At 38.5% G+C, this 72,089-nt stretch overlaps 2 protein-coding genes and 2 long non-coding RNA genes across 4 annotated transcripts; 1 reads left to right on the top strand and 3 right to left on the bottom strand.

The window, feature by feature from the left end:
- Positions 1-8,647: 8,647 nt before the first annotated feature.
- LOC145164552 (uncharacterized) lies at positions 8,648-9,025 on the bottom strand. The gene has a single exon (XM_079083264.1). The coding sequence runs from the start codon at positions 9,023-9,025 to the stop codon at positions 8,648-8,650; it is 378 nt and encodes a 125-aa protein (XP_078939390.1).
- Positions 9,026-51,486: 42,461 nt separating this feature from the next.
- LOC145167150 (WAT1-related protein At3g28050-like) lies at positions 51,487-54,268 on the top strand. The gene is made up of 7 exons (XM_079086250.1): positions 51,487-51,743; positions 51,836-51,901; positions 51,985-52,098; positions 53,039-53,279; positions 53,423-53,581; positions 53,672-53,823; positions 54,012-54,268. Exons 1-7 carry the CDS (start codon positions 51,544-51,546, stop codon positions 54,169-54,171), a joined length of 1,092 nt encoding a protein of 363 aa, XP_078942376.1. The 5' UTR covers positions 51,487-51,543; the 3' UTR covers positions 54,172-54,268.
- A 1,356-nt stretch (positions 54,269-55,624) lies between these two features.
- On the bottom strand, positions 55,625-56,433 carry LOC145163247 (uncharacterized). The gene is made up of 3 exons (XR_013739674.1): positions 56,344-56,433; positions 56,100-56,249; positions 55,625-55,729 (listed from the first exon to the last, which is right to left on the bottom strand). It is a non-coding gene; the product is annotated as an uncharacterized LOC145163247 (long non-coding RNA).
- A 203-nt stretch (positions 56,434-56,636) lies between these two features.
- LOC145162924 (uncharacterized) lies at positions 56,637-57,631 on the bottom strand. Its single transcript, XR_013739439.1, has 3 exons — positions 57,346-57,631; positions 56,926-57,115; positions 56,637-56,845 (listed from the first exon to the last, which is right to left on the bottom strand). It is a non-coding gene; the product is annotated as an uncharacterized LOC145162924 (long non-coding RNA).
- Positions 57,632-72,089: the final 14,458 nt, after the last annotated feature.

The following is a 72,089-nucleotide window of genomic DNA, read 5'->3' as shown; positions in this document are numbered from 1 at the left end:
TTCAAAAATAAAACCAACAAAGATGGAAATATTGTTCGAAACAAAGCCAGACTTGTTGTTAAAGGATATTCACAACAAGAAGGAATCGACTATGAAGAAACTTTTGCCCCTGTCGCAAGACTCGAGGCGGTTCGTATATTTCTGGCTTATGCAGCTCACAAAGATTTTGATGTTTATCAAATGGACGTGAAATGTGCATTTCTAAATGGAGAGTTTGAAGAAACTGTTTACGTGGAACAATCCCCAGGTTTTGTTAACGAAGAATTTCCAAATCATGTTTACATTTTAGATAAGGCAGTTTATGGTTTGAAACAAGCACCACGAGCATGGTATGCAACTCTTACCTCATTTTTGAAACAATCTAAATTTAAACAAGGATCAGTTGATCCCACATTATTTCGAAAGAAAGTTGGGAATCATCTAATGCTTGTTCAAATTTATGTTAATGATATTATTTTTGGCTCGACTGACCCTGGTTTGTCTAGAGAATTCGAAGATTTGATGAAAAGTAAGTTCGAAATGAGCATGATGGGAAAAATCAATAATTTTCTTGGTTTGAATATTCGTCAAAACAGAAAAGGAATTTTTATTAATCAAGAAAAATATACGAAGAATCTGTTGGAAAAGTTTAGATTGACGAATAGCATGAAGTTACGAGTTCCAATGGCAACGGGCATAAAGCTTACATCTTCGTTAGATAAACCTGTCGTTGACATAACTTTATATAGGAGCATGATTGGTTCATTATTTTATCTTACAGCTAGTAGACCTGATATCATGTTTTCTGTGTGTAATTGTGCTAGGTATCAGTCTAATCCACGAGAACCACATCTCACTGCTGTGAAGAATATCTTTCGTTATCTTAAAGGAACAATTTCGTTAGGATTGTGGTATCCTTCGAACACTGGGTTCTTTGTACAAGCATATTCGGATGCAGACCTGGGTGGTTGTAATCTTGATAGAAAAAGCACAAGTGGTGGATGTCAATTTCTTGATGGAAAATTGGTGAGCTGGCAGTCGAAAAAGCAAACATGCGTATCAATTTCAACAGCTGAAGCAGAATATGTAGCTGCTGCTGCTTGCACTTCACAAATAATATGGATCCAAAGTCAATTGCGTGATTATGCAATTAATATGAAAAAGATTCCATTATATTGTGATTCTCAAAGTGCGATAAGAATTTGTCATAACCCTGTGCAGCATTCGAAGACTAAACATATAGCTCTTCGTTATCATTTCATCAAAGATCACGTGGAAGATGGAAATATTGAAGTACATTTCGTGAAAACAACTAATCAGTTAGCTGACATTTTCACGAAAGCTTTGGATGAAAAATCCCTTGTGAAGATTATAGAAGGACTTGGAATGATCGATGGAAATTCTGTTCCATGCGAAAAAAGAAGAATGATGCATTATAAGGAATGATTCAGAGGCGCTGACTAAAAGATAATGCAAAATCATTCAGCATTCAGAGGTTACTGTTCATAGTCAACGCTTCGACCCCTTCGAATTCGCACATTTGTTACTTATTTTAAGGATTGATTCAGAGGTTACTGTTCATAGTCAACGCTTCGACCCCTTCAAATTCGCACATTTGTTACTTATTTTAAGGGTTGATTCAGCTGTTACTGTTCATAGTCAACGCTTCGGCCTCTTCGAATTCGTACATTTGTTACTTATAAGGGGATGATAAAATTTTGCATATTTGCATCAAGTACTATTTCAATTTTCGAAAATTCAAAAATCCAAAAAGATTTTCGTTTGTTTTGTCATTTAATTTTCAGAAAATTCCAAAATCCAAAAAGATTTTCGTTTGTTTTGTCATTTAATTTTCAGAAAATTCCAAAATCCAAAAAGATTTTCGTTTATTTTGTCATTTAATTTTCGAAAAATTTAAAAATTCAAAAAGATTTTCGTTTGTTCTGTCTTTATTTTCGAAAAATCAAAACATCAAAAATATTTTGATTCCTATTTCTTTTTAGTATTTTGTTGCAGATTCTTATGAAGATACAGCGGAGATTATGCTTGCAGTACTCGGGTACGGTACATTTTTCGTATGAATCGATAAATTTTTCATCATTCGAACTAGTTAGGATGTCCCTAGAAGCATGCTGTTGTATGTTGACCAAAGCCTCCATGACTCAATGTGTGTGTAAGAAAGCCTTAATGAAATTATTCATACGAAGATTTCTTCCCAATCAGGCTTATATTCACATTAGTCTTTGAGCTACCTTACTCTTCTCAAAATGAGTTAAGAGTTTACTGTTTGGTCCAAACACAACATAGGTACTTTTCGTGTCTTACATCAATCTTTTTCATCCATAAAATTCTTTCACGATCACACACGAAGACATATGTCCGAGAGGTCTCTGATCAAACCCATCGAGACTTAGATATATCAAAAGTCTGTGTTTATGATCTGACATCATGAGACCGTGATGAAAGTGAAACCCAATTTTCATTAACTTTTAAGGAATTGACGGGGAACTAAGTTCCAGATTTTCACGAAACTTTTGTTTCTGTACCAAAATTCGAAACTCCAAATCATATTCATTTCGAATGAGTGGTCTTGATCAAACATTCGAAACCCACGATGTTTGTTACCCAACAAGATCCAGAACACAAATTTTTTTCTTGAATATGATTTCCGTGTGAGTTTCATTCGAATGTCCTAGTCATTCCAAAAATTTTCAACGCCAACTTGTCACTGACTACACTAGTCAAACAAGTAATTTCTGTTACAATTTCTCACCTTATGTTTAGGATGACATGTAACGAAATTTTAAACCATCCTCGAAGCATTATAAAAGAAGCCCTTTGATACTTATCAACAAGTATTCGATTGTAATTCACGGGAACCCACACAAGCTATTGATCATTTCTCTTAATGATTAATGAAGTAATCTTTGCCCGGGATTTCATCTGCTTTTGTGTCAATGGTTTGACATCACAATATCCCATATTTTTATTATATTTGTTTCTCGTCTCTATTCTTTGGAACACAGCACTCACGAAATCCTTGAGGTTCTGAGTAATACCAACTCAGGCTGATGATTTCGAACTTCTGGCGTATGACTTCGCTTTTCATCCCAAAAGTGAAAGAGCCTTGCTTCCATTCGAAGGGTTCTGACGGTTACAATTTTCTTGGGGATTACAAGACAGGTTGTTTATAAATGACGTATGGTATTCTGTCCGTTTCTCAAGGCGATGTGACAGCTACTTTTTGACGCATGGCTACTTTTACGCAGTAATGGTCCGGTTTTCAAGGTGCCACGTCGGATATCATTAATTACATATCCCGCTTCAAATTCAAATTTAAGGGTTACATATAAAAGGGAATTCCATGGGTTCATTGTCAGTTTACGCGATCAAAAAGCAAATTTCCCAAAATTCTCTGTTCATCATCATCTTCAAACCCTAACAATGGCGACTTCTGCTCATCTTGATTCTCATACCACTGAAGATGCCTCTTCATTACCAATAATGAAGATTCAAGCAACAAACTACTACTTGGAGGGTGACGTTTCTCAGTTCCCGGAAGAATTAAAGATGCTCATAGTTGCTTTGAAGAACTCGGTTTTGGCCAAAGCGATGTTCAACTCTTTCTCTGTTCCATTGTCCTGGCTTTCTCAAGAAGGATCAACTGCGACATATAACAAAGCAACTGATACGATTACTTTTCATCTGGTGAACAACAAAAAGGTCAGGCTAACCAAGAAACTATTTTGCCAAATTCTTGATATTCCGAATTTGCCTCCATATGTTTCATTTACTTTTCCACAAATCGTTCACATGTTTAATGAGATGGGATATCAGCCACCATTGTCCAAGATTAGTGATTTTAAGAAATCTGGTCTTCCACGAATCTGGAATTTCTTATTTGGTATTTTTTCTACGCTGTTTGACTGGGAGATTAGCTGGCCTTGATAAAGGAAGAATGGAGGTTTATGCCATGGTTGCTAGAATCTACTATGATCTTCAAGTAGATTATTCTACACAGTTGTGGAAGGAATTCCAAAAGGGTGTAGAACACACGAATGCTATTCATGGTATTTCGTGTGCAAGATACTGGAGTTTGATTCTGCAACACTTTTACAATAAGGAAGGGATTTTGGTACCCACTGATGAAGACAAAGCAGTTTTTCAATCTTACCACTATCCGAAGGAGGTTACAGATAATGCTGATGTTTTTCCTACAGTTGCTCATATTCCAGATGCGATGCTTAAAAGAGTTGATTCTTTGAACCCTGTATTGGTAGCCTATTTGACGACAATTGATTCTTCAATTAAAACTGGTGTTTTACTGGGAGGAGATGATAAGAAAACCAAGAAGTCGAGAAAGCATGAAACTCAGTCCAGATCTTCGAAATCTCCAAAGAAGAAGCCTGAAACAGTTGAAGTGATTGTTGCTGAGACTCCAGTAATTGAGCCCATTATTGAAGAAACACGAGAACATGTAGTCCTTCCTTCGAAGACTGACATGTTTTGAAGAATTAAAATGAATTCCACTCATAAAAGAAAGTCTCCAACGCACAAAGTGGTTCGAAAACCTCAAATAACTCATCAAGGGATTCTAATTAGAGAAGTGCCTGCACCTGTTTCACCGGTGTCCAAGAAACGAAGGGCTGAAGACATGGCAAAGCAGTTGTCAAAGAAAAAGAAGAAGAAGACTCGAAAACTTGTAATCTCTACTGAGTCAACAGATGATGATAGTGAAAGAATTCCTGAAACTCCAGAGTTTACTCTTATCACCAAAAGTTTCACTCCTGAGAAGACAGTTGTCATATCACCCGAAGTTTCGATTGCCAAATCAGTTCCTGAGGAGGTTCGAACTTCAGGCATCCATGCACACGTATCTGATACGGATGCAAATGTCCATATGGGTGAAGGAGGTTCGAAGAATGAAGCTACAGGTCCATCTACTTCTGCTCCTTTTGCAAGTACTGTTTCTTTACCGTTATCTTCTACTCCTCTTACTTCAACAATAGATTCCCCAACATTCGAACACATTCTTGATCAACCCTTTACGTCTATTTTTTCTTCTCAATCTACTGAGCCACCCAAAACAACTTCACATATTCAAGATACTGTTTGTATGGAAACAGAGACTGATAATGAGGGGTTTGGCGGTATGTTTGACGACTTGGAGTTTCATGAAGAAGAAGAGCAGTTTCCAGATCACATGCTGATGACCATGAAGCAGTTTAAGATTTTAAATCAAAAGTTGAATTCAGCCATTCAATCTCAAGCAGATCTAGGGGTTGGTTCGTCTGTTTCAAGTGTTGAAGTTGATTCATTGCTGAAGGTGTTTGAATCCAGAATCATAAGTAAAGTATCGGGGATGCTTAAAGATTCTGAATCTCGAGTCTTGGAGAAGATGGATCATAATGATCAAAACAATGAAATTCGGATCAATTCTCAGAGTTCGAAGTTTGCTGGTAACCTGAAAGAATTGAAGAATGTTGCAAAGGAACGACATGTTCTTTTTATTTAAGATGTGAAGAAAGTTCGAGAGGATGTCAACTTGCAAATTCACGAACTTCGTGAAGATATGAAAAGAGAAATAGCAACTGTTCAACATGACTATGCATCATTGCATCAAAAGGTTGATATCATTTGTGACGCAGTCACTCGAATTGTTAAGTTGTATGAAAATTTGAGTCCTCAAATTACTCAACTTTCAACATCCGAAAGTGCAAGCTTTGAAGAAGTGCTTAAGTTGCTTAAGGAGTTAAGAGAGATTTCTGATAGGCCGGTTTCTTCTCCATTGATTACTCCTGAATTTTTATCTCAGAAGTTTATCCAATTCGAAGCCATTCTCAACAAGCAACTTGCTCCTCTCTTTCGCATATCAAGTCTTCTTCCAACCACAAATGCCCCACCTGTTTTCACAGGGGTGCAAGGGGGAGAAAAAAACTAGTGAGTCGAAGACTAGTGGAGAAGATGCGAAAGTTGTGGGAAAAGTCTTTTCTTCGAAAATCCCTACAACAAAACCAATAATTGTTCATGCTAAACAGGTGACTTCAACAGTCGTAACAATAATGCCAATTGCAAGACCAATTTCGAAAGGAATTGTGATTGGTAAATCTTCGGAGACTGGTGGGAGTGGTTCAAAACAAAAAGATACAACTGACAATCAAGCATTGAAAGATAAAGGGAAATCGATTGTTGTGGAAAAATCAAAAGAAGAAAAGAAGGCTGAAGTTGATGCTGAAATCGAAAAGCTTAGAATAGTTCAAAGCATTATGGCTCAGCGAGCAAATGATCCGAAGGGAATGGATAAAGGGGATCCAACTAAACACTATAACTACGAAACAATCGAGGCCAAGGTTGCATTCAATCACATGTATTCATTTGAGAAGAAACCAAAGCAGAGTTATTTGGTCACAAATACTGATGCAGGCCAGCTGGATTTTCCCATAAACGAAATGATGTTTATCGTGCCTCAATTCAAAGCAGAAGGGAATTTTAAAAATAAAGATGAAGGTACACACATGAAAATTCGTTTTCATGCTGTTCTTGGAAAAGCCCCCGAGGAAGTTTGGTCTTCAATAAAAATCAAGAAGGTCATAAGTATGAAAAAGGATGTGGTTTTCGAAAACACAGTCCAAAATGTTAAGTATGAGGTTGCCAGGGCAAATGGAAATATTTACGAATTCACTGTTGCAGATTTTCCATTAATGAACTTGTATGATCTTATACAAGTTGCATTACTTTTGAAAGACAAATCATTCTTATACCTTCAAAACACAGAACCAGATGAATTCAAGCTTGGAGTAGCTCACATCAAGATTTTTATCGAAAACTATTATGAGTGCTTGGCACTAACAGATGTGAATTAGCTACTGCTAAAGGAATGGAAATTAAAGCTCCGATGGCTCCTACGAAGACTTAGGTTGAATTGAAGAAGTATGATGATGGTGAAATTTGCCTGAAGCCTTTTGGAATTGTCTTCGCAGGAAAAGACAAAGCTGGAAAGTCTAAACGGTTCTTATTCCAAGCAAGTGAAGTCGAGAGATATTCAACATCTCAATATACAAACTTGATTGTTCGCATGAATCATTGCAAGAAGAACAATGAAGGCGACAAGAAAGAGCTGAAGAAGATTATCTCCTGGTACACGAAGATTCGAAGAGTATTACTGTATTCCATCACACTTCTTACAAATTGAAGACTTCGACTAGGATTACAAAGGGGGAGATTGTAAGGGTCGAATTATTGTAATTAGTCGAAGTATGTTTTGAACTCTTCAAATATTTTGTAATGTATTTTACTAGGGCTCTTTTATTTGAAGCTTTAGAGTCAATGCCTTAGTATATTTTTTGTATGCTTTCAGTTCCCTATAAATAGGGTTATTTACTAGAGTTAGATAAGAACTTTTACAGACTTGTCTACTATTCTCTGTAAAGAATTCGAAAGCATAATAGAGCATAACAAGATCATATTTACATCGTGTGTTCAAATCTCATATTCTTACTTGAATTCATACTCTGATTAATTCATTACTCGATTCATTGGTTCATCATTCACCACCACGATCTAATCGTATGGTTTTAATCTTTTTACCAAGTTGATTCTGTACTTCATTTTGGAAAACCTTGAAGATATTGAATGCTTCATATTTGTGTTTCATGAGATACACCTATCCAAATCTATTGTAATCATCAGTGAATATAACGAAGTATCTTTCACCGCTTCTGGTCATTGTTCTAAAAGGTCCACATGCATCAGTATGTATGAGTTCTAATAGATCTGAAGTTCTTTCACCAACACCGATAAAAGGAGCTTTGGTCATATTTCCACATAGACATGGTTCACATACATCAAAAGACTCTGAGCCTGTTGACTCTAAGATCGCATCCTTTTGGAGCTTAGCAATGCGAGTTTTACTTATGTGCCCAACTCAACAATGCCATAAATAAGTTTTATTTGAGTATAACTTTGTTTTCTTATTTAAGTTGAACATTGAATTATCCTTTTTGTATGAACCATTTAAATCAATATCATATATTCCATTTTTGCGACTATTCTCAAAATAGAACACATTATCTGTAAACACGGAAATGTTTTCAGAATCAAAGTCAAACTTATAACGAAAACCTTGTTCATACAAGCGAGAATTAGAAATAATATTCCTATTTATACTAGGTACATAACAAAAATTGTTCAAAATAAGATTAAGGCCATTTGGAAGCAAAAGATGATATTGTCATATGGCTTTGACAGCTACTCGATTGCCATTGCCAACATGAAGTTCCAAATCGCCATCTCTTAGTTCTCTAACATTCTTTAGTCCCTGCAAATCATTGCAGATGATAGTAACACTTCCATTATCGAATACCCAAGAATTAGTATGGAATGTAAGCAATTCAATCACATATATACCTGAGGTGCCAACCTGGTTGGCCTTGATCTTCTTAATTTCCTCTAGGTATTTGGGACAGTTCCGCTTCCAGTGTCCCATTTCATTGCAGTGAAAGCAATCAGAGTCAGCAGCAGACTTGGGTTTAGGAGTTGGGTTAGTAGAAGGAGGCTTCCTTTTACCCTTTCCCTTGCCCTTGCCTTTCTTGGCATCTTTTCCTTTCCCCTTACCGGTATTATTATCGGTTTTCTTCTTGGAGATTTGACCCTCACGGATCATCAACACTTAATTGTTCCCAAATTTCTTGATGCTTGCCTCAACATTTATGAGCGTGTTATGAAGCTCATTAATGCTCCTCTCCCAGTCATTCATTGTGAAGATCATCACAAATTGGTTAAATGACTTAGGCAATGAGGCTAGGATCACATCGGTCGCTAGCTCATCCCCAAATGGGTATCCGAGGCGAGCAAGTTGCTCAACATAAGCTTTCATTTTGAGTACATGTACACTCATAGAAGATCCCTCCGCCATCTTGCAATCAGTGAAAGCATTCAAGGTCTCAAACCTCTCTTGCTTAGCCTGAACTTGAAACATGACTCTCAGTTGTTCAATCATTTCAAATGCTTCATGAAACTCAAAAGTTTTCTGAAGTTTAGAAGTCATAGTTGCAAGCATGATGCAAGCCACTTCGGTTGAATCATTAATATATTTTGCCCGAGCATCTTTCGATGCTTTGGCAGCATTTGCTGGGAGCTCTTCTGGGATAGGTTCATCAAGGACATAGTCCTTTTTCTCAAGCTTGAGGACAATTCTCAGTTATCTGAACCAATCAAGAAAGTTGGGTCCACTTAGTTTTTCTTTTTCGAGGATGGATTGGATGGTGAGTGATGAGGCTGTTACAGTTGGGGTAGTCATCTACAAAATTATAAGATTCATTTTAATATCTTTGATATAAATTCTTTTCAAAAATAATTACCCTTCGAATTAAATTTTGAAAAGCTAAGATCCACATCACCCAAAATAACTTGAGGAGGTGACCCACTACTCAAGTGATTTTGTTGATCGGTTGGTTACAATAACCAATTACAACACTTATGCAATTCTTAGATTTATGGTATCCAAAAACATTACTTTGTTTTTAAATGACATGTTCATCCCATCTATGCCTCAAAACTCTTATGCGTAGGTGACCTTTATCACATTGAAAATGATCAAATCATCCATTTAAAAAACATGTGAGTTTTATTTTACAAATGGTTAGGTGACCTTTATCCCATAAGCAAATACAAAAACACATTGACTATTTTTTACAACTCAAATGAATAAGGTGACCCTAAAATCCACATGAATTGCACAAAAATCCCAAGTGATTTTTCAATAGATTGCATAGATTTGAAGTTTTGTAAATAAGAGTTTTTTTTATCAATGTTTTATTATTCTAGCATTTTAAAACATTTTGTATCATGAATATTTCATGCATAAAATATTTCATGGTACATTTAAAGTGTTCCAAAAAACACAATATTGAATTTATTTCATATAAAATTTTACCGGTTAAAATTTATATTCAATTTTAATTCGACGCTATACGGATTGGAATCGGTTTCTAACTTTGTTAATAAAACAACATTTTATTATTGAGTTATGGAGTTTATATTAAGTTTAAAATATTTTAAACTTTTTTATATCTTTAAAAGTTTGGCTACCTTTGAGTTTTTAAAAAAAATTATTCAAAAACTCTTTTTAACAAAAAACTCAATTTTGACATCTTATGTTGAAACTTTTATATAAAACTCTAAACGTCAAGTTTGATGTTATTTATTACTATTATTTTTTATTTTTGTAAAAAAAATTTAGCATGGAAAACATATTTTCATACATACAACATTTTATAACAACAAAAATAAACATCACAAGCATGCATTTAAAATGTATAAACAAAGCCATTTTCTAGTAATATTTATTGTGAGCCATCACAACAAATATTAAGTCATTTCCTAAAGGACTTATTAGGACACTTCAAGATCTTCAAAAAGGCTCCATGTCTTCATAAGAACTTCATGCTCCATCTTGTTATATTTTTATAAAAATAAAATACAACTAGTCTAAAAACTAATTTATTACATACAAAAATGAACAAATGAAATAATACCTATTTATCTATTACATCATCATATGAATAAATAAATACCAACCACAAATGTCCTAATGGTTTGTTTATACACAACAAACATATCAAACATATCAACAAACAACTCTTTGTTTTTTCTAAGGCAACCTTTATATAACCGAAATGCATGAAAAAATGGTTATATAAAAATAAACACTTTCAACAACAAGTTGCCAAAGAAAACAAATATGGATATTTCTTTAGCCAAAAAGAAATCCATGTTTTTTTTCCGAAAACCAAAGATTATCATGAAAAATCATTCTAACATTTAAAAGATGGTTTTGATACCATTGAAGGGTTTTTGTTGCATAAAATAGATTGTTTTTCACAAAAACCGGCAACGGAAGCTTTAAATTTTTTTTATAAATTTCGAGTGTGACAACAAAATAAACCATCAAGGGTCCTTTTAAAGAGGTTAGAATGATATTACAAGAACCATAGAGTGTTTATAAATAACAACCTTTGTAGCCTTTGGACCTTCTTGGATTTGGGGTGTTGAAGTAGATGGCAAGAACAAGAAGCTTGATCTTCTCTACAAGTAATCCACCAACAAGAATAAGGTACCAAAATTGCTAGATTTCTTCTTGTACAACTTTGTTCTTTAAGCCTTAAGTGATTAATCAATTAAGCACTAAAGGAAGACACAAAATGAACACCAAAAGCAAGTACTGTCTTTAAAAGAGTAAAGAGCTCCAAGATCTTATGTGCTTACGGTTTTGAGAGAAAAGGAGAAGAAGTTTTTAGATCGAAAAACTAGCAACCTCTCCATGTATAAGACACTCTATTTATAACCCCATCCAAGCATGGCCTCTTGAATATAATATTCAAAAGTATGGGCTATAAATGAGAGGTAGGGGGAACGAGATGATGGAGGTTGACAAGTAACCTCCATTTCGCTACACACTTTCGGTCATAGGCCCTTAAGAGGACAAAAAATGTTCACTAGTCTTTTTAACCATGGTAGGGTAAGCCTTTGATTTAATCATGGTTAACCATAGTGTCCAAAACTTTGTACATGACTTATTATATGATACATTATCATATAAAGACTATTTTTCTACCTCTTACAATATTGTTTTCATAGAACAATAATTTTTCTCTAATTAAATACAAGAGTTGAATTTATTTATTAATATCAAATATATAATAAATATTCAATAAGTACCAACTTGATTAAGGTGTGACCCTATAGGATTATATGTTATTAGCAACATCACTCAATAATGATTCTTGAGCATATAGATCCAACATGGTTATTTATTGAATGTTGAGGAAGGAAGGCTCTAGAACCTCATTATATCAGGTGGACGAAAACTTCTAGGGAAGGCCTAGAATTTTCGTCCAAGGCCTTTGGATTAGGGATTGGGCTGCTTGGTCACCAAGTAAGGGAATCTAGGGATTATCCCTTAAACCCTAGCTTTGGCCCCAAGATTCCTCATGTATATAAAGGCCTTCCTAGCCCTTGATGCATACATCCCATCCCTCTACAAGCCTTGGACGAAATATTGGTTCTCTTCTCCTCTCTTAATAGTTTTCCTCTTGCTAGCTTGGTGTGAACCATTAGAGGCACGAAGCTTATGGTTCTTGCTTCCAAAAGATCAACAAGAGGATTTGTAGTTGTTTACAATAACATCTAAAATGTATGTAACCCTAAACCTTCTTCTTTAGTAATTTTCAAAAATTACCTAGGGTTCCTACGGTTCTTATTTGATGTTCATAGTTATAGGTTCAATAGTTAAAACATAGATCTTGTTTTAGGTTGCATGCATACTTAAGAGTTTTAAGTTTGTTTTGTTATGCCTAAAACCATCAGTAATATCAGAGAGTTAGGGTTATTTTCAATTGAATTTGCAATAATTGTTGAATTTGATCAAATTAGGGTTTATGGCAATTAAACCCTAAACGGCCACAAATTTTGAAATTGGATTAGGGTTTCTTGCCCCCTAAGTTTCGAAATTAGGGTTATGGTTTGAAACCCTAACCCTCCTCCCAAAGAAATTCGAAATTAAGGTAAGGATTTGAATCCCTTACCTTCCTCCCCAAGCTATTTTCGAAAATTCATAGTTTATAGATTTTTTAATTTTGGTAATTATCTTTTTACTTGCCTTAATAAGGGATAATTAAAATTGGATAAATCCTATACCTATTTTCAAAAATTTAGGGGTATAAGGATTAGAATTAAATGAATTGATTAATTTAAATGGATAATCCTTATTTGATTTAATATAACTAATTAAATGTTAAGTAATAGATAATTAATAAATCATTTGGTTTATTTTTAAATTTAAATTAATTATTTAATTTTCCAAATTTAAATATAAACCTAGTATTTTGAAAAAGTTTTAAGATACACCTTATACTATATGATAAATTAAAGGTTTAATAATTACTATATGTATAAGACTTAGTCAGTCGAACCGCTAGTACGCCTCATTCACGAAGCCATACTATAATGGGAGTTTAAAGAAGCAGCCTATAAAATGACCGCTATTGGGTATCCATTCTTACCCACCGCTCTTTTATGGTGGAGGGTCGTTAGCCGAACGGGTTTGATAGGACAATTAATTCTCAACTAAAGTATAATGCTATTAAAAGTAACTAAACCGTTTTAATTTAAAAAAATCACAATCTTAGTTACTTTAGGAAAATGTGAATTTGTATGATAACCCATGAAATTGTACATTATACTTTTATAGTAGTTAGTGGAGCACGTGTGGTTAACCGGCACACTAATAGTGACTACAAAGAGTAATAATGGGCATCTCGAAAATTATCGTTGATTAATGGAGCACGTGTGGTAAACCGACACATTAAAATGAGATGATAAATGACATCGAGAGTGCCAAGATAATTTGCATGGTTATTGACATCTTTTTTGTGCTCCTCAGTATCCCAGTCACAAATGGAAAAACATAATATGAGATTAAACATGTCATTGAATAGTTTTAATGAGTCTCAAAAGATTTAGGAATTTCACTTAACCTAATTTCTTTCAAATTTCCTTTTTTATTGGTGGAATTGGTAAATCGTCATTTTCCTACCTTTATAAAATTTACAATTAGATTATGGCATCCCTTTTCTAAGTTGTGAATTTTTAGTTGGATCCTAACCTTAATATTTCATTTTTGGGTTGTTATATTAAGGATTATTCTTATCTTACTTGTACTACCTTCTTTTTACAGATGTCTACTTCAAATGATGCTTCTTGTTCCTCCTCCTCCTCCCATAACTTTTTGTTGTTAAACATCTGCTCGAAGGTGACATTGGATGGCACCAACTACAACGACTAGATGCGCAACATCAAAATGGCCCTTCGTTTCGAGGATAAGGAGTATGTCCTTGAGAAAGAACTAAATGAGATTGACGAATAGAAGGCCACTCCTGAAGAACTAGCTGCCTACAAGAAGCACTATAATGATGCGACAAAATTTGCTTACATCATGGTAGCCACCATAACTCCTGAGTTGCAAAGATTCTATGAGGATTACTGGTCGTACGAGATGAACAAGGACCTTATGGAAAAGTACCATAAGCGAGCTCATCAAGAAAAGTACGAGGTGGTAAAGTCCCTCATAGAAAGCAAAATAAAAGAGGGAGAGTCTGCTAACAGCCTCGTGCAAAGGATGCAACGATACGTGGATCGCCTTGTTAGGCTAAATGTGCATTTTGTTGAGGAGTTGGCTATTGACATACTCTTGAACTTCTTACCAAGTTGTTATGATCAGTTCATCTTGACCTATCATCTGAACAACAATGAGACCACCTTGGCTCAATTGCACAACCTCCTGCGAACAACTATTGCATGGATGAAGGGAAAGAGTATTGCCTCCAATCCTACTAGTGCTCCCATTCTGGCCATTAGTCAAGGAAAGGGGAAGAAGCGAAAAGGTCCTCCAAAGCAAAACTGAAAGGGAAAGTCTCAAGTTGGGTCGTCAAGCAATGGACCCAAAGGTAAATCCAGTTCTGATGCTCTTCCTGCCTCTGATCCCAAAGAGGCCACTTGCTTTTACTACAACGACAAAGGGAATTGGAAACGAAGTTTCCCAAAGTATCTGCAAACATTAAAGATGGCAAGTTGAAGCAGACTTCTGTAGGTAAATACACTATCTTATCTAATAAATCATCATCTTCTCTTTCTTGGGTCCTTGATACAGGATGTGCATTTTACATTTGTTCTGATTTGCAAGGGCTAAGAAGAAGTGAGGATGTGGAGCACGGTAGAATGAACTTGATCATGGGGAATAGGCGATCTTCACATGTCTCCAAGATTGGAGTTTATAGCCTAGTGCGTAGTAATGGTGTTAGTTTAGATATTATGAATTGTTGTTACTCGTCAAAAATGACATGAAACATTATTTCTTTTCATGCATTGTTCATACAAGGTTTTAGATATTCTTTTAAGGATAAGAATGGTTCTATTTCTGCTTATAAAAATGGTGTTTTTTATTTTGAAGCTTTACCTTGTGATGGTGTATATGAAATTGTGATGTGTGTAGACAATTTAGGAAATAGTGTATTTCAAATTGCTTCGTTTAATGGCATAGACAAAGCATGCTTGTGGCATTGTCTTCTTGGACATGTTATCAAGAAACGCATTGCCCAACTCCAAAATGATGGAATGTTGGAATCATTTGACCTAAGGTCATATGATACATGCGAATCTTGTCTTTTGGGTAAGATGCAAAATAACTTTTCACTGGATCTTGTGAAAAACATGAAGGTTTGTTGGATATCATACACACAGATGTGTGTGGCTTTTCATATCATCCAGAATGGATGCTAATCGCTTCTATTTGACTTTTACTGATGATTATAGCATATATGGTTATGTCTACTTAATCAAGCATAATTGAGAAACCTATGAAAGGTTCAAAGAGTTTAAACATGAAGTCGAGATCAATTACGCATGAACATAAAGATGCTCCGATCAGATAGAGGCGGAGAGTATCTTAGTATCACGTTCCACGAATACCTCAAGGAATGTGGAATAGTTTCACAATTGAACCCTCCTAGGACACCACAGCTTAATGGTGTAGCTGAGAGGCGCAATCGAACCTTGTTAGACATGGTTCGTTCCATGGTGAGTCAAGCTTCTCTTACAATTCCGTTCTGGGGGTATCCCTTAGAGACTGCCACCCACATTCTTAATCTTGTACCAACTAAGATGGTTGCCAAAACACCTCATGAGATGTAGACAGGGAAGGTTCCCTCGTTAACACATATAAGGGTTTGGGGTTGTGAAGCTTTCGTTAGACGAGAGACTCGTGACAAGCTTGAACCTCGAAATGAGAGATGTATTTTCATCGGCTACCCACAGAAATCGTTTGGATATTTGTTCTACAGACCTAGTGAGAATGTGGTCTTTGTAGCATGAAGAGGAGACTTTCGCAAGAGAGAGCTCAAATGTAAAGAGGACATTCGGAGTACCATTGATCTTGAAGAGATTCAAGAATCAAAAGATGAAGGAACCTCTGAAGACGCTAGGGTTCAACCAGAGGAAGAGATTCTAGTTGAACCAGTTGACAACTCATTACCTCTTAGGCGTTCTAGCAGAGTTAGAATGCCACCTGAGTTCTATGGTTTCCATATTACTACAGATGGTGATACGTTTATCAGTGATAGTACACTGGTAAATTTGGATGAACCGGCTAACTACAAGGAAGCAATGGTAGGCCCTGAGGCAGCCAAATGGGAAGAGGGAATGGACAGCGAGATCAAGTCCATGTATGACAACCAACTTTGGAATTTGGTTTATAATATACTAGGTCGTAACACAGTTGGGTGCAAATGGATCTTCAAAAAGAAGACCGACATGGATGGAAAGGTACACACTCTCAAGGATCGACTGGTTGCGAAGGGCTTTACTCAAACCCTAGGGATTGACTATGATGAGATCATCTCAACAGTGGCTAAGATAAAATCCATTAGGATAATGCTCGCCATAGCTGCATTTCATGACTATGAAATTTGGAAGATGGATGTCAAAACCGCTTTCCTTAATGGGAAGTTGATTGAGGATGTTTACATAAATAAGCCAGAGGGCTTTGTTGATGCAAAGTTTCCCAATAGAGTGTGAAAGCTTGAGAAGTCCATCTTTGTATTGAAACAAGCGTCTCGCAGATGCAATCTTTGCTTCAACGAGAAAGTCAAGGAGTTTGGTTTCTCCAGAAGTGAAGATGAGTCTTGTGTATATTCCAAAGCTAGTGGGAGTATAGTAACATTCCTATTGTTGTATGTTGATGACATACTTTTTATGGGAAACGACATTCCAACTTTGCAAGAGGTTAAGTCTTGGCTTGGAAAGTGTTTCGCTATGAAGGATCTAGGAGGGGCTGCTTATATTCTGGGGATAAGATTTCTAAGAAACAGGAGTAAAAGACTAATTGGACTTAGTCAAATTACATACTTGAAAAAGGTGATAAAACGTTTTAGTATGGAGAATTCCAAGGAAGGAGAACTGCCTATCTAGAGTAATACCAAACTGAGTAAAACTCAGAGTCCAAGTACTGATGCAGAGATAGCAGAAATGAGTCAGATTTAATATGCTTTCGCCATTGGATCTATCATGATTCTATGACATGTACACTTCTTGATGTGTCATATGGTTTCAGCATGGTCAGTCCTTATCAGGGAAATCCAGGTAAATGTAATGACCCACAAATCAAGGGTAAAAATTTCATTTTTTTAATATAGCCAAAACATTGATACGATTTATTCCAAACATTCCAAAACATCACTAAGTAAAACATTTATCAGAGTTCATCCCAAAATCATTCATTGCGGAAAACATAGGTGTGTGCACTGCGATCAATCCGAGCCCTTCTTTTCCAAATCGATGATACCTGAAACCAAAACTATAAACCATAAGAACAAAGCTTAGTGAGTTCTCCAGAGCATACCCTACCCACCATCCACATAACACATATCATATTAGCTATAAAAGCTACATATATCACATAAGCCATGCATACTAACATATAAGGATGCCGTGGGCACCCCCCATGGTCTTATACCTTCATGTCATGGGCTCCCCCCATGGTCTTTACCTAGGAATGCCATGGGCTCCCCCACATGGTCTTATATCCAACTGCCACGGGCTCGCCTCGGGGTCTTCTATGCAATAACATGCATAATTAACTAGCAAATCATATATCACAGAAGTATCTATCATACTACATAACACATACATAAACATATAAGAAGGCCGTGGTCTCCCCCCAGGGTCTTATACCATCATGCCATGGGCTCCCCCACATGGTCTTTACCTAGGAATGCCATGGGCTCCCCCACATACTCTTATATCCAACTGCCACGGGCTCCCCCCCCCCCCTGGGGTCTTCCATGCAAATATCACATAATCACTAACCTACCACTTAACATAAAGCTAACTATCATAACACATATCTCTACTACAGCTAGTGTATCATATATCATAAAATGGGCCGGTCTTGGTGCCGTAGACCCATTGGTATGGTGAGAAGACTCACCTCGAATGGAGAAGCTTCCCAAATGACATCCTTAGCTGCTGCCCCGCCGACTTCCCGAGCTATTAATACCAATCAATATACCCAATTAGCAATTGGGTTTCATACTATAGTCCCTAATCCATACATAGGGTAAGTTGACCATTCTACCCTTGGCCCACTATGATCCAAGACTGAGGCCCAAGCCCAAACAAAGCCCAACACTATGATATCTACAAATCCATCAAAGGGCCTAATCCGCGAAGGCCCAATACCAAAAAGTCCTAAAATGCTGAATGGTCAACCCTACTAAACTCCTGGTCAAAGTCAAAGTCAATAGTCAAGGTCAACAGCCAATGTTGACCTCAACTCGTTGAGTGCATCCAACAACTCATTGAGTCATCGGAGTAACTCGTCGAGTTCCTTAATGTCCAGAAGACCGCAAACTCATGCAGACCAAAACACTAATCGTCCATTGCACTCATCCATAATCTTGAAAATGGGTAAACCCTACCCGACTCGTCGAGTCAATTAAGGGACTCGACGAGTTCCTTCTGCCCTTTTTGTGTTCAGTCCTTTCCATTGGGATCCAACGTCCCAAACGTCAGATCCAACCCCCTAGGGTTGAGATACCACGTAAAGTTGCTAACTTTACATCAATGCAAGGCATTAAAGGGCTAAAACACTTAATTAAATCTTGTCAAGGGACCTAGAGCATGAAGGAGGGCCAAGACTTGATAAAGTTGGCAACTTTAAGTCTCCAAAGTCCCTGAGATATCCAGATCTAAAGCCATATCTTCATATCATGCTCAAAACCAAGAATGGTACCAAACTAGGCTAATAATGGCCATAAACTTTCATAGAAGGAAATCTAAGCAATGGAAGGTCAATGTTTCGACTTTATACCATAAAATGGTTGCCACACTAATGGAGATCTCGGATCTACTGCCTTCCACTCAATCCAACCTCTTCAAGCTTCAAGTTCCTTCCAAAAAGAGCACCAATAATCACTTTCCAAGATCACATACACACAAAATGGGAGATGAGAAACGATTTAGGGTTTCTCTGGACAAAGGGGTGGTAAGGGAGGCTACAAGTGAGGCTTAAGGCCTTTAAATAGGGTACAGACCTTGAAAATTAGGGTTTCCCTTTCCAGCTCCTACTCGTCGACTTAGTGCCTTCCAACTCGTCGAGTAGGTTCTTCATCCCGCGTCCAAAAGGGATCTCTATTCGACGAGTTGGAGCTTCCCAACTCGTCGAGTCCCAGCCCAAAACTCTAAAAATTTTGAAAACTGACCAATACCTAAACCAAGCATTAAAAATCTCCCCCACTTGAACTAGACTTCTTCCTCGAAGTCTGCTGATGCAATATTCTGGATAATGCTTCCTCCGCAATCTCTCATGATGCACCTCTTGCCCTTTTAGGGCCAAATCCTAACTGACTCAGTATACCTGACCTTCAACCCAGCTTCCTGTATCGGGTGTCACTTCTTTTGAGTGAAGCCTTGAGAGCACTTCAACCACGATGAAGCTTGAGTATCCAACTCTTACCAATAAACGACAACCCATTCTGAACCCAACAAATACCGACACCCGACATCCCGAAGGCCACAGTCGTCGCCCTGATCATTCCATGACCGTTCAATAAGGCAACAGAACTCAATCACACCAGGCTCTCTCCGATCCTGATTATCTCGGCGTTACCAACTGACTGGATTCACTTATCATAACCGGGTTTCGAACGCCTATATTAGGAATACCGGATTCCTATCCGGTTGCTGAGCCAACTAGCAACCTCACACTCGCCCACGCAACCTCTGGAAGAGACCTCGTCTAGTAATAACTGTCCTATCCATATCGTCACTCATGGCTCCATCAATATTTTTGGCACATCCAATCATCGTACCCTGACAACCTGTCGCCACCAAATCCAATACAAAAGTGCGCGCTACCTGCGTAACGTAGTCTTACATCATTCTCGGTGTCCTCCAATCTGTCGTTTCCTGATTCCAACATGTCGTGGCTCTATTACAGATTGAACCATCCTGAAACACGTCACGATGGCTTAAGCTACCATCGAACCAAACCCATTCATTACCCCGGAATTCTGCATTTGATGTCCTGGGCATATAGATGCTTCCAAATCTCATCTCACTGAATCAAAATCATGTACTGCACACTTGCGAACTCCGATTCGGGATCTTTCCCAAAACGAATCGATACTCCGCTCCTACCTCGACATCCACAAATCTGCATTTGCATTATTCACCATAACATCTAACATCCTTTACTTGACCGATTAATAAATACCCTTAGCCGATCCTCGAGACTACCAGTCTCACACCCGGTCCAACCACCAGGTTCCCAGGAGATTAAATATCAGGACTACCCAGCTGTAGCCCTACTGTGACATGCACTACTCATCCACATGATCCTGCAACTCAAGATCCAACCCTTAGTTCAACAGTCTCTACCGGTTCCATCCTAAATTCCCATAACCATCCGGGCTCGCCCACGGATAACTGATCGAACAACCCTTCCGGTCCTAATTCTAATTAGGCTATGACCTACCCACAACCTTGTGAACTGGCCTACCCTGGCCTAAATCCTCTGAAGAATTCGTGAATTCTACGGCCAACCCGCAGTCTTACAGCACTTTCCCTGCTATCCGGCTGCTAGTGAATGCTACGGCTCCCCCGCAGTCTTACAACACTTTCACCCTGACTGTCCATTAGTGAATGCTATGGCTCCCCCATAGTCTTACAACACTTTCATTCTAACTCACCATTAGTTAATGTTATGGCTCCCCCGTAGTCTTACAACACTTTCACCCTAGCACAACCGCAACCCAATGCCTTACCCCTAATCTATCAATTCGAAATGTACACTGAGTCGAGCACGCACTCGACCAATCACCCAAACTAAACTCCATTCATGACTGGAACCCCACCTAGTTCCCTCCCCCAAAGCCTGATATCTGACGTCCAGAAGACGCGAACCAATGTTGGGGAGTTTTCCGAACTCCCATCCTGCAGAATCCTATATCCGGACAGCCACTAGGTCCACCTTCCTTTCTCCGATGGGGATGGGAAGTGTATCTTAGTTTCACCTTCGCTTCTATTCTGGCTACCTGGACGGTTCTCCCCCATTTAGGCCCAACTAAGTCTGCTCAGCGCCTGAAAATCGAAGGATTTCCAATCCTTCTTACATTCCAATGATCAATCTGTTGACGATCGGTATTTACCAACGCTAATGCACCCAAGTAACCCTTCCCAAAACAACAGAATTCATGAAAAACTGGCTAACACTTCTTGAATCCTAACAACATCAATGATTCCAAATGCTTAAACTGATATCACATTCAGATCTCGAAGTCCAAAGGACGGATGGTCTAACCAAAACCTCAACAACAACTCTCTCTTCCCTCGGCAATCCTGATTGCTCTTCCAAGCACAAATACTAAGGCTACTGAAACCCAATCATGATTCCCTCATACAAGCCCTTCAACTAACCCCGACTACACCCCAGATGACATCCGAACACTAGGAATCCGCTACTTATAAGGGTACTGCCTCGTACTACTCCACCAAAGATTCATGGTATGCAGATGGCATATAACCCTTCTTGAATATAATAAACTTGACCACAAACAGAGATAACAACCTCTTGATGCGCTTACATCACGCTGATCCAAGATAACCTCCAAAAATCCAAGTACAGCTGGAAGGAAGGAAAACAGGTACGTACCCCGCACCCTCGCCTGTTGAAGTTACGATCTCCCCTGTCTGGTACTACGAAGTGTGGCCCCTCTCTGTTGGGGCTCCTTCCTAACCCTCTCATCTGTCGGTGTTCCTCAAAATAACTGGAGCAGGCGCACTCACTACTCCTCTCTAATCATCGGTTCGTTGGCTTCCTTGTCACCCACCTGATCACAATGAAAATATAATGGGCTTGCCCCTGTGGGCAATCTGTGCTGACGTGACCCACCCTGCTACACCTATAGCAATCCAGACCCCTAAACAGATTCCGACAAGGACTCGGAACAATAACGGTACACGTGGGATCCGCTCCACGAGATACATCTGCCCTAAGATTTCTCAAAGATTCTTCGGCATGCTGAATGGCATCTGACAACCCTTGCTAACTCGGACAATAGTGGAGAACCGACCCGAGATCTAACTTATCACAATTCCAAAGCGATGCACATTCCCGATATTCACCTAAAGTAGCATAAGGTAGTATATGCACAAACATCTGAAGGAATCCTGACCATCTCCTCATATGTTACCTCGACCATCCTGAGGACATGGTATAACACTTCCTTCCGATCCCAATGACAATCCAAACCCATGAAACGAAACTTCATCGCACAGTTTCAGCAAGCGTTGCAATGGATCCGACCCTGCTGGTCTCTCAAAAGCTGATCTGAACTCTTGGGTCTTCGCCCGAGGTCCTCCACTAAAATTCACCTGACCTGAACCTCTCTCATCGATGTACTCCTACTTAATCTTCCTCCCTCGGCTCTGGGATCCATATCATTCATGGTCTCGCACCCTGACACACTCATCAGCTCAATCGTCAATGGCTGAACTGCAGTAGCTGGAGCAACCTCTGCTCTAAACTGGATACAAACTACTCCCAAGACATAGTCTCTAATCCCAAAGCACAATAAATCACACAATCAATCCTTGCCGCCTGATACAAGAGATCCAAGGCGAAATCAAAATCCTAGTAGTCCTTCCGCTAACTGGCTCACCACCGGAGTTGGGACCAAACCCTGGTCCTTCCCTTGCGTGCTCATTGGCATTCTACATAGCAGCTATCCCCACGGTCCAATCATAGCCAGGATATCTTCTTCCCATAGGTTTCTTAGATTCTCGAAGATTCTCACCGATTTGAGTATGGTTCCTGTGCTTTCAGTAGTACGGGCCCAATACTACCTTCCACACCTATCCATACTTTCCTCAGCAATCCTCCCGAATCCTCTAAGTCACCTACTCCACTGATGCACCAAATATCCGCTAAAAAGCAGCACAATACCCACCGAAGCAACTCCTAGGCTCCCCCTAGGTTCCCAACTTCACCGAACTGTCCCATTAAACTCCTTGGAGAATATCCTAGGCTTTCCTAGGTTCCCAACCTCGACTTGCCATCAGCTGCTGAAGAACTCCTCATGATGCCAGCCATCTACCTCCTGAATATCGTCATATTCACTTAGTAGATGACTCCCATCACTCAAGAGTTCCACAAAGCACAAAGCAAGTAGCATTCGTGCAGTAGCACTCTGATCCAAAAGACTATCATAGAACATTCAGCCCCCATATCGCAACTCGTGTTATCCTCATCCATCCATCTTCACTGTCGGCTGCCTTATGCTTGCAAATTATACACAGAATAGGATCTAATAGACTGTCGAACAATAGACTCTACCCTAGGACCACAACCAGACGAGGAACAGGAAATAAGGTGAAATCAATTATTTTAAGGCTATAAGATCCGAACCGTATATAATTTTAAAAGCATACACTTAGCAGTTACTAATACCAATAATCCTTCTCATTCTAGCATGGCATACGGTATCTCCAAGCATCACATATCAGGCCAATCTATCGCTGACTACTCAACGCTAGCATGCAAGTCTACCATCTCATACAACATATAAAGGCATCTCCCCTAGCCCTAACTAGCATGCAATACACAGATTCATAATTAAATCATAACAAATAACAAATGGGGGTATTTTGGGAAAACTTACTTGAGCTCGGCTGATTGCATGCACCACACCCTTTCTTATCTTAGAAAACTTTTTCCTTAAAAACATTTTTTCTTTTTCAAAACTTTACAGATCCTCAGTTTGAGTTCAGACACACCCGAAAGTATGTCTGAATCCCTCAAACCAAGGCTCTGATACCAACTTGTAACGACCCAAAAATCAAGGGTAAAAATTTCATTTTTTTTAATATAGCTAAAACATTTATACCATTTATTCCAAACATTCCAAAACATCACTAAGTAAAACATTTATCAGAGTTATCTCAAAATCATTCATTGCGGAAAACATAGGTGTGTGCATTGCGATCAATCTGAGCCCTTCTTTTCCAAATCGATGATACCTGAAACCAAAACTATAAACCTTAAGCATAAAGCTTAGTGAGTTCCCCAGAGCATACCCTACCCACCATGTACATAACACATATCATATTAACTATAAAACGTACATATATCACATAAGCCATGCATACTAACATATAAGGATGTCGTGGGCTCTCCCAAGGGTCTTATACCTTCATGCCATGGGCTCCCCCATGGTCTTTACCTAGGAATGCCATGGGCTCCCCCACATGGTCTTATATCCAACTGTCACGGGCTCCCCCTGGGTCCTCCATGCAATAACATACATAATCAACTAACATATCATATATCACAAAAGTATCTATCATACTACATAACACATACATAAACATATAAGGAGGTCGTGGGCTCCCCTCATGATCTTATACCATCATGCCATGGGCTCCCCCACATGGTCTTTACCTAGGAATGTCACGGGCTCCCTCACATGGTCTTATATCCAACTGTTATGGGCTCCCCCCCCATGGGGTCTTCCATGCTAATATCACATAATCACTAGCATACCACTTAGGATAAAGCTAACTATCATACCACATATCTCTACTACAGCTAGTGTACCACATATCATAAAATGGGCCGGCCTTGGTGCCGTAGACCCATTGGTATAGTGAGAAGACTAACCTCGAATGCAGAAGCTTCCCGAATGGCATCCTTAGTTGCTGCCCCGCCGATTTCCTGAGCTATCAATACCAATCAATATACCCAATTAGCAATTGGGTTTCATACTATAGTCCCTAATCCATACATAGGGTTAGTTGACCATTCTACCCTTGGCCCATTATGATCCAAGACTGAGGCCCAAGCCCAAACAAAGCCCAACACTATGATATCCATAAATCCATCAATGGGCCTAATTCGCGAAGGCCCAATACCAAAAAGGCCTAAAATGCTGAATGGTCAACCCTAGTCAACTCCTGGTCAAAATCAAAGTCAACAGTCAAGGTCAAAAGCCAATGTTGACCTCAACTCGTCGGGTGCATCCAACAATTCGTTGAGTCATCGGAGTAACTCGTCAACTCACCGAGTTACCTATGCAACTCGTCGAGTTCCTTAATGTCTAGAAGATCGCAAACTAATGCAGACCAAAACTCTAATCGTCCATTGCATTCATCTATAATCTCGAAAACGGATAAACCCTACCCGACTCGTCGAGTCAACTAAGGGACTCGACGAGTTCCTTCTGCTCTTTTTGTGTTTAGTCCTTTCCAGCGGGATCCAAGGTCCCAAACGTCAGATCCAACCCCCTCGGGTTGAGATACCACGTAAAGTTGCTAACTTTACATCCATGCAAGGCATTAAAGGGCTAAAACACTTAATCAAATCTTGTTAAGGGACCTAAAGCATGAAGGAGGGCCAAGACTTGATAAAGTTGGCAACTTTAAGTCTCCAAAGGCCCTGATATGTCCAGATCTAAAGCCATATCTTCATATGATGCTCAAAACCAAGAATGGTACCAAACTAGGCTAATAATGGCCATAAACTTTCATAGAAGGAGATCTAAGCAATGGAAAGTCAAGGTTTTGACTTTATACCTTAAAATGGTTGCCACACTGAAGGAGATCTCGGATCTACTGCCTTCCACTCAATCCAACCTCTTCAAGCTTCAAGTTCCTTCCAAAAAGAGCACCAAGAATCACTTTTCAAGCTCACATACTCACAAAATGGGAGATGAGACACGATTTAGGGTTTCTCTGGATAAAGGGGGTGGTAAGGGAGGCTACAAGTGAGGCTTAAGGCCTTTAAATAGGGTACAAACCCTGAAAATTAGGGTTTCCCTTTCCTGCTCCTACTCGTCGAGTTGGTGCCTTCCAACTCGTCGAGTAGGTTCTTCATCCTGCATCCAAAAGTGATCTCTACTCAACGAGTTGGAGCTTCCCAACTCGTCGAGTCCCAGCCCAAAACTCTAAAAATGTTGAAAACTAACCCATACCTAAACCAAGCATTACAGTAAAGCTCATCAGATACTAGTTAAGAATATTCTCAAGTGTCTGCGAAGGACATAGGACTGGGTCCTTGTACTTGGTGGCAGTGATATGTTGAAAGTAATTGGGTATAGTGACGCCAGCTTTTACACAGACAGAGACAACTTTCGTTCACAATCTGGCTGGGTGTTTACCTTAAATGGAGGAGCGGTTACTTGGATAAATTCCAAGCACGAGAAAATGGTTGATTCTTCCTGTGAATCAGAGTACATAGCGGTAAGCGAAGCATCAAAGGAGGCAATTTGGTTGAAAAACTTCATTGGAGATCTTGGAGTCGTGCCAGCCATCAAGGAGCCAATGGAAATTTTATGTGATAATGGAGTGGTTGCCTTGACAAAGGAACCAAGAGATCATGGCAGATCAAGACATATCGACAGAAAATACCATTTCATCAGACATATGGTAGAAGAAGGTCATCTCGTAGTGAAGAGGGTATCATCTGAAGAGAATCCTGTAAATCCACTCGCAAAGGGTCTGAGTAGGGTTAAACACGTTCAGCATGCTAGGAGCATTGGATTGAGAGATGATATTATTTTTAGTAGTTAGATAGTTAGTTTGAAACTTGTAACAAAGTAAATGTAATTGACATTTGGTGATTAAATAATAGAGAATTATTTATTAGTTTTTCACTACCTTTTGTCAATTGTTTATTATTGTGTTTCATTTTGCATGTTTCACTTCCCGAATAATTCGATTATTCAAAATTCCACAGTCGTTCGTGCTTTTGGAAGTAAGTATTGAATTATGAGTTTCATGAATTGAATTATAGATTTTCTAAAGAGTTTTAGACATAGCAATGGTATTGCTACAATGTTCATGAGTAATTAGAAATGGAGATTTAAGTATTGGATGAACCCACGCTAAGAGAATTACTTCATGGAATTTATAACGAGTAATTTTGAGACGATAATATATTATAATCGTTAAACATAGATATATGAGTTGTGGTGTACAAGTCAGTTGTGTGTTGATGATACGTAAACGCATTAGTAACTTGATGTTATAAAACGTGTTGTTGTGCATGATTTGATGAGTAAATGGTGCAAGCATATAAGACAAAGTTTATTCATTCCATTTTCCTTAACAGGAAAAAGCGACATCTTTGGGCCCCTCAATGATTTGGTGTTGACTTATAATGTCGGGCCCGGCCAGGACTAAATTGATGTGTTTGTGCAACGTCTCGAAATTATGAGGTAAAAATTTCATTTTTTTAATTCAACCAAAAGATTAATTATCTTTAAGTCAACATTCAATATCCTTTTTCTAAATATTCAAAAGTACTTTATAAGAAAACAGTTATCACAGTACAATCCCAAAATCATCATAATGCGGAAACATGGGTGGATGCGTTGCGATCAAGCCGGTCCCCTCCCTTTCGAACCGGAAGTACCTGAAAACTTAACCATAAAACTGTAAGCACAAAGCTTAGTGAGTTCCTCAAAATACCGCATACCATACATACCATTGGGCCTAGCCCTCACATTGGGCCCAACCCATATATTGGGACCAACCCACCATAATGGGCCTAGCCCTACCAATCTAATGGGCCTAGCCCGATCATACAAATGTAAAAGTCACAAAGACAGTTAGCACCTACATTACATACAATGGGCCTAGCCCCTCCTGATCCATTGGCCTAGCCCAACATAAAAATGGGCCTAGCCTGACATACAATGGGCCTATCCCAGCATATAAATGGGCCTAGCCCAACATTCCATGCAAGAGTCACAAAGACAACTACCATAACAGAACCTAGTGGGCCGACATTGGTGCCTACGACCCACGAGTACAATGACAAGACTCACCTCGATCCGCTGATAATCAAATAACTACTCGGGTCGCTGAAGTGGATAACCTCGTGCCAATTAACCATAATACAATCTTAATCAATAATTAATCCGATAACCTAAAATCTGAGGCTCACTCCATAAACCAACTTCGTAAAGGGTAAAAGACCATTTTATCCTTTTCTTACTTGTCCCAAAAACCAAGACACACCCCAAATGCACAAAAAGCCCAAAACCCAAAATGGCAACCCAAAGCCCAATATGTCCTAACTTCCTAATTGGGCCGAAAAACTATCATGGGACCAATACCAAGAAAGCCCACGGTCTAACCATGGCCTAAATCCAGAAGTCCATTGGCCTAACAAGGCCCAAACTTTAAAAAGCCCAAAAATACATACTGGGGAGTACGCCCCTCGTACAAGACTGGTACACCCCGCGTACTGACCCTCGAAGCATAGAGTAAAAGCTGATAATTCATGAAACCTTTATTACACTGAGCGTACTTCCTGCGTACGCCCATCGTACTCATCAGGGACCAAAAATCCATATTAAGCTCTTAATGGTTAAGACAACGACTTCCAAACTCGGATATGGCCCTAATGAGATGTCTTAAAACGTAAAGTTAGCAAATTTAACCCTTTTCATGGGCTTAATTGGACCAAATCCTTAATAACATCCATAATAAACATCTAAACTCGTGCATGGTCTGAAATAACTCATCAAGATGACATTTTTATGAACAAGGGACCTCCCAAAGGCCAAAATCCAACATTTTATGCTCGTAGAGTAGCTTATACTCACAAGGATGATTCTAAAGACCAAAATGAACCCAAAATACTCCTTAAACAAGATATAACACCTAGAGTCATCTAGATAGAAACTTTATAACTCCAAAAGGTAGATTAAGATACAACAAGCCTGAATACAAAAGCTTCAACCAATCCCACACTTCTCCACGAAGTTCCTTCTTCTTCTATGAACACCAAAAAGCATGAAATACCACCAAAAGCTCAAAAACCACTCAAATGGTGGCTAGGGTTTCGTTTCTAGGGTTTAGAGGGCTGGAAGCTAAAGATAATAGGGTTTGGTGATGAGTTAAGGAGCTTAAGTAGGGTCCAAGACCCTAAGTTTGGGTTTGGGTCTGACTGGAGTACGCCCTGCGCAATCCCTTAAGCACCCACGATCATTTTGCTTAGTACACCCATCATACACCAGTGTACGCCGCGCGTACTGGACTTAACACTAGTACGCCCTGCGTACACTTGTATACCCCCCGCGTACTCGGTTTAACCCTAAAACCACCAAATGTTCGAAGGCCATAACATCTTCGTTCTAAGTCCGTTTCCAACGATCCTTATATCGACGAAAAGGTGACGATAAGCTCTACGCTTCTATCAACTCTTACTTGCCTTAAAACTTCCCGAACTAAAATCTAATTTCCGTAAAAGCCCGAACTAACACTTTACCAATATACCCCTTAGCTCCAAAACACAAACTGAACTCCCAGATCATCTAAATTACATTACCCACACCCAAATGGGTGTAAATCTCTCTTTTCCAAAGGCCCTAGGACTTATGATACCCGATCTTCGGGCCATCGCCCCGAATTAGGAAACGATTCGGAGTAGGGTGTTACAACTCTCCCCCACTTAATTTAGATTTTGTCCTCGAAATCACTCCTTACTGCCTCCTAGGAACCAAGGTTCTGAACAAAACCCTCTAGAGCTGAACAAATCACTGATTCGATAACGATCGATCCAATACGTAACTTCCATAATTTTAAAGCCCTATAACTTGCCTGACCTCGGCACAGGTAGAACCATTCCAAAACACAATCACAAGGGTCTCCTCCTACCATCAGAAGTAAAAACATCCTTTCGACCCTGAACCTTCCAACTGATAACCCGACATACAGATTCCTTAATCCATAACTTGCTGAAGTAAAGATCTTGCACATATATACTAATGATTCCCGACGTAATTCTCAACCAAAAGCCAAATCGGAAAATAACTCATAAGCTGAGATCTAAGGACTTGCACTTGCATTTCACCCAATATCTTCTGATTCACAGCAACGATTCACTAAACCGGGATATAAAGAAAAAATCCCAAACCACCGCTAAGACTACCAGTCTCACACCTGGTCTAGCCACCAGGTTTTTCTGAGAGTCCAACTGATAAGGCTACCCTAGCCTATGAACCACACTATGTGTCACACCCCGAAACCGTGATGGCGGAATCGTTCCGGGGTGGAGGACATCATGCGTAGTATCACAACAATTGTATCATAGCAAGCATAGTAACACAACCAGACATTGAATACATATATGAAAAAGGTTTACATTGTTTAATACATAGTTTTGTTCATATCCAAAGTAAAATGGAGAGACGCGACTCTAACACTTCGACTTCTCCGAACTCCTGGAAGTACCTGTCTACTAATTCCCTGAGAATACAAGCAGTTTTGAAAGAATATCAGCATAAAGCTGGTGAGTTCATAAGCATTTAGTTTTGGTGGAAAAGAGTTCTTTGAATCCTTTTGAAAAGTGTTCCTCAAGAAAATCCTATATTTTCTTATGAAAAACGTATTTGAAAACCCATTCCTTCCATGACTTCCCGATTCATACGAGATATGTACAATCCAAGGAGTCGTGGAAGGAGTATGAATATCCATTGGTTTCATGTTGACCAATCCTGTTTTTAAATGGCCGGGTTATCCCGGGAAAATCCTATATTTTCCCTAAAGGTTGATGATTGATTTTCCGTTCTAAACTGAGGTGTGCAAGTATCTACCATACTCGAAAAGCAGTTTTCTTTTAAAAGCGCTGGTTACACCCAGAGAGGTATATTAGCCTTATTACATAAATAAAACTAAATAAAATAGGTAGTGAACTAGATCCTAAGGGTATTACTAATACCCTCTAGTAATCAAATCGGTTATTACTTTGAGGTTAGTTCACTTGTTTCATTATTACAAAAGTAAATTCTCGTTACCTAAGTTGTGAGTGTCATAACCGTACTTAGACTGGATATGGCACGTACCGGGGGCCAGTATCTTTTTATGACTTTGTCACCCCTAAACCTAACGGTCCCGCTGTAGCTAGCAGCGAAGGTGCGGGATAGTCAGTCCCATAGATCTATACACAATAGTCACGCTCTCCCTCCAAGAGATTCTGGTTACAAGGGTTAGTCCTACACTCTCGTATCCGGTGGAGTGTTACCAAGGACGTGTCTCAAAACTTAGCCTAACAAATTTACAAGTAATAATACTGAAAATCCTGTTTATGTTTTATATGAATCCTTTGCAGAATATCACATTTTATGACAAGATTCACAAGTTCCTTGCTATAGTTTTGAAAACTGTTTCTACGAGTTGATTTCTTAATCGTTTGGTAAAACTGTTTTCTGTGTTAAAAGCATATTGAACATATAATTATTTTAACAAAATAATATACTTGAACACAAGTTTCCTTGTACTTTTGCTTGTATCCCCCCCCTGAAAACATGAAAAACTCGGAAAAAGCGTAGGGGTATGAACTCACCTGCAGTGAGTAACTCGAATGAAAGGTCGATATAGGATCGCCGGGTGTCAATTGGAGCCTTGGGCACAAACGAATCCTATTTTACATGTAATAACACATATGAATACACTTAGGGTATATAACCACTAATGGACATATGGACACGCCTTAGGGACATGAAAACACTTAGAATTAAGTGTTACAAACACCTACTGAAGTCCTTGAATGAGTGTAGGGCCTTAGATTTGAGTGTAAGGCCACCAAACTCGACTTTTATGTGTGTGCGGCCAGGTGTACGGCCAGGGTGTGCGGCCAGGCCTGTGTGCGGTCGTACATGGGAGTGTGCGGCCGTACAGAGGGGGTGTGCAGCCGTACACAGGGGTGTGCGACCGTACACTCCTTATTTGTGCCCGAAATGTCGATTTTGAGGTGTTCTAGTGCTAATACCAAGTCCAACTAGCAAATGGAGGCCAAACTCTTCACTTTGGAGAGTCCTTAAGGTGTGTGTGGCCACCTCATGAAGGTGTGCGGCCGTACACCTTCAGGGGATGAAGAACACGAAGAACACTATGAGTTTTAGGCTTAGACTCAAGTGTTTTACCAATATAACAAGCTGAATGATGAAGTAGTTCATGTTTTTGAGGCCTTTAGAGTGTTCTTGGATGAAGTTTTTAGAGAGAGAAAGTAGTGAGAGAAAGTAGAGTGCAGCCAAAGGAAAGGGATGAGTGAAGGGGTCTCCTCCTTTATATAGAGGAGGGTGTATGCTTGGAGGGTGGGTGTGTGGCCGCACACCCATGTGTACGGTCGTACACACCTCCCAAGAGGGTGTATGGCCCGGTTTAGCCTCTAAACGACTTGCTGCTCATTCCTACTCTCGTTCCCAGCTATACTTAAGCTTAGAACACTTAAACAAACCCTCAAACAGTGCCAGAAGTCAACAAAACATGTTTCACTTTGATTGAATTGACTAAGTGTGCAAGATAAAGTTTCGGGTTGTCACATCATCCCCCCGTTAGAGGGAATTTCGTCCCGAAATTCAAGAATATAACTCATGGTCTTAGAAAAGATGGAGTTACTTAAGGTTCTTAGGAATCTCGTCTAACTCGCGGTTGTCGAGAGGAAATCGCAAGTGCCTTGTCGGACAGACACTTCCTTTGGGTTCGACACGAGGAAGACGGGATGGACTTTGCTGAGTTCTCGGTGTAACTGGAGTTCTCGGTGTAACTTGAGTTTAGCTTTCTACGCTTTCTGAAACGTATCAGGCCTTTCCAGGGTGAGACCTGCAAAAGACACGCCCACCAATCTGGAACTCCAATGGTTTTTGTCTCTCATCAACGTAGCTCTCTCGTACGATCCTTTAAGTCGTTTCTTGGACAATTTCAGAACTCGTGCGAGTGCCGTCGGGGACTTGACATCTTGACTATTTGCGTATCGCCCATCTCAGCCCAGCACAGATGGGGTCTGTACTTATGGCTGTAGAGGGCTTCGAACAGCGCAGCCTTGCTACTGGAAAGGTCGTCGTTGTTGCAAGAAGTTTAATTAAGAGTAGATGTGTGTCCTACGACGCATCTTCAATTGTCCGGATGGTTTCCTTACTTTGTCCTTCTCCTTGAGGATGATACTCTTCATATGAATACTTTCAGGTTTCAAAGAGACATGAATTTTTTTTTTCGAAGTTCGCATCTAGTTGTCGTCACGAGCGACGAGAGTTTCGCGATCGAACGATTTAAGACAAAAGGGTTTGGTATAACATAGACTCAGTCAAGCTAGACAGGATGGTGTCGTAGAATTCGCGCGTCAAGTTAGTTCGGGAGGATCGTTTTGCTAGCACATTGACATCCCTAAATGAACGTCTCTGGTATTATCTGCGTTTGATTTGGACTTGGTGGGTACTTACTAATGCGAGGGTCCAGATGTTTTGAAACTATGGGCTCTCGATGGAATGGTTCTCACTAGATTTTCCTATGATTGCTTGGCGTATACAAGTCATGTATAATCACAACTGACTCTAATGTATACACTAGGCTACCATAATTTACCCCTTAGGGAATTAATTTTTAAGAGTACGTCGTGATTAAATTTGGTCGGGGAAAGAAATCATGATTATGAATAATTATGGAGGTTTTGAAAACATACCCAAAACACTATAGGGTTCTTGATGCTTCCCTTCTTCTGAGGTCAGGCTCCTTCTGTCTCCTCGTCGTTCTTCTCTGTTGGGCAGTCTCTTTTGAAATGTCCCATTTCGCCACATACACTGCACACTTGAACTATGCTAGCATCGATAGTGGAAGGGATATGTTGAGTCGGGGTCTTCGCGAAGCGAGCTTCTTTGCCATCCCTAGTCCTTGGACAATTTCTTTTGAAATGTCCTACACTACCACAGAGGTAACAGGTTGGTCTAGCCCCAACATTGGCATTCAGAGGGACAAACTCGACTAGGGTCCTACATCTGCTGGAGGTGTGCCCCTTCCTGTTGCATCTGGTGCAATGCAGCACTGGACAGACTCCATGATGATGGTAGTTGCATTTGTTGTAGTGCGGGAGATTTCCCAAGTAGGATGTGGTTGGGGTTGGAATAGTAGTACTGACTGGGGTATTGACCGTCCCAATTCGTTGCCTTTCAGTAGGTCCTTGGGTTGAACAGCTTCCTTTGAACTTTCGCTTCAGGATGTTAGGTTGGGGATCAAGGGTGTCCTTTCCAGTTGGCACTCGTTCTTGAGGCTGGTTAACACCAGGGTTTGGACTGCTATTAACACCTCCAACTGCATTGGTGTTGTTAGCGTTAAGGACAGCTAGGGCGACTGTTACAGCTGCTGTGATAGTAGCTTGGAACGTAGCTGAATCCATCTGAAGGATTGGTGTCTTACCGGTGGGTTGGTTACGTTTCTTTGGAGGAATGATCTGCTACATGTCAAGAAAGGAAATTTGTAAGCAACAATGGTTGCCCCTGAATATATCCTAGATGTTTATCTATGCATTGAGTTTTCTCGTTTTGCTATCTGACTCTCATTGATTCAACCCACATCCCCATGATGTGGTCCTGGCAAGAATAGAAAAGATTTGAACACAACAAAGTTCACATACAATAAATTTATGAACTCCTGGCTGCTCAGCTCATCGGACTGGCTGAGTAACTCTCCCATTTTCTCCAGCCCCAGGCGATCTAGAGGGTTAGCTATAAGAGTAGCTCCGGAAATCAAGTCGATACGGGATCCAATTTGACGCTCGGGAGGAGTCCCTGGAATGTCTTTGGGAGGCCATCAGGAAATTTGTAGACTTCGGAGACGCTCTCGAGGTCTTTAACTTTTTGCGTCTCATTGACAACATGAGCCAGGAATACATAGCATTCCTTCCGTAGATGCTCCTAGGCTTTGACGCATGAAATGATACTAAGGTTCGAACAGACTTATCACTGAAACCAGCAAGGACTCCGTCAGAAGGAAGATTGAGACGAATCTCTTTCTCAAAGCAAAGGACATCGACACGATGGGAGACTCATTCGTCCTATGCCGATTAGAACATTGAAGCTTTTCATGGAGACTGATATGAAATCGATGGGGAAAAGGAATGATCGTCTAAGGTATGAGCACATCCTATGATACATGCTTTAACTGAAATACGATTGTTGTCGTCATAACTGAAACTGAGATTACATATTTCGGAACTCATGACCTAACAATAGGTCTAAGTCCTAATAACAAAGAGAAATTTTTGACGATATGAAAGACAGAGATTTTTACGGAAAAGAGCTACTCAGAACATAGATATGAAGGTTATTCCTTAGACCAAAAAGGAAGAATGAGGAGGGTATTCCTCTATTGGCGACGGGCACTCCTCAGGTGAAACCTTAATTCGGCCAGCTGGTGCTCCACATCATGCAGGCGTCTCTCATACTCTGACTGATGGGCTCGGAGCTCTATGACCTCGGCTCGGGTTGTAGTTAACTCTCGCTGCAGAGCTTCATTGTTCCCTGCGGCCCTCGCATGAGCAATCTCAAAGCGACGGATGCGGTCTGTGCTGGTGTCCGAATCAGCTTTGAGCTCCACTGCTCGCTGAAGGGTTGCCATACCTAGCTCCACATTGCGAGCCACTCGGCGTGTCAGGATTAGAAGGGCCCTGTCTGCGGGGCCTCCCTCGTTCAGATTGTAGAAGTTGCGGTTTCTGTCGTATGGGAGGGGTTGGTCTTGCTCGTGGCTCCACCTATTCAAACTCCTGACCCACATGAGCGTTGGACCTTGGAATCCAACTTGAGGGTTAGGATTTGGTATTAGGGTCACTTGAGGTAGGTTCTCGACTTTGGGTTCCGAGTCAGTCTCTTCAGGGAATGGTTCGGCAAAGCCATCGTCCAAAGGAATTTCATGGTTTCCTTATGGCTCTGGCTCGATCCATCCGTCATCTCCTTGGTTGGGAAAGTACGGTCGCCAGGGAGATGGAATCCAGCCATGCTGTCTACGCACGGTGATGGTAAAGGAATAGTTAATAGGCATTGAATCTAATAATACTTCCAATGTATCATGGCTACATGCTTGATTCTTGAAGGATGGATCCTTGGGTAAGTTTTCGGCTTAGTCTTTATAGCATCCTAAAATACTCCTATAGTATTTTAATCCTTATGTTTGGCTCTAGAACTCCTCTAGTATCTAGGTAAGTTTTAGACTTGCTGTAACACCATAGTCACTCCCAAGCACATGTTGGTCATGTCTCGAATGAATATAGTTGATCAGGCTATATTGATCCTAGTCATGATTACATAACTGCCCAGGTTTAACCGCAGTATCCAACATCCAAATATTTTGTTTCGTCTACTTACGACACGGATTCTGATACTCAGGTACACTTATATACTTTTATAAAAATACTTGTATTTTTGAAAGTATACTTTTAGTTTAGAGCACTTAGGCCCCTTAGTATTTATAGTTGTATACCATGTAAGGTTCGGTATACTTAGTTCGCTATAAACAAGGGCTCTGATACCAATCTGTCACACACCGAAACCGTGATGGCGGAATCGTTCCAGGGTGGAGGACGTCATGCGTAGTATCACAACAATTGTATCATAGCAAGCATAGTAACACAACCAGACATTGAATACATATATGAAAAAGGTTTACATTGTTTAATACATAGTTTTGTTCATATCAAAAGTAAAATGGAGAGACGCGTCTCTAACACTTCGACTTCTCCGAACTCTTGGAAGTACCTGTCTACTAATTCCCTGAGAATACAAGCAGTTTTGAAAGAATATCAGCATAAAGCTGGTGAGTTCATAAGCATTTAGTTTTGGTGGAAAAGAGTTCTTTGAATCCTTTTGAAAAGTGTTCCTCAAGAAAATCCTATATTTTCTTATGAAAAACGTATTTGAAAACCCATTCCTTCCATGACTTCCCGATTCATACAAAATATGTACAATCCAAGGAGTCGTGGAAGGAGTATGAATATCCATTGGTTTCATGTTGACCAATCCTGTTTTTAAATGGCCGGGTTATCCCGGGAAAATCCTATATTTTCCCTAAAGGTTGATGATTGATTTTCCGTTCTAAACTGACGTGTGCAAGTATCTACCATACTCGAAAAGCAGTTTTCTTTTAAAAGCCCTAGTTACACCCAGAGAGGTATATTAGCCTTATTACATAAATAAAACTAAATAAAATAGGTAGTGAACTAGATCCTAAGGGTATTACTAATACCCTCTAGTAATCAAATCGGCTATTACTTTGAGGTTAGTTCACTTGTTTCATTATTACAAAACTAAATTCTCGTTACCTAAGTTGTGAGTGTCATAACCGTACTTAGACTGGATATGGCACGTACCGGGGGCCAGTATCTTTTTATGAATTTGTCACCCCTGAACCTAACGGTCCCGCTGTAGCTAGCAGCGAAGGTGCGGGATAGTCAGTCCCATATAGATCTATACACAATAGTCACGCTCTCCCTCCAAGAGATTCTGGTTACGAGGGTTAGTCCTACACTCTCGTATCCGGTGGAGTGTTACCAAGGACGTGTCTCAAAACTTAGCCTAACAAATTTACAAGTAATAATACTGAAAATCATGTTTATGTTTTATATGAATCCTTTGCAAAATATCACATTTTATGACAAGATTCACAAGTTCCTTGCTATAGTTTTGAAAACTGTTTCTACGAGTTGATTTCTTAATCGTTTGTTAAAACTGTTTTCTGTGTTAAAAGCATACTGAACATATAATTATTTTAACAAAATAATATACTTGAACACAAGTTTCCTTGTACTTTTACTTGTATCCCCCCCATGAAAACATGAAAAACTCGGAAAAAGCGTAGGGGTATGAACTCACCTGCAGTGAGTAACTCGAATGAAAGGTCGATATAGGATCACCGGGTGTCAATTGGAGCCTTGGGCACAAACGAATCCTATTCTACATGTAATAACACATATGAATACACTTAGGGTATATAACCACTAATGGACACATGGACACGCCTTAGGGACATGAAAACACTTAGAATTAAGTGTTACAAACACCTACTGAAGTCCCTAAATGAGTGTAGGGCCTTAGATTTGAGTGTAAGGCCACCAAACTCGACTTTTATGTGTGTGCGGCCAGGTGTACGGCCAGGGTGTGCGGCCAGGCCTATGTGCGGTCGCACATGGGAGTGTGCGGCCGTACAGAGGGGGTGTGCAGCCGTACATAGGGGTGTGCGACCGTACACTCCTCATTTGTGCCCGAAATATCGATTTTGAGGTGTTCTAGTGCTAATACCAAGTCCAACTAGCAAATGGAGGCCAAACTCTTCACTTTGGAGAGTCCTTAAGGTGTGTGTGGCCACCTCATGAAGGTGTGCGGCCGTACACCTTCAAGGGATGAAGAACACGAAGAACACTATGAGTTTGAGGCTTAGATTCAAGTGTTTTACCAATATAACAAGCTGAATGATGAAGTAGTTCACGTTTTTGAGGCCTTTAGAGTGTTCTTGGATGAAGTTTTTAGAGAGAGAAAGTAGTGAGAGAAAGTAGAGTGCAGCCAAAGGAAAGGGATGAGTGAAGGGGTCTCCTCCTTTATATAGAGGAGGGTGTACGGTTGGAGGGTGGGTGTGCGGCCGCACACCCATGTGTACGGCCGTACACACCTCCCAATAGGGTGTATGGCCCGGTTTAGCCTCTAAACGACTTGCTGCTCATTCCTACTCTCGTTCCCAGCTGTACTTAAGCTTAGAACACTTAAACGAACCCTCAAACAGTGCCAGAAGTCGACAAAACATGTTTAACTTTGATTGAATTGACTAAGTGTGCAAGATAAAAGTTTCGGGTTGTCACACTATGCCACTCCCTGGCCGCATAATCATCCTACTAAAGCCATAATCCAATTTCCTTGACCCAACCGGTCTCTACCAGGTCCCACCTGCATTGCCATAATCATACAGTCCTCGCCCATGGGTCTCACCCAATCTATACCAACGAAAGGGCCACGCCCACGGGTCTCACCCCATCGAAAGCTACACATGCCCAACCTCGCTTCGGACCCCAATGGTCATCTTCTCATAACAGAAAGATGCTCTCCGACCCCACCGCATGCCTTGCCCAAGCCATGAGCTGATCCTACTTTATACTCTCGACCGCCCCAATGATGGTCTACCTCAATCTGGTGAATGCTACGATCTCATCGCATACTTACATCAATTTTTCACAACTGCCTGATATCCTGGTGAATGCTACGACCACCCAGCAGTCTTACAACACTTCCATACTATATGTCAATCCAATGAATGCTACGGCCAACCCGCAGTCTTACCACACGTATATCTCGCCATGGCCAGCCCCCATGGTCTTACCACACCTCTACCATATCAACCACAATCATCCTGCGTCGAACTCGCATCCGACTGAATCCAAATCAGGTGGTCGAGTCATGCTTCGAACCCCAAATCCTTCATCAAATAAGAACGAGCAGCGAGGCTCTAACACAACCCTTAACCTGGGTCCATCCACATGCCTGATAACCATCACAAAAAAGACGCCAACCAGTTGTTGGAAGTTTCCTGAACTCGCAACTTACACAACTTCAATCCAGATGGCCATTTGAGTCGTCTTCCTTCCCGAATGGAATGTGAAACTCACCCTACTTTCACATTTGATTCAGCTCTCGGAAACCTGAACGATTCTCCCCCACTTGGATTTGTCGAAGCTCTCCCAATCCACAAAATTTGATGGATTCCCACCCCATCTTACCTCCTTATAATTCGAACTGCCGACGACATGCGCTTACCAATACTAGCGTTCTATTACTAGCCAATCCTGATGACCGCTCAAACTCTTGTAATTCAGATGAAAACTCCCCGAAACCTCAGCAAATCTGACAACCCCAATCGCTTCCTATGATACAACACCACCTCCTTAAGTCCTTTATGTTGGTGAAAAAGACCATAACCCTTGCACTGAACTGGCGAATATTCACTTTAACTTCCCGTCCTCAGAAGGATCTCTAAATACTAACCATATTCAACCCTTGTGAGTATAAAATTCCCTTGGCACTTCCAGTGACCAAAAATCATCAGGCGACTACCATTACCATCTTCTTGCTACCGCTCCTTCCCTAGCAATGGTAGTGATTAAACCCAAAGGCTCTTCCATGGACGACTGCCGATCCTACCAGAACAAATGCTAACATGACTGAACTCTTACTTCATTAGAGAACTAACCAGCTAATCCGACCATAGACCTTCCAAGGATGCCCCTAAATTGACCCCATCAAAGAACCAGAACAACAACCGAACAATCTGAAACCCGCTCAACAAGATACGACCCTATAATGACTCTTGGCATGCAAAATGGCATATAACAATTCTTGATGATATATAACATGCAAAATGGCATATAACAATACTGATACCAATACATATTCACAATCTAGCATAACATCCAATGCTTCCTAGGCTACAAGGCATCACATATTAGGCCAATCTATCATGCAATTCCTGAAAGTATCCCCAGCCTTATCCTAGCATGCGATTCTCATAATATATAATCATAACAAACATGTATGGGTATTCTGGGAATCACTTACTTATGCTCGGCCGATTGCACGCTTCACACCCCCCTTTGTCTTACAAAACTCCTTTTAGAAATTTCTTCCCTTTTGCAAAAATCTTTTCAGAAATTCGTTTTCTTTTCGAGAAAAATCACTAGTTCCTCAGCTTGAGTTCAGTCACACCCGAGAGTGTGCCTGAATCCCTCAAACCAAGGCTCTGATACAAACTTGTAACGTCCCGAAATTATGAGGTAAAAATTTCATTTTTTAATTCAACCAAAACATTAATTATCTTTAAGTCAACATTCAATATCCTTTTTCTGAATATTCAAAAGTACTTTATAAGAAAACAGTTATCAGAGTACAATCCCAAAATCATCATAATGCAGAAACATGGGTGGAAGCGCTGCGATCAAGCTGGGCCCCTCCCTTTGGAACCAGAAGTACCTGAAAACATAACCATAAAATTGTAAGAACAATGCTTACTAAGTTCCTCAAAATACCGCATACCATACATATCATTGGGCCTAGCCCTCACATTAGTCCCATCCCGTATATTGGGCCGAACCCACCATAATGCCAATCTAATGGGCCTAGCCAGATCATACAAATGCAAAAGTCATAAAGAGAGTTAGCACTTACATAACATACAATGGGCCTAGCCCCTCCTGATCCGTAGGCCTAGCCCAACATACAAATGGGCCTAACCCGACATACAATGGGTCTAACCCAACATATAAATGGGCCTAGCCAACATTCCATGCAAGAATCACAAAGACAACTAGCATAACAGAACCTAGTGGGCCGACATTGGTTCCTTCGACCCATGAGTATAGTGACGAGACTCACCTCGATCCGCTGATAATCAAATAACTTCTCGGGTCGCTGAACCAGATAACCTCGCGCCAATTGACAATAATATAATCTTAATGAATAATTAACCCGATAACCCAAAATCTAAGGCTCACTCCATCAACCAACTTCCTAAAGGGTAAAAGACCATTTTACCCTTTTCTTACTTATCCCAAAAACTACGGCCCAACCAAAATGCACAAAAATCCCAAAACCCAAAATGCAACCCAAAGCCCAATATGGCCCAACTTTTTAATTAGGCCCAAAAACTATCATGAGACCAACACCAAGAAAGCCCACAGTCTAACCATGGCCCAAAGCCAGAAGTCAATTGGCCCAACAAGGCCCAAACTTCAAAAATCCCAAAAAGACATACTGGGGAATACGCCCCGCGTACTCTCCCTCGAAGCACATAGTACAAGATATTAATGCATCAAACCTTCATTACGCTGAGCGTACTTCCTGCATACGCCCATCGTACTCATCAGGGACCAAAAATCCATATTAAGCTCTTAATTGTTAAGACAATGACTTCCAAACTTGGATATGGCCCTGATGAGATGTCTTAACACGTAATTTTGGAAACTTTACTCCTTTGCATGGCTTTATTGGACCAAATCCTTAATAACATCGATAATAGCTATCCAAACTCATGCATGGTCCAAAATAACTCATCAAGATGACATTTTTATTGACAATGGATCTCCTAAAGGCCAAGATCCAACATTCTAAGCTCTTGGAGTAGCTTATACTCACAAGGATGACTTTATGGACCAAAGTGAACCCAAAATACTCCTTAAACTAGATCTAACACCTAGAGTCATCAAGATAGAAACTTTATACCTCCAAAAGGGAGATCAAGATGCAACAAGCCTAGATCCAAAAGCTTCAAGCAATCCCACACTTCTCCAAGAAGTTCCTTCTTCTTCTATGAACACCAAAAAGCATGAAATACCACCTCAAATGGGGGCTAGGGATTCGTTTCTATGGTTTAGAGGGATGGAGGCTGAAGATAATAGGGTTTGGTGGTGAGTTAAGGAGCTTAAATAGGGTCCAAGACCCAAAACTAGGGTCTGGGTCTAACTGGAGTACGCCCTGTGTACTCCCTTAAGCACCTGCGATCATTATGCTTAGTATGCCCAGCATACACCAATGTACGCCCCACATACTGGACTTAACACAAGTACGCCATGCGTACACTTGTGTATGCCCCGCGTACTCGGTTTAACCCTAAGCCAACAAACTTCTGAAGGCCATAATTTCTTCGATCTAAGTTCGTTTCTGACGATCCTTATATCCACGGAAACGTGACGAGAAGCTCTACGCTTCTATCAACTCATACTTTCCTTAAAACTTCCCAAACTAAAATCTAATTTCCATAAAATCCTGAACTGACACTTTACCGATAAACCCATTGGCTCCAAAACACAAACTGAACTCCGGGATCATCTAAATTACATTACCCACACCCAAATGGGTCTAAATCTCTTTTTTCCAAAGGCCCTAGGCCTTATGATACCCGATCTTCAGGTCACCGCCCCAAATTTGGAAATGACTTGGAATAGTGTGTTACTGTTCGATTAAAAGTTCTATATCATTACAAATCAGAAATCAGGAAAAAAAAGTATTGGAAAATGAGATTGATTATGTTCCACGTCTCATGTCTGAATGATATCTTGTAGAACGGATGATTATATGATCACTTATCTTAGGATTCGTAGATGACTGGGTCAGAGCTCGACAACGGCTTTTGGAAGCTACAATTTGTTGATCGATTCAGAAGTTATATTGGCAGTTATAGTTATAGACTTATCCAAGTGGGAGACTATTGGATTAGGTGTCGAAGCCCAGAACTAAAATTAATATATACTTGAATTGATAGTAGCACAATCCTTTTGGGTTGCCCTTAAACCTAGCAATTAGACAATATGACTTTTAGAGAGAAAGATTAATTTATTATGTGAATAATAAATTATATAAATGGTTTATTAATGTATTATGAAAATAATATAATAATTAGATATCATATGATTTAATTAATAATTAATCAGAAGTTAATTGGAATTAATTGTGTTAATTAAAAGTGTAGGGACTGTTTGGTTATTTATTAAAAGTTGATGAAGGAAGGCTCTAGAAACTCATTAGATGAGGTGGACAAAAACTTCTAGGGAAGGCCTAGAATGTTTGTCCAAGGCCCTTTGGATAAGGGATTAGGCTGTTTGGTCACCAAGCAAGGGAATATAGGGATTATCCTTTAAACCCTAGCTTTGGACCCAAGATTCCTCGTCTATATAAAGGCCTCCCTAGCCCTTGATTTCGTCCATCCCTTCCCTCTACAAGCCTTGAACGAAATTATGGCTCTCTTCTCATCTCTCTATAGTTTTCCTCTTGCTAGCTTGGGTGTGAGCCATTAGAGGAATGACGCTTGTGGTGCTTGCTTCCAAAAGATCAACAATAGGATTTCTAGTTGTTTACCATAACAACTAAAAGGTATGTAACCCTAAACCTTCTTCTTTAGTAATTTTCGAAAATTACCTAGGGTTCTTACTTGATGTTCATAGTTATAGGTTCAATAGTGAAAACATAGATCTTGTTTTAGGTTGCATGCACACTTAAGAGTTTTAAGTTTGTTTTGTTATGCCTAAAACCCATCATTTAGATGTTATAAAACACATCCCTCATTATGCCAAAATTTTAAACAAATTATGTGTTTCAAAGAAAAAAATTTAAAACTAACGAAACATTAAAAGTTAGTGAAAACATTTCAGCTATTTTGCAAAAGGGTTTACCTCTAAAGTGCAAGGATTCGGGAGTTTTCTCGATTCCTTGTAAATTGGGTGACCTTAATTTTCGAAAATTCGCGCTTGACCTACGAGCTTCAGTAAATGTCCTCCACTTTTCTGTTTTTGAAAAATTAAAATTGGAAACTTTTAAAAAGACCATGACTATTATCTAGTTGGCTGGCCACTCGACTATATACCCAAAAGGTATACTGGAGGACGTTCTTGTCCAAGTGAAGGATTTGATCTTTCCCGCCAATTTTTATATTTTAGACATGGGTAATTTGGACATATCAGATAGAAACTCTATTATTTTAGGCAGACCATTCATGAAAACTGCAAAAACAAAAACAAATGTTTTTAATGGCACAATTTCAATGGAGTTTGACGAGGAAGTGGTTAAGTTTAAAATAAATGATGTTGATTTTAGTTCTGATAAATTTTTTATTAATTATTTGGGCACCAGCAGTCCTTTATCTGAGGACTGTTATGGGTTTTCTAATGTTTCTATGCAAGAAAGATTTTTAGACTGGAAATTTATCTGATAACACATTAAAGGAGCTGGAAGAAAATAAGCTTGGGGAAGAAGAGGAGAAGGTGATTTCTATTGAGGAAAAATCAGAGAAAACACTGAAATTAAAAATGCTATTGGAAAAATAAAATGTGGGAGTGGTGATTTTTAATACAATTTTGAAAAGTAGAAAATCTGAAGAGAAGGATGAGATTGCTGGAAAGAAGAGGATCATAAAAAGAAAGAGATTTAAAAATCTGAAGAAAAACTTATCTGATAAAAATCTGAAGTCTTTCCAGTTCGCTGCACAAGTTCCAGATCCACCAATCTTGCCATATCTGAAGGGATCTGAAGTGACAAAGAAAAAGATTGAGCTGAAGAGAAGCCCCACATTAACCAGTTAGCAAATTTGGTTGGGCAAAATCGAGCCAACGAATTTAAAAAACGGTGGCTTTCCGGGAGGCAACCCACATAGTTTTAGTTTATTTTTCGTCTTTCAATAAAGAATATGGTTGTAGTTCCAAGCAAGCTTGGGGAAATAAGAGGATCTTCAAATTTGCTGAAATTCAGATTTTCCGCCAAAATCTTCATCAAAATCAAAATTTCTACACACTTATCAGGTACATTCTTTCCTAGCTGCACCCTTTTGCTTTCATATGCCTTATTGAGCTGTTCATTCCTCCCTGATCATTGAGGACAACGCATCATTTTAAGTTTAGGGATGGGGTTAATGTAAAAATTTTGCATTTTTTGTTAAATTTTTTAAATTTTTTAGTTTTCCAGTTAAAATTTTAAATTCAATTTTCCTTTTTGCATTTTATTTTGGCATTGCATTTACATTTTAAAAAAATTGAAAAAGTCCAAAAATATTTTATGTTTATGTTTTTACTTTACTTCATTCATAAAAAAACCAAAAAGATTTTTATTTTTAATTTCTGCACACATATACATAAAAAAATCTTAAAAAAAAGTTACATGTTTTGATGACATTCTTGCATTCGATAGCTGTGTATAAACGGAATATCAAAGGCCGAAATGATCAAATCGATAGTGGTAAGTTCAGTAATAGTTCTCATAACTAGTAGTCACAAAACACCGTGAGCTAAGACGCCAGCTATAAAAAATAAAAAAATGGCGTACCGAAATATTGTGTGGGCGGTAATAACAATTCAAAATTATTTATTTTGGAATGTTTAAAAAGAACGTTGCTTGAAAAGCCCTTATATCATATCCACATAGTCAAAAACAATGGAAGGGTACCAACGGTCATATCCGATACCCGAGTCAAAGTTCAAGCACTTAAATAAAGAAATATCAAGAAACTCAAAAATACGATTGCAGAACTTAAAGTCGAAGGAAAAAGATACAAATCAAGTTCAGTCAGTTCAGAAGCCATCTCAAAGTCAAATCTAGCGTGAATGAAGAACTATGTGATATGATATTTGTTGCTCTCAAAAAAGTGAAAGCATAGGAGCTGGGCCCTATGTGTGTGGCCTACTGCTTTAGCAAAACCTAATTTGACGTGATGGGTTCTTAAGAATGCTTCGAGCCTGGTTCTTAATTATCTAGACACGAGAACATGAAATTCTAAAATGTGTTATTTTCTATTGCAAGGCTAGTTAAGGTATAAATTTTAAATAAAATTTGTGTAACATCTTGTTTTGAGGTACTTTCATTTTAACCCTTATATTGAGATTTATTGCATTTGGTCCTTATAATGTAAGACTTGTGGATGGGAGGGGCTGTTATTGCCACTTTTGGATTGTTGGGGTGGAGCCACGTACGTTGGGCGTACACTTTGTGTACGCAGGACATACGCGGTGAAGTTCCAAACCCTAATCTTTAGGTTTTGGACCCTATTTATTCATCATTAACTCCCAACCTTGGCTCCTTCCATAAGCCTCCATCCTTTCAAACGTCCTTGCAACCCTAATCCATCTTGTGAAGCATTTGTAAGCTTGTGTGTGTGTTGTGCCTTTGAAGAACGAGGAAGGAAGTAGAGACCATCTTAGAAGAGTGAAGCACTTTAGATCCAGAAACACACCATCATTTGGCATCACTTGGAAGTATAAAGTTCTGAACTCGGTGAAGTTTCATTTAGATCTTGTTTTGGGCTTGATTTTAGGTTCTTTTTGTCCCAAATGTGGTGTTTCTTGAGCATAGCATGTTCTTGACCCAATAAGTCATCCTTTCAGACCTTTGGAGGGGTCTTAAGTCATAAAAATATAGTATTGGGGGTTAGTTTCACTCCATTCATTCCTTAGAAGGTCTTAATGCATTAAGATGTTGAGTTAAGCACTTAATGGGCATTCAAAGTCATAAAGTTGGAAACTTTATGACTCCTAGCAGTATTTTGGCCTTGGATCTGAAAGATGGATGTTAGAACTTAAGGCATTAAGATCTTAATGGAGAATTGAGAGGTCTAGGCGTACGCCCTGCATATCTGGAGTACGCAGCACGTATGAGGTCAACCATCCCGAATTCGGTCAAGGCCTGAGTACGCCCAGCGTACCTTCGGAGTACACTCCGTGTTCTGTATCGATTCGGCTAAGTTAACTCGGATGGGTTGAATCAGTTGACTAGTTAGCTTTAACCAAGTTTGACCAAGGTTAATTTAGGAAATTGTGATTATTTTATTAATGGGAAATGTTTTGACATTTAGGGCTTGGGTGGAGCCGGTATTCAGGAACAAAGTATTGATCAGTTTTCTTCGTTAGGTTGTGAGGTGAGGAAGACTGTTAGATCGGTATCCTGATATATAGAATGTTAGCATGCGGTAGTGATCTGTGAATCTGTCTGTTTCTCTGATGCCTAGTTATATGTTTATTTGTTATGTGTATGTCGACATATTATGGTTGGTTGGGTTGAGGCGGTCCTGTTTTGTGCTGAAGGCCAAGATACCCAGGGCAGTCCGAATAGACTGTAGGCCCCGGGAGAAGGTCCAGTCAGACCGAAGGCCCGACGAGCAGTCTGGATAGGCTATAGGCCCTACGAGGAGGTCCAGACGTGTCGAAGGCTCCGGAGCTGTCCAGATAGGTTGTAGGCCCTACGAGGTGGTCCAGTTAGGCTGAAGGCTCGGTTATGCATGCGGTTGTTTGATATGTTGTATGTGGTGGTACTTTGGGGAAAACTCACTAATATTTGGCTTACGGATTTTAGTTGTTGCTTTAGGTACTTCTGATAATTGTGGAAAGGTGAAGGCGTGACTGTACACATCCTCTGTTTATGGCTTTATGATTTTAGGATACTCTGATATGGACAAACAATGATTTTGTAAACATTTTTTTTACTATGGTTTGTTTTTAAAAGATTAAATTTGTTGTGATTTTTGGGATGTTACAAGTTGTAATTGGTTTATTGGTTCACATTGTCAAGCTTCTTCCTGAATTTGGAAATTTGTGAAAGATGGAAGGTATTGTGATGATCGTCTAGGTAGTGATTCCATTGGATCTTGCCTCGGTGTTAAGTCTGATCATTTGAAAAAAAAAAGAGTGAAGTATTTTTTAGCTCAAGTTTTTAGTTTCCTTTGTTTTGTTCTAAGTTCTTTTTATGTCATCTACATCTTTCCATTTCACTTACAATGTTTAATCTTTTTATTAATTAAGGGCAAGTAAGGTTCAAGCTTGGGGATATTTGATAGTTGTCATTTTATACATCTTTTAGGGTAGCTTTTATTATCATTTAGCATCATATTTTACATATTTTCATGTCATTAGTTTAAATATTGTTCAGCTCATGTCATTCGTTAGAATTCTCGTACTGCTAGCGTTTTTATGTCATTTTTAGATAACTCGAGTGGAGTAGTACTTTGGGAGCAGCTTTGGATGCGTTTGATGGAGAATTGGAGTTAAATGGAGCTTAGAACTTAAGAAGGATTATGAGGAATGCTCGGAAGTTGTTTTGGTCAAGAAAATTCGATCGAATTGATCTTACGAAGATAGATTACTACATTCTAAAGCCTAAAGGATGTTGTCGGCAGCTTTGACCCCCTGTCAGTATTTTGACCATATCTCATGACTCGTAACTCCGATTGACAAAAATCAAAATGTTCCGGAAACTAGACAAAATTTAGGATGACGTTTGTGTTTATGAAAAAATCAGGAAACGCAAAAATTCGATCGCATTATTCCTTGAAATTTGATCGAATTAACACTTCGCAGTTCAAAAAGTCCTGAAAATCAAAAAATACAAAATTCGATCAAAACCTGAAAAATTCGATCGTGTGACCCAAAAATTCGATTGAATTTTTAGGTTTCTTGCTATTAAAGACTCTGTCTTGTATATATAGGACGCCACTCTGATCAGATTGAAGGTTGGCCGATTCCTGAAGCTCCAGACGATGAAAAAGACGATTTCTAAGGCGTTTTCTCTCTGATTTCAGTGATTTCTGAAGATCTGAAGATTGTAGATCGTGTCTCTCAGTTAGTTTAGTAAGATCCAGTAGTTTAATGTTTTTTTACAAGTTTTTATCAGATTTTAGCCATGTTTGGCTAAAAACCTAGTTTTTTCAGTTTTGCATCAGACTAATACTTTTCGTGTGATCAGTTATCAGATTTGGTTTTCATTGTGTGCTTCTATCTACTTGTTTCAGTTTTTAACTTAATGAATGTTTGATTTTTAATTCTTGTTAGTCTGATCACCTAGCTAGGGTTTAATTATTCCAGTTAATCAGTTAAAAGAATACATAATTCTTCTTGTCAACTGGTAATAAGTAACAAGTATCAGATTGGTTTCGTGTTGGGATTTAACTCTAATATAAACTAAAATTTCATACTTTTACGCTTCCAAGCTTGTAAGAAGTATTGGGTATTGCTGGGAATTTTACACAGAACTTAATGTAACTTTTCTGATCTTAATTAAGAGCTTGTTTAATTGGATAATAAAAAAATTAGGGTTAGCTGAAGAGCTTGTTTTGGTTAATTTAACTAGGTAAAAGAGATTATATTAGAGTTTGTTAGTTTTTCCCAGTACCAGCTTAGATATAACGCATTCTGAGTAACCAGATCTGGGCTGATTGCAACATTAGGAAAGTCGCATCATAGCTGAATTTGGTTTTATTACTGATTTCGTTTAGTTAATTTCACTACAAGTTTTAGTGTTAGTTTTAAATCAAAAACTCCCTTTTATATTTTTCTTTTTTAATGACTAGTATGTGCCTTACGCAAAAAGACATTGACCATTAAGTTGTGTCCCTGAGGATTCGACCTTGCTTCCCTGTGCTATCCGTTAGTGCAACCAACAGTGATAATTTATTTGCTTAAATCGTACGCGACAGCAGTGTTAACACATAATTTTGATGATCCCACACCAACTTTGATTGTGTATCCTTAGAATATACCATGAATCTAACCATACTCAACGTCTTTACGGTATTAGTGTCGTCAAGTTGTTACTACTCTTGACAGGCAGTCTGTCCTGCAACTTTCCTACCAAGCGGCCATGCTTTCATGATAACCAGTCTATCCAACATCTTTGCTGCTAAGCAGCCATGCCTTCATGACAACCATCCCACACTAAGATGGATGCACATCAACGGACCAATCTCCTTATGAAAAAAGCAACGTCCTCATACGACAAAACTACAGGAGTAGTGCTCGTGCAACTATCAATATTCTTTTTACACCAATAAGAAAGAAGAAGAAGGGAAGAGGATCAGGTTGACTAATAGGTGTCCTTGTCCTATGTTAGAATTTTTCTCCTTGTCCCCTAAAAGGCATCTCACCAACCCTTACTATAAAAAAAAGGCAACATGCCTTAGGTACACACATCACGTCCACCATACATTCACCTCACCCTTACTAACTTGACCGTCGGAGCGCCCTTAAAAAAAGTGATTGATGTCGTTTCGTTTCTTTAGTTGTGATAATAGATCCCTACTGAAGCTAATGTCAATCGAAGACCACCCTTGGATCACATACCACATGAAATCTAATAGCTCATATTAGTTTTAATGACTGTTGATGAAACAATTGCTACTTACCAACATGAAAATTTCAAATTCAATTGAATGATCCCTTGTTACTAATCATGATTCACGAGTCTATCTCTCCTATGTTTTCTTTGACCTTTTGTTTTGTATGTGAACCCATTAATAAGTCATATCTACGGTCGATAACTTTCAAATTGAGTTGCCAAATGTGTTTTTTGAACCGGAGATAATGGGCACCAACGATAGGTTAGGACGTTTTAGGTTGTGTTTACAAACGGAGAAGAGCAACGATGTCGGAAGGGAAGAGGGTGAGGGGTTTGGATTTGCGATGAAGATGTCGGTGGAGATGAGTGGAGGGAGGTGGTGGCAATCTGAAAAATGAAAGGTATGCTTTTATTGGGGGTGGGGTGGGATTTAGTTATTTTCCTTTTTTTTAATAAAATGAGTTAAAAGATAAAATAAATTAAAATTGGTTCAAAACGTGGGACATATGAATTTTTACAAAGCCTATCCCCATTTATGTAAGGATACGGAAAAGTAGATGATAAACTAGTCAGTCGCAAACTCTTCCTTTGGTCAACCAGCATTTAGTCTATGAGCGTGTTCGGCACGGAGCGTTTGGAAGCTTTTGAGAGCTTCTAGCTTCTAGCGTTTGACAAAACGTTTTGTTTTGAACAGAAAGTCTTGTTTGACACTATAAGCTTCTAGCGTTTAGTTTAAACAAAACGCTCCAAATCTAAAAGCTACTTCATGTAGCGTTTAACAAAACGCTACAAGCTACAAGCTACCCGCCACCCGCTACAAGCTACCCGCTACCAGCTAATTTTGCCGAACACACCCTTTGTCTTATGACAATTGTTATAATTACTTTGTAAAACATTATTACATTACATTAAATAATGTCAACTGTTTGTCCAATAAGGAAATAGTTGTCAACTTGTCATACCTTACGTAAGCTTCACTTGTTCTGCTTCTTTATTAAACTCAGCAATATGCATCAATCATGCTCTCTAGCCTTTTCTCTACCCAAACACACACTCACCGGAAAACATGGCCGGCGACGGCAGATACTACTGTTACAAGGAGGTCCTACCGTTTGCTGCCATGGTCACCATGGAGTGCACCAACGTCGGCCTCAACACCTTGTACAAAGCCGCCACACTCCGAGGAATGAGTTACCATGTTTTCATCGTTTACTCCTACGCCATCGCTGCCTTCCTCCTCCTTCCAGCACCCTTCTTCTCCACCAGGTATTTCATCTGTTTCATACGATTTTGCGTCAATTTCCAACAGATTTTGGTGTGGTAGTAATGGGTTTTCGTAAATTTTTGATGAAAAACAGATCAAGGGTGCTTCCTCCGGTGAATTTTTCGATTGTAAGCAAAATCGGGCTATTGGGAATCATTGGGTATATCGTTTGTTTCTTTGATCATTGATCGATGATGATAACTAAGTGTGAAGATGGATTAAACTGAATCTGTTTATGAATAGGTGTACGTCGCAGATCATGGGGTATACCGGAATAATTTATAGTTCTCCGACGCTTGCTTCCGCCATTAGCAATCTTGTTCCTGCTTTTACCTTCATCCTTGCAGTCATATTCAGGTTCGCTCCCCTCGATACGTAACTTATTTTTTTCGTTTGGATTCAATTATTTTAATTAAATTTATAATCATTTTATAATTTTCAAATTAATTTAAATGGAGGGTTTTATACTTTTATTTAATAAATTGATTACATTTGAATATATATATATATATATATATATATATATATATATATATATATATATATATATATATATATATATATATATATATATATATATATCACAATAAATGGCTTTATAAACGGTCCACCTCACGAAGGCATTGAAATTTTATTAATAAATAAAAAAGAAAATAGTGCTTTGTAATTGTGTTGGGAAATTAGTCAGATTTTGTGAATAATTATGTTACTACAAAATGATGATGCATTTTCATAAAAAGAATGAAACTAAATTTTGTTCTTTAAGAACCTTTATGTCAATTTTTTTGTACTTTAATTGCATATGTTATAAGAATTCCTAGTCATTACGAAATAAATAAAGGTAATTGCCATGACGAAATATCTATAAAATTATGTTATTTCCTTTTTCTTATTTATTTATTTTTTTTTTTTGATAAAATAGACGAAAATTAATGTAAAATATTTTATTTCATTTTTTCTATTTTCATTTTAGTTTTGGTTCGAAAAATAAGTGTTCAGAAACGCATCCAATTTTTCATAAAATTAACGTGGGTTCTCACAGAAATGGTCCTAAACACAAATTTCCTATAGTGATCAATGTCGCAATCAGAGAAGTCCTAATTAGAAGAATGAAAGCGAAAACTAATGGGGAAAAAATAAAAAAAATAACTTGTCTCGATTCTCGACCCATTACTAGATTTCTAATATAAATGGTACTTTCCTACTATCAAGTGGGCGGGGTGTCTTTTTCTATCTTCTCTAGTTGATGGGTTTACACACAGTCATGACCCACTTCGTTTTCATGGCCAAACTACAGGATGGAGACACTATCTTTTACGAAAAAAAGCACTCGTGCAAAGTTTTGTGGCACAATTGTTTCTGTAACAGGTGCATTTGTTGTCACACTTTACAAAGGTCCGAAGCTTATTTGGAGTCTTGCACCTTCACCTTCTCAATCGCCAACTGTTTCCTTAACTTCTTCACAACCAAACTGGGCTCTCGGTGGTCTTTTTTTAACCTCGGAGTACATCTTGGTCCCATTGTGGTACATCGTACAGGTACTAGTGCACATGTTATTGTTCGTATAAAATGCTTATTAGAAATTTGGGCTGGTTTTTCTTATTCGGGCCTAGGCCCTTTTTGCATATCTTTATGTGAGTAACTCGATTAATGATTTAATACAATTGTTTGATGTATGTAGACACAAATCATGAAGGAGTATCCAGCAGAATTAACAGTGGTGTTCTTTTACAACTTAATTGTAAGCATTTTGGCTGCAATAATAGGGGCTTTGACACAACCAGATTCAAGTTCATGGAAGCTCAAGCCCGATATAGCATTGGCCTCAATTTTGTGCTCGGTGAGCACCACATATGATCAATGTTCATGGTTTTATGATCGATTTTATCGATGTCTAAACAAGTTTTTGTTGGGTTTTTGAATTATTTAGGGTGTTCTTGGTTCGTGCTTAAACAATAGTGTTCATACGTGGGCGTTGCGTTTAAAAGGGCCATTATTTGTGGCCATGTTTAAACCGTTGTCAATTGCTATAGCAGTTGCATTGGGTGTCATGTTTCTTGGCGATGACCTCTACCTTGGAAGGTAATATGTCCCTTACTTGAATCTGCTAAATATATATTATATGTTTTGTTGTACTGTGATTTACCTTCTTAATGTTGGTTGTGAGACTGGTTGGTGAGGACACCAGGGTGGTGTATACGTTTTTAAGTGTTGTTGGTGTCATTATGAAGAGAGAGAAAGAATTGGCACTAACCGGTGTCTTTATGCAGTGTGATTGGTGCAACGATAATATCGATTGGGTTCTATACAGTGATGTGGGGAAAATCGAAAGAAGATTTGGTGAAAGATGAAGTTATAAACTTGGAGTCATCCTCGACACAAAGGTCGCCATTGTTGCAATACAAGGATGAGGACATGGAGAGTCGATAAATGGGAGCTCCTTGTGTATTATAACAATCAAATGTTTAGTTTGAATGGTATCATTGTAAATAATTTTACATTAGAGTTACATTTTAAGTTACAAAAAGCATCTAACACTAATGGTTAGATTGATTTAGGATAAGATCTAGATACGTTCTCAAATTTGTCCAAGATCAAAGAAATAGGTGATTTGAAGATATAAAATTTGACACTAAAGTTAACATAACTAATATGTTGACTAAAGGTGGCCTCCCACATGGTGCTTGAGCTCATCATGCTAGGGGTATAACTTATAAGAATCAGATTTCTAAAATATTGCAATCGGAGCATTTAGGGATTAAACAAGAGTTGTGGCTTACTATTTATTAATTTCCATATGAAATAGATAAACAAGTTCTTGGAGTACAAAATGATTGATTCGATCCATGCTTGTGTTCAGATCTAGAATCAAAACCAACATGAGCATGTATATACACTAGTACAAAAATTACATACGGACACACCATAAAAGTGTGACCATATGCGTATAGTGACATTTTATTTTTTCACTGAAAGTGTGACGGAAGGTGACGTCATCGTATGAGTCTTATGGTCACTTTAAAATATAGTGTCCGTATGATATAAAAACATGTGGCCGTATTATAAAAGTGTGGCTATTAGGTATGGAATTTTGTTGCTAAAATCAATCATTTTATCCAATATTGTGGCCTTAAACCGTCAGTAAACACATTTATTTAGTAATTGTAGTGACTGTATATCACTAACTTGCGACATGCATGTTGTTTTAGTGTGGTTTTTTACTAATATATTGTCACACAATTTAAAGTTTATTAAGACTATTGGGTATCTTTTGCAAACATGTAATTACGATGAACAAGACCATGTTCACTAAATGGTCACATGTAATTAATTTCATGAGTGACGATTTGCTAATAATTAGTCACGAAAACAATCAATTATGGTATTTATTTGCAACATGAATTTTTTTTATATATTGTTATTATTTAAGTTATCGTCACAAAAACTTTAGAAAAACATGATTTTAAAACAATTATAGACGCATAATTAATTTCGATTATGGCTATTATTAACCTTTAGTCACATGTCAAAAATGATGTAAAGTCACCATTGTTTAATTTTAGAGACATTGAAAAACTATAAAACATGACCAAATTTATATTAAAACTACAATAATTCAATTTTTATTGTTACTTTGTCTATATTGTAGACACATCAAAAAAATATAAATGAAAGTATCCAAAACCCAACAATATGAAACAATATTAAAATTCAAAATTCGATATTATTAATAATTGAAATCCAAATCCGTACATTAAATTCGTAATTAAAATACCAAAAAAACAAAAAAAATTGTACTAATTGCAAGTATTTAAATATGACAAATAAAGCAAAAACATCATAAACCAAAAATTAGACATAACTAGCCATTCATCTTCTTGGTACTGTTCTTTGTCTTCTTGAGAAGGGTATCAGATGATATATAAGTTGGTTTCTGCCTCTTTGAGTTTTGAAGTTCATGGTCTTGAGGTGATATCATATTTGGTACCTATACCAACAACATTGAAACAATAATGAGTACATTAAAAACTTAGTAGGGTAGTTTATGAAAGATAAAAGTGTAATGCATAAAGAAGTTGACATAAACAAACTTTTGAATCGACTTTCACAAGGTGTTTTAGTGTGAGGAACAGAGAAATATCTGGTCAGTCACTCAAGTGCCAACACCCTTTCAAAAAGCATCATTTTCCTTGCTAAAAACTAAGGTCACGGCAGTCGTTCCCGGTTCAAGGTTTAGGTTTCCATGTTTTATATACTTTTCATGTTCCATCCATACACAAAATATGATTAATTAATGTCCTATAATAGTTTACACAATTCATATTACTTAAAGTTATAAAAGAAATTGTTGAACTTACTAGTTTATCCGCCAAGAGCTTAACATTAGCATCTTTAAATTCTCATTCTTTATGTTCACGTCCTTTACACCACATAATTGACCTTGGGGACATTTCTTCTTTTGCAATCACTTTCTTTTAAATCTTGGTCAAACAAAAAAACACATATACCTATAACAAATATATCATACTGAATTCTATATCATGGATAAAACTTAATAAGAACATTAATAAACGACATAATGTTAGAGAGAGACAGACTGACCTCAGTTTCTATAAAGGCACATATTCCAAATCAATATTGCATATTGTCTGTGAGCTTCTTATGAATGTATTTCCTTGTGATCTTCTTATCAATACATTTCATGCACACCAGATGAGGTTCAAGAGAGGCAAAACACAATTAGCAATTAAAGATTTCTTAAAATTGTTAGACAAAAGATTCAAACTGAGAGGTTTCATGGTATAAATTTTCAACTAAAGAAAGACCAACTCTTTCCTATTTTCGGGAAAAAAGATTGACATAGTTACATACTTAAACTAAAAATTAGGGGAAAAACTAGTGAGACAATCAAACTGTTGTGCTTACTCTAAACACAATGAAGACAAATAATGAGGATTAGTCTACATAGAAATTGATCTCAAGAAATAAATCAAAGGGCTACGAAAATTAACAACTTAATTTTACTTGGGTCAAGGTCTCAAAGAAAAGGAAGACAGGAAGAGGGTCAATGACTGATGGAGGTCTCAAATTAACAGGTTGCACCCTGCATCAAAAATCCAAAAGCAAATTAAAACACACATTCAAACTGCTAATTAAATCCAAGAACATCAAAAAAAAACATACTAGTTGCAAAGAAGGAGCGTGAGAAGGTTCTTTAAGTTCTTTCTTCCATTCCTTGAGCATCTGATGAACTTCTTCCACTCCTTGAAGATGATCAACACGGTTCATAGCCTTATGTTTGGATATCCTGTATGATTTTTCACCTCTCCTCATTTGAAGAAGAGAATAATATGACCTAATTCCTCTCTCTTCCCTTCAAAAATCACTTACTAAAATCAACACAGAGTTGAAAAAAAACTCATTCTCTTCCTAAGCATTGTCATTTTTCGAGAAAAACATGAAAAGGGAACACAAAGTATTTAAATTTCCATGAAAACCATGACAAAAGCTCAAGAAATCAAGCAAAAAACTCGAAGTTAAATTCAAATTGAAGAATCCTATACTGGAAATCGTTGAAGAAGCAGAAAATCTGTAGAAACAAACCTATTCTCTTATTTCCTCTACAAATATCGACATATAATGGCAGCAACATTTTCGTTGCTTCTCCCTCTCTCTCCCTCGTTTGTCTCTATCTCTTCTCATTCTCCTTTTCTATCTTTTCTGATTTTCAGATTGCATCACGTACATACATAAAGGGGAGATGACGATGGCCTCCTTTTTCTTCCTTTCTTGCTTTTGATCGAACACATCACAAGTCGCATATGATTTGTGTTGGAGAGTAGAAGGATGGAGGACGACATGTGGTGTCAATGGTGGAGAATGAGGAGGAGGACATCCGTGAATCACAAGAACTCGTTCAAGGGGAAGCGTCAAGGAATATGAAGGGCAACGTGTTTAGGGAAATTGGGGCAATTCCGGCCTTAGGTTTTTTTGGGGCTGAGAATATTGAATTTTTCAAACACTTTGGGAGAATTTGAGTTTATTTACAAGAAAATATTGATTTTTTTTAAAACTTTGGGGTAATTTGAATCGAAAATAAGTTTTTTTTATAGAGAATTGGTTTTCTTTTTTCTAATTAAAATATATTAAATTAATATAAGAAACTCATTTGTCAATGTTAATTTTTTTTTAAATTACATTCTTCTATAAAGGAAAAATGTATTTCGAGCCACCATTAGGGCTAAAAGATCAATGATATTCCTAAGAAGTAAATAATATTTTTTGTTTGGGGGGGGGGGGGGGAATATAATATGTATAAGAATCGGTGAATAAGGGGGGCCATAGCCATAATTTTATATTTTTGGGCCTAATATGTTTAAAATTAAAGTAGATGGGCTATTCCTAACAAAAAAATCAGGGGGGGGGGGGGGGACAGCCCCTCCTTGCCCCTATAAAGCTCCGCCCTTGCCAAGCCCTACACCCCACACCTACACGGCCACACCCTGAGCCATAAGCCTTAATCCATAACATTAAGCCTTAAGCCTTAAGCTTTAAACCATATGTCATGTGCCCTAATCCATAAGCCTTAAGCACTAAGACATAAGATATAATCCATAAGTCATACACCAAAACCCATAATCTATCAGCCATAAGCCTTCAACCTTAAGCACTAATGCTTAATCCCTACGACCTAAGACCTAACTCGTAGGCCATAAGCATTAAACATTAAGCCTTAAGACATATGTGACATAATCCCTAAGCCATACGACATAATCCCTAAGACCTAATCCATAAGTCATAAACCTTAAACCTTAAGTCATAATCCCTGAAACATAAAACCATAAGTAACCGTTTGCAAAGCCCTAATCCAAAATTTATAACCCTTAAGGCCCACAACCTTAATTTATAATACATTATCCTTAAGTCTTGTGCTTTATAACCATAACCCATAAAAGCTAAACCCCCCTCAGCCATAAGATATAAGCCATATGTAAATGGTGTATGGGTTATTGATTAGGTCTTAGGGCTTATAGTTTAAGGCTCAAGGCTTAAATCTTAAGGCTTAAGGCTTAGGGCTTAACTTAAGTTTCGAGGCTTAAACCTTAAATCTTAAGGATGGAGGCTTACATCTTAAGGATTAAGGCTTCGGAATTGTCACACCCCCAAACCAAGGATGGCGGAAACGTCCGGGGGTGGAGGACTTCATGTATAGTATCATAACAACAATTGTAATAGTAATTCAAGCAAACCCAACCAACATATATATAATTGAAAAAGTTACATCATTGTATGAATTACATGTTTACGAATCAATTACATTATGTTGACAAAATATGAAATAGTAGACGCCTTAGCGTCCCATCCTCAAATGCACTTGGTTACCTGTTTAATGATTTCCTGAGAATACAAGTTGTTTGAAAAAGTGTCAACACAAAGGTTGGTGAGTTCATAAGCTTTTGTTTAGTATTATTAAAAGCCTTTCGTTTATAAAAGTATTATTTGTTTTAGAAAATCCAATATTTTCCTTAAAATGTATATGTAGTCTTAAATCCAAAGACCGAAATGTATAAGTAACTTTTCTTACTTATAATAAATAATGTAAGTTTAAATCGACATAAACTCGTTTAATTTTAATGAAGTTCCCGTAAATTCCAATATTCATTAATACTTTATGTGAGTTTATTAAAGCCTTTTCTTGTAAAAGTAGTGTTCGTTCCAGAAAATCCAATATTTTCCTTAATGTGTAAATGTAGTCTTAAAACCCAAAGACCGAAATATACAAGTAGTGTTCGTTCCTTATAGTAAAACAATGCAAGTTTAAATCGACATAAACTCGTTTGATTTTAGTGAAATCCCCGTAAATTCTATGTTTGTTTATATTTAATGTGAGTTTATGAAAGCCTTTTCTTGTAAAAGTAGTGTTCGTTCCAGAAAATGCAATATTTTCCTTAATGTGTAAATGTAGTCTTAAAACCCAAAGACCGAAATGTACAAGTAGTGTTCGTTCCTTATAGTAAAACAATGCAAGTTTAAATCGACATAAACTCGTTTGATTTTAGTGAAATCCCCGTAAATTCTATGTTTGTTAATACCACATGTGAGTTATTATAACCATGCTATGACCTAGTTGGCCTGAAACGACGTTCTTCAGGCGTCGGAAATGTTATGACATTTGTCACCCCAGACCTATCGGTCTAACTGTTGCATGCAGTTTAGGTGTGGGTTTGTCAAACCCAATATAGATCTATACACAAGTATCACGCTCTCCCTCGAGGAGACTCTGGTTATAATACATGACTTATTTGTAAATTGAATCGAATGTCTCACAGAAGTCATTAACGAATTTACGTGTAGTGTAATGAAAACTAGGTACCGTATGGCCGTACCTTGCTTAATGAAAATATCCTTTATATAAATGTACCCTTTTTAAATGTATGTGTTACGTAATGTTTCATAAAGTCATTAACGGAATTACGTGTTATGAAAACTTGGTACCGTATGGTCGTACCTTGCTTAATGAAAATATCCTTTGTATAAATGTACCCTTTTTAAATGTATGTATTATGTAATGTATCATAAACTATACCTATTATAGTTTATTAACCAAGGGTAGTACGTAGTAATGTATGCAAACTATATTCAAAATAGTTTATTAAATGTTTGAATGTATCGGTTGTACTTTGATTATAATCACTTGTTATTCTTTATATTTTATATGTCCAAATCCATTTGTAAACTGATGTGTGTCTAAATATTAAGATAAAATGTCATATATTGCAATAACATATAATCACATAAAGATATACACCTTGCTCAACATGTTACAAGGTGAAATGAAATTGACAGCAACTTTTTGTTGTATACAGTTTTTGTTACTGTTCTAAAAACAATTTATAGAAAAATCATCAAAGCTCTAAATCCAAATCCGCAAATTCTGAGAGTTTGGAATATGAGTCTAGTTTTTTCGTAAATTTTATCATGATTTTTAGTGATTTCTAACAGAGGTGAAAATGTTCATAATCACAGACTGGTCCGGGTTTGCCTCTGAAATGATAGGCAGTTTTGTAAAAATCACCATAAATTGTAGAAAAATCATATGGAGATGTGCAAGTAGCCATTTTAAAGCTAAGAGTTTGAACTACTTACACCTGGAACAGTTTTGAAAACTAAAATATTTAAGTTGACCAAAACAGTCCGTGATCGAAGTTCATCTTTTCTGATGTAATCTGATAGAAAAAGTTTAATTGTGTTCTTGATGATTTTACTTGTATTCCCCCCTTAAAACTTAATAAAAACATGTAAATGTAGAGGTATGAACTCACCTTATGTGATTTCAGTAGATGAAAGTGAGATAGAGGAAGTGTTCAACCCAAGAACACTAAGAAGATGTCTTGATGATTCGAGAATCTAACACCGAATAAGATGGAATTTGTGTAAGATATCAATGATTTGAGTAGAATGGAGTTTAATAATTATGTGAATGATGAAGATACTTACTAATTGAAGAAAGAAATCCCTGGAGAAAGCCTTGAATTTCTTGAAGTTGAGAGAAAAGATGAGAGAATTTTGGAGAGTGTTCTTGGTTGCTAAGTGTAGAATGAAAGGGCTTTTAAGGAGAATGAGGAGAGAGGACCAATCCTCCAGCTCTTAGAACGTGGGAAGAGCTGGAGATAGGGTGTAAAGGTCCCCCAAGGAGACAAGGGGTGGTTGGAAAGAATGGCTGATCATAGAGTGAGGTGGTGGTGGCTTGCTTTTGTCATAAAATAAGGAAAAGCAAATATTCCCTCAATAATTAGTCCAACCACCAATTCTTTTAATACATTTTTATAAAAACCCTGGAGATTTATATATTTTGGGGCCTTAGTTTATAAAATAAAGTTTTGGGTGAAAATCCCACATTAAAATAATGAAAAACGGAGTTAAAACGAAGTCGTAGTCGAAAATCGGTAAAAAGGGGCCGTCTGCGAGACCTCTCGCATGGGCTGTCTGAGAGGCTTCTCATGCGAGGCTTCTGTCCTGAGAGGCTTCTAATGAGAGGCTTCGGTCCTGAGAGGCTTCTCATGAGAGGCTTCGGTCCTGAGAGGCTTCTCATGAGAGGCTTCGGTCCTGAGAGGCTTCTCATGAGAGTTTTCGCTTCTAATAGGAGGGTTTTGGTTCCTTAAGGTTATTTTACCCGTTTTTACCCCGTTTCAAGTGGTTTTTGACCCGGTTAAGGGTCGGGATGGCCCGAATGATTACAAAAAGTTAAAGTACCTTTTGAGAGAGATTTGGGAGAGATTTGGGAGAGATTTCAAATAGAAAGAGATAGAGTGAAAACGATTTAGAGAGGTTTCGTTTGTGATTAATTTGATTGTCCGGCTTCACAACGCAAGGTTCGTAAACCCCGTTAAACCGTGTTTTAGTGTCGTACACACTCCCGATGAGTGTGCAATAATTTTTTTTTTATCGTTTTGGTTCAATGTTTACTGCATTTGAGACTTAGGAAATTCAACACACGAACTTTCCAAATAATGTTTCTCTCATTAAAATATTGCATTATACAGTAATTACATAGTGTAAACCCTAATATACAAGGGTTAATTGAGTCGATTGGTTTTGACTTGTTGACTTTGTTTGACTTTGACTTGACTCAATTTTGACGGTTGTCACATCATCCCCCCGTTAGAAGGAATTTCGTCCCGAAATTTGCATTTGACTGGGACATCAAGAGTTTGGGAAAAGATGTGGGTATTTTTGTTTCATTTGATCTGCGCGTTCCCAGGTGAACTCAGGCCCTCGTTTAGCGTTCCAACAGACCTTCACGATGGAAATACGACTTTGTTTCCTTCGTTTGATTTCCCGATCCATGATTTCGACTGGTTCCTCCACGAAGTGGAGATTTTTGTTAACTTCGATTTCGTCGAGTGGTATTACGAGTGTCTCATCAGACAAACACTTCTTTAGGTTCGACATGTGAAATGTGGGATGTACTTTGTCGAGTTCCTGAGGTAATCGAAGTTTGTATGCTACTGGCCCAATCCTAGCAAGGATTTCGAATGGCCCGATGTACCTTGGATTTAGTTTCCCGCGTTTGCCGAATCGTATCATTCCTTTCCAAGGGGAAACGTTAAGTAGTACACGATCACCCACCCGGAATTCCAAGGGTTTGCGTTGTTTGTCTGCGTAACTCTTTTGCCGATCTCGAGACTCTTTTCCCTTATGATTTCAGGGCCAGTGAGGGTGCTATTAGAGACTTGCCCTCTAGCTAGCTGTGTATCCCCCACCTCAGCCCAACACAGGGGTGATCTGCATTTGCGACCGTAAAGAGCTTCGAATGGAGCGACTTTGATGCTAGTATGATAGCTGTTATTGTAGGAGAATTCGATAAGCGGTAGATGGGTATCCCATGCTTTACCGAAGTCTATCACACAAGCTCTTAACATGTCTTCCAACGTTTGAATGGTTCGTTCGCTCTATCCGTCGGTTTGTGGGTGGTAGGCCGTACTCATGTCAAGCCTAGTTCCCAAGGATTTTTGTAGAGACTGCCAAAACCGTGAGGTAAATCTACTATCTCTATCGGAGATAATAGATATCGGCACACCATGGAGTCGTACAATCTCTTTGATGTACGTTCTAGTCAGCTTCTCCATCTTGTCGGTTTCTTTTATCGGTAGGAAGTGTGCTGATTTGGTCAATCTGTCTACGATTACCCATATGGTGTCAAGCCCGCCCGATGTCTTAGGCAGCTTGGTTATGAAGTCCATGGTTATTCGTTCCCACTTCCACTCAGGTATATCCGGCTGTTGTAATAGCCCGGATGGTTTCTGGTATTCGATTTTGACCTTGGCGCAAGTCAGGCACTTGCTCACATAGGTAGCAATCTCAGCTTTCATGTCCGGCCACCAGTATAATTTATTGAGGTCCAGATACATCTTATCCGACCCGGGATGGATGGAGTATCGAGTCTTGTGTGCTTCATTCATGACGACGTCTTGGAGTCCACCGAACTTCGGTGTCCAAATCCGGTTCATGAGATAACGTGCTCCATCATCCTTGACTTATAAGTTTTTATCCATTCCCCTTAATGTCTCTCCTGCCACCTTTTCTGGTTTCAAAGCTTCCAGTTGAGCTTCCTTGATTTGTATGGTCAGGTGGGAATGGATTGTCATTGTTAAGGATTTTACTCGGCGGCCCGAGTACTCCTTCCTGCTTAGAGCATCGGCCACTACATTGGCCTTGCCCGGATGATAACGAATTTCTCACTCGTAGTCATTCAGCAACTCTACCCATCTCCTCTGTCGCATGTTGAGCTCTTTCTGATTGAGGATATGCTGAAGACTTTTGTGATCAGTGAAGATAGTGCATTTCGTGCCGTAGAGGTAGTGTCTCCAGATCTTCAAAGCGAATACTACTGCTCCTAATTCCAGGTAGTGCGTAGTATAATTAACCTCGTGCGTCTTAAGCTGTCTTGATGCATACGCGATAACCTTCCCTCTCTGCATGAGCACACATCCGAGGCCTTGATTCGAAGCATCACAGTACACTACGAAGTCTTCGGTTCCCTCTGGGAGAGACAAGATCGGTGCTCTGCATAGGGCTTGTTTTAACATTTGGAAAGCAGTTTCTTGTTTATCTTCCCACTTGAATATCACACCTTTCTGCGTGAAGGTGGTGAGTGGTTTCGCAATCTTGGAGAAGTTTTGTATAAATCTTCGGCAGTAGCCAGCAAGCCCAAGGAATTGTCGAATTTCGGTTGGCGTCTTGGGTGCTGACCAATTCTCGATTGCCTTGATTTTGGAGGGATCCACATGTATGCCTTTCTCACTTACCACATGGCCAAGGAAATCCACTTCTCTAATCCAGAATTCGCACTTAGAGAACTTAGCATAAAGCTTCTCAGCTCTCAGTGTCTCTAGCACTTGGCGTAGATGTAGGCGATGCTCTTCTTCGATTCGCGAGTAGATCAAGATATCGTCGATGAATACGATTTTATACTTTTAATTGACCCAATACATTGGGTTATGAGGTAAAATGAAAGTATAAAATATTTTATTTGAGTTTCCTTGTTTCCAAGTATATGACCGTTTGTAAAAGTTTCACACATACTAATTTAGTCGGGACATAATTAATATATTTATGTTTTAAAAAGATCTTTATCGGTTACTTCATTAGTTGCAAAGTGCATACTAGTCATATGTGATTAAGATATAATAGTCCTTCGAATAGATGACCCTAACTCCAAGACCACAACCAAACAAGGACAGGAAGTGAAACAAAGATACATAAATTCTAAGTCTATAGCATCTTAGTTACATATGACCTTAGCGCATCCACTTAGGAGCTATTGATCTATAAATAAAGACCTATTTAATTCTCAGATAATTTATTATAGTAACACAAAATACTCCTATAGTATTTGTAAATGTTTAGTTTTGAGTTCTTAAAGTATCCTTTGTAGTGTGTTATTAGGTTTGTTAGATTTGTTGCCCATCCTGACCATCCCCCGGTATATGCAAGTCAATTCCCGGACAGATATAGTTGATCAGGCTATATCCTTCCCAGACTTAATCCACATATACTAAGGCATACTCAAAATGTTCAACTCTTCTTCTTTTGCTTTATGTTTTCGCTAGTTATGATACCATGCGAGCATGTAATGTATGTATGTATACTTTAATCAAGAAAATAATTTATTTTCTAAAAGTATATTTATTTGAAAAATGCACAGATCAGAGACTATTAGTCCCAATTGTGTTTATAGTTTGTATATCTTATGTGGTTTGATATACTTAATTCACTATAAACTGTGCTCTGATACCAATCTGTCACACCCCCAAACCAAGGATGGCGGAAACGTCCGGAGGTGGAGGACTTCATGTATAGTATCATAACAACAATTGTAATAGTAATTCAAGCAAACCCAACCAACATATATATAATTGAAAAAGTTACATCATTGTATGAATTACATGTTTACGAATCAATTACATTATGTTGACAAAATATGAAATAGTAGACGCCTTAGCGTCCCATCCTCAAATGCACTTGGTTACCTGTTTAATGATTTCCTGAGAATACAAGTTGTTTGAAAAAGTGTCAACACAAAGGTTGGTGAGTTCATAAGCTTTTGTTTAGTATTATTAAAAGCCTTTCGTTTATAAAAGTATTATTTGTTTTAGAAAATCCAATATTTTCCTTAAAATGTATATGTAGTCTTAAATCCAAAGACCGAAATGTATAAGTAACTTTTCTTACTTATAATAAATAATGTAAGTTTAAATCGACATAAACTCGTTTAATTTTAATGAAGTTCCCGTAAATTCCAATATTCATTAAATACTTTATGTGAGTTTATTAAAGCCTTTTCTTGTAAAAGTAGTGTTCGTTCCAGAAAATCCAATATTTTCCTTAATGTGTAAATGTAGTCTTAAAACCCAAAGACCGAAATATACAAGTAGTGTTCGTTCCTTATAGTAAAACAATGCAAGTTTAAATCGACATAAACTCGTTTGATTTTAGTGAAATCCCCGTAAATTCTATGTTTGTTTATATTTAATGTGAGTTTATGAAAGCCTTTTCTTGTAAAAGTAGTGTTCGTTCCAGAAAATCCAATATTTTCCTTAATGTGTAAATGTAGTCTTAAAACCCAAAGACCGAAATGTACAAGTAGTGTTCGTTCCTTATAGTAAAACAATGCAAGTTTAAATCGACATAAACTCGTTTGATTTTAGTGAAATCCCCGTAAATTCTATGTTTGTTAATACCACATGTGAGTTATTATAACCATGCTATGACCTAGTTGGCCTGAAACGACGTTCTTCAGGCGTCGGAAATGTTATGACATTTGTCACCCCAGACCTATCGGTCTAACTGTTGCATGCAGTTTAGGTGTGGGTTTGTCAAACCCAATATAGATCTATACACAAGTATCACGCTCTCCCTCGAGGAGACTCTGGTTATAATACATGACTTATTTGTAAATTGAATCGAATGTCTCACAGAAGTCATTAACGAATTTACGTGTAGTGTAATGAAAACTTGGTACCGTATGGCCGTACCTTGCTTAATGAAAATATCCTTTGTATAAATGTACCCTTTTTAAATGTATGTGTTACGTAATGTTTCATAAAGTCATTAACGGAATTACGTGTTATGAAAACTTGGTACCGTATGGCCGTACCTTGCTTAATGAAAATATCCTTTGTATAAATGTACCCTTTTTAAATGTATGTATTATGTAATGTATCATAAACTATACCTATTATAGTTTATTAACCAAGGGTAGTACGTAGTAATGTATGCAAACTATATTCAAAATAGTTTATTAAATGTTTGAATGTATCGGTTGTACTTTGATTATAATCACTTGTTATTCTTTATATTTTATATGTCCAAATCCATTTGTAAACTGATGTGTGTCTAAATATTAAGATAAAATGTCATATATTGCAATAACATATAATCACATAAAGATATACACCTTGCTCAACATGTTACAAGGTGAAATGAAATTGACAGCAACTTTTTGTTGTATACAGTTTTTGTTACTGTTCTAAAAACAATTTATAGAAAAATCATCAAAGCTCTAAATCCAAATCCGCAAATTCTGAGAGTTTGGAATATGAGTCTAGTTTGTTCGTAAATTTTATCATGATTTTTAGTGATCTCTAACAGAGGTGAAAATGTTCATAATCACAGACTGGTCCTGGTTTGCCTCTGAAATGATAGGCAGTTTTGGAAAAATCACCATAAATTGTAGAAAAATCATATGGAGATGTGCAAGTAGCCATTTTAAAGCTAAGAGTTTAAACTACTTGCACCTGGAACAGTTTTGAAAACTAAAATATTTAAGTTGACCAAAACAGTCCGTGATCGAAGTTCATCTTTTCTGATGTAATCTGATAGAAAAAGTTTAATTGTGTTCTTGATGATTTTACTTGTATTACCCCCTTAAAACTTAATAAAAACATGTAAATGTAGGGGTATGAACTCACCTTATGTGATTTCAGTAGATGAAAGTGAGATAGAGGAAGTGTTCAACCCAAGAACACTAAGAAGATGTCTTGATGATTCGAGAATCTAACACCGAATAAGATGGAATTTGTGTAAGATATCAATGATTTGAGTAGAATGGAGTTTAATAATTATGTGAATGATGAAGATACTTACTAATTGAAGAAAGAAATCCCTGGAGAAAGCCTTGAATTTCTTGAAGTTGAGAGAAAAGATGAGAGAATTTTGGAGAGTGTTCTTGGTTGCTAAGTGTAGAATGAAAGGGCTTTTAAGGAGAATGAGGAGAGAGGACCAATCCTCCAGCTCTTAGAACGTGGGAAGAGCTGGAGATAGGGTGTAAAGGTCCCCCAAGGAGACAAGGGGTGGTTGGAAAGAATGGCTGATCATAGAGTGAGGTGGTGGTGGCTTGCTTTTGTCATAAAATAAGGAAAAGCAAATATTCCCTCAATAATTAGTCCAACCACCAATTCTTTTAATACATTTTTATAAAAACCCTGGAGATTTATATATTTTGGGGCCTTAGTTTATAAAATAAAGTTTTGGGTGAAAATCCCACGTTAAAATAATGAAAAACGGAGTTAAAACGAAGTCGTAGTCGAAAAACCGGTAAAAAGGGGCCGTCTGCGAGACCTCTCGCATGGGCTGTCTGAGAGGCTTCTCATGCGAGGCTTCTGTCCTGAGAGGCTTCTAATGAGAGGCTTCGGTCCTGAGAGGCTTCTCATGAGAGGCTTCGGTCCTGAGAGGCTTCTCATGAGAGGCTTCGGTCCTGAGAGGCTTCTCATGAGAGTTTTCGCTTCTAATAGGAGGGTTTTGGTTCCTTAAGGTTATTTTACCCGTTTTTACCCCGTTTCAAGTGGTTTTTGACCCGGTTAAGGGTCGGGATGGCCCGAATGATTACAAAAAGTTAAAGTACCTTTTGAGAGAGATTTGGGAGAGATTTGGGAGAGATTTCAAATAGAAAGAGATAGAGTGAAAACGATTTAGAGAGGTTTCGTTTGTGATTAATTTGAGTGTCCGGCTTCACAACGCAAGGTTCGTAAACCCCGTTAAACCGTGTTTTAGTGTCGTACACACTCCCGATGAGTGTGCAATAATTTTTTTTTTATCGTTTTGGTTCAATGTTTACTGCATTTGAGACTTAGGAAATTCAACACACGAACTTTCCAAATAATGTTTCTCTCATTAAAATATTGCATTATACAGTAATTACATAGTGTAAACCCTAATATACAAGGGTTAATTGAGTCGATTGGTTTTGACTTGTTGACTTTGTTTGACTTTGACTTGACTCAATTTTGACGGTTGTCACATCATCCCCCCGTTAGAAGGAATTTCGTCCCGAAATTTGCATTTGACTGGGACATCAAGAGTTTGGGAAAAGATGTGGGTATTTTTGTTTCATTTGATCTGCGCGTTCCCAGGTGAACTCAGGCCCTCGTTTAGCGTTCCAACAGACCTTCACGATGGAAATACGACTTTGTTTCCTTCGTTTGATTTCCCGATCCATGATTTCGACTGGTTCCTCCACGAAGTGGAGATTTTTGTTAACTTCGATTTCGTCGAGTGGTATTACGAGTGTCTCATCAGACAAACACTTCTTTAGGTTCGACATGTGAAATGTGGGATGTACTTTGTCGAGTTCCTGAGGTAATCGAAGTTTGTATGCTACTGGCCCAATCCTAGCAAGGATTTCGAATGGCCCGATGTACCTTGGATTTAGTTTGCCGCGTTTGCCGAATCGTATCATTCCTTTCCAAGGGGAAACGTTAAGTAGTACACGATCACCCACCCGGAATTCCAAGGGTTTGCGTTGTTTGTCTGCGTAACTCTTTTGCCGATCTCGAGACTCTTTTCCCTTATGATTTCAGGGCCAGTGAGGGTGCTATTAGAGACTTGCCCTCTAGCTAGCTGTGTATCCCCCACCTCAGCCCAACACAGGGGTGATCTGCATTTGCGACCGTAAAGAGCTTCGAATGGAGCGACTTTGATGCTAGTATGATAGCTGTTATTGTAGGAGAATTCGATAAGCGGTAGATGGGTATCCCATGCTTTACCGAAGTCTATCACACAAGCTCTTAACATGTCTTCCAACGTTTGAATGGTTCGTTCGCTCTATCCGTCGGTTTGTGGGTGGTAGGCCGTACTCATGTCAAGCCTAGTTCCCAAGGATTTTTGTAGAGACTGCCAAAACCGTGAGGTAAATCTACTATCTCTATCGGAGATAATGGATATCGGCACACCATGGAGTCGTACAATCTCTTTGATGTACGTTCTAGTCAGCTTCTCCATCTTGTCGGTTTCTTTTATCGGTAGGAAGTGTGCTGATTTGGTCAATCTGTCTACGATTACCCATATGGTGTCAAGCCCGCCCGATGTCTTAGGCAGCTTGGTTATGAAGTCCATGGTTATTCGTTCCCACTTCCACTCAGGTATATCCGGCTGTTGTAATAGCCCGGATGGTTTCTGGTATTCGATTTTGACCTTGGCGCAAGTCAGGCACTTGCTCACATAGGTAGCAATCTCAGCTTTCATGTCCGGCCACCAGTATAATTTATTGAGGTCCAGATACATCTTATCCGACCCGGGATGGATGGAGTATCGAGTCTTGTGTGCTTCATTCATGACGACGTCTTGGAGTCCACCGAACTTCGGTGTCCAAATCCGGTTCATGAGATAACGTGCTCCATCATCCTTGACTTATAAGTTTTTATCCATTCCCCTTAATGTCTCTCCTGCCACCTTTTCTGGTTTCAAAGCTTCCAGTTGAGCTTCCTTGATTTGTATGGTCAGGTGGGAATGGATTGTCATTGTTAAGGATTTTACTCGGCGGCCCGAGTACTCCTTCCTGCTTAGAGCATCGGCCACTACATTGGCCTTGCCCGGATGATAACGAATTTCTCACTCGTAGTCATTCAGCAACTCTACCCATCTCCTCTGTCGCCTGTTGAGCTCTTTCTGATTGAGGATATGCTGAAGACTTTTGTGATCAGTGAAGATAGTGCATTTCGTGCCGTAGAGGTAGTGTCTCCAGATCTTCAAAGCGAATACTACTGCTCCTAATTCCAGGTAGTGCGTAGTATAATTAACCTCGTGCGTCTTAAGCTGTCTTGATGCATACGCGATAACCTTCCCTCTCTGCATGAGCACACATCCGAGGCCTTGATTCGAAGCATCACAGTACACTACGGAGTCTTCGGTTCCCTCTGGGAGAGACAAGATCGGTGCTCTGCATAGGGCTTGTTTTAACATTTGGAAAGCAGTTTCTTGTTTATCTTCCCACTTGAATATCACACCTTTCTGCGTCAAGGTGGTGAGTGGTTTCGCAATCTTGGAGAAGTTTTGTATAAATCTTCGGCAGTAGCCAGCAAGCCCAAGGAATTGTCGAATTTCGGTTGGCGTCTTGGGTGCTGACCAATTCTCGATTGCCTTGATTTTGGAGGGATCCACATGTATGCCTTTCTCACTTACCACATGGCCAAGGAAATCCACTTCTCTAATCCAGAATTCGCACTTAGAGAACTTAGCATAAAGCTTCTCAGCTCTCAGTGTCTCTAGCACTTGGTGTAGATGTAGGTGATGCTCTTCTTCGATTCGCGAGTAGATCAAGATATCGTCGATGAATACGATTTTATACTTTTAATTGACCCAATACATTGGGTTATGAGGTAAAATGAAAGTATAAAATATTTTATTTGAGTTTCCTTGTTTCCAAGTATATGACCGTTTGTAAAAGTTTCACACATACTAATTTAGTCGGGACATAATTAATATATTTATGTTTTAAAAAGATCTTTATCGGTTACTTCATTAGTTGCAAAGTGCATACTAGTCATATGTGATTAAGATATAATAGTCCTTCGAATAGATGACCCTAACTCCAAGACCACAACCAAACAAGGACAGGAAGTGAAACAAAGATACATAAATTCTAAGTCTATAGCATCTTAGTTACATATGACCTTAGCGCATCCACTTAGGAGCTATTGATCTATAAATAAAGACCTATTTAATTCTCAGATAATTTATTATAGTAACACAAAATACTCCTATAGTATTTGTAAATGTTTAGTTTTGAGTTCTTAAAGTATCCTTTGTAGTGTGTTATTAGGTTTGTTAGATTTGTTGCCCATCCTGACCATCCCCCGGTATATGCAAGTCAATTCCCGGACAGATATAGTTGATCAGGCTATATCCTTCCCAGACTTAATCCACATATACTAAGGCATACTCAAAATGTTCAACTCTTCTTCTTTTGCTTTATGTTTTCGCTAGTTATGATACCATGCGAGCATGTAATGTATGTATGTATACTTTAATCAAGAAAATAATTTATTTTCTAAAAGTATATTTATTTG

The sequence above is a fragment of the Lactuca virosa genome, chromosome 3, assembly GCF_052849685.1.
Source record: "Lactuca virosa cultivar CGN04683 chromosome 3, Lactuca_virosa_CGN04683_v6, whole genome shotgun sequence".
NCBI lineage: Eukaryota > Viridiplantae > Streptophyta > Magnoliopsida > Asterales > Asteraceae > Lactuca > Lactuca virosa.
This window is presented reverse-complemented; position numbering and strand designations above follow the sequence as displayed.

What these genes read in the sequence shown, in the direction of transcription:
- LOC145164552 (XM_079083264.1), bottom strand. Translation starts at nt 9,025, where the DNA reads ATGACTTCTAAACTTCAGAAAACTTTTGAGTTTCATGAAGCATTTGAA.
- LOC145167150 (XM_079086250.1), top strand. Translation starts at nt 51,544, where the DNA reads ATGGCCGGCGACGGCAGATACTACTGTTACAAGGAGGTCCTACCGTTT. An exon ending in GGGCTATTGGGAATCATTGG is followed by an intron (nt 51,902 to 51,984) that starts GTATATCGTTTG and finishes GTTTATGAATAG; the next exon opens with GTGTACGTCGCAGATCATGG. An exon ending in GATGACCTCTACCTTGGAAG is followed by an intron (nt 53,824 to 54,011) that starts GTAATATGTCCC and finishes GTCTTTATGCAG; the next exon opens with TGTGATTGGTGCAACGATAA.